General features: G+C 44.6%; 1 long non-coding RNA gene and 1 pseudogene across 1 annotated transcript; both read right to left on the minus strand.

The window, feature by feature from the left end:
* Positions 1 to 13,101: 13,101 nt before the first annotated feature.
* Positions 13,102 to 54,327, minus strand: LOC123586392. Its single transcript, XR_006706778.1, has 4 exons — positions 54,207 to 54,327; positions 42,768 to 42,851; positions 20,117 to 20,277; positions 13,102 to 13,387 (listed from the first exon to the last, which is right to left on the minus strand). It is a non-coding gene; the product is annotated as an uncharacterized LOC123586392 (long non-coding RNA).
* LOC123586386 lies at positions 26,195 to 27,814 on the minus strand (annotated as a pseudogene).
* Positions 54,328 to 72,089: the final 17,762 nt, after the last annotated feature.

The following is a 72,089-nucleotide window of genomic DNA, read 5'->3' on the forward strand; positions in this document are numbered from 1 at the left end:
AATATCTCCCATTCTATCGATTACCTTTTAGTTTGGTCGATTGTTTCCTCTGCTGTGCAGAAGCTATTCATCTTGATGAAGTCCCAAGAGTTCGTTTTTTGCTTTTATTTCCCTTGCCTCCAGAGACATATAAAGAAGTTGCTGCCTGTTTTCTCCTGTAGGATTTTGATGGTTTCCTGTCTCACATTTATGTCTTTCATCCGTTTTGAATTTATTTTTATGCATGGTTCTTTTGTACTCTGTCTACTTAGTATTTGTTGAATTTTTCACAAGGAGACAAACATACCTAGTCTTTTTAATTGGAAGCCCCATATTAATCTTGGTTACTATTCAAAGCGGGGATAGTTGTCCAATGAAGAAAATCAACTCACTAGGTCTGGGCTTTTTTTTTTTAACCACTAGGTGGTGCTGCCACATCTAAGGATGAAACCCAGAGCCTCGGCTTCTGAGAACTGGATGAATCCGTATTCTTAAAGACTACTTTCATTTGGACAAAAAAAAAAAAAAAAAAAAAACTATGCTCTTAGATAAGGCCATAGCGATTTTGGTTTTTGTTTTTTAAGAACTTCTTTGTTAAAAATATCCTTCAGGGGCACCTGGGTAGCTCAGTTGGTCGAGCATTCAACTCTTGGTTTGATTCAGGTCGTGAGTCCAGGGTCGTGGGAGGAGCCCCACGATAGGCTTCGGGTGGAGTGTGGAGCCTACTTAAGATTCTCTCCCTCTCCCCCTCCTCTTCTGCCCTCCCCACCCCCCCACTCATGCTCTCATGCCTCTAAAACGTGTGTCTGTATATAGATATACATATATGCATACCACACACACCCTCCATATTACAAGGAGAACACTTTTCAATCATAGTCCTTGAAGCCTGAAAGTTAAGTATTTTCACTATCTGCTAGATGCAAAATCCTCACGTTCTTAACTTGCCCAAGCCTCAGTTCTCTCGTGTAGGAAATGGCAAAATAACTCTATTTAAGGGGGTGGAAGAGGGTCAGAAGTGTATCCTCAATTCCAAGAAGGCACTTTAATACCCAAAAAATGAAGGAAGCCACTCCGTACCCGTTGACAGAGTTATTCACAGCAACTTACTGATGGGTGGGATCCAGCTTTGCTCTGCCCCCCAGTTGGCTCTCCAGCGTCCCTCCCCCCAGCCGAGTCTCCAGCTCGCCTGGCCCTCGGCCCACGGCTGTGAGGGAGGGAGGGGCACGCTGCTGTAGTCACGGCCAGTTATCTCAAGTCGTGCCATCTGTGCAGCAGAGGATCTCCATTAGTTATCTCAAGTGGCGCCGTGTGTGTGCGCCAGAGGGGAGAACACGATGGGGAGCCGAAGCTGGAGTCACGGTTGGCAGCGCGCCTACCCTCCACCCCCAACATCTTTAGGACCCTATCATCTCTGCACGCCTATCTGTCAGGACCCTAGAGGCAGGTATCGGGAGGGGAGCGGCATCCCTACCCCACAGCAGCAATGTCAAGAGCAATGGGAGATTCCCCCGTGACCTGGTAAAATGGGTTCTTTCCCCAGACTTAACAGTGGGAGCAATTGTGAACTTCTGTGTCAGTGGCGGCCCCATGACAGGAAGATGTTTTCCGACGCGACAGAAACCAACACCAGCAATGTGAGGCTGCGGGCCATCAGGCACCTGTCTCACAGACAACAGCAATGACAAAGCTTATTGGGACACCACAGTGGCTGTTTGGGCCCCAGGAGCCAACACCACCCCTGGCTTTTCATCAATCCTCAGTCTTGAGGTACAGATCTAGCCGCTTCCTGCCGAAAAGGAGCACAGAGCAGGATTTGAGCAATGAAACAGTCTTGCGTCCAACTGCAGACATTCCTTAGTACTAAGTCGAGCCCCATCCTTCGCAGAGCCATTATTTTGGAACGCTCGTGGATAGTCTCAGCACCTGTTCCCCATGTCATGACAAGGTAAATTAGGTCAGTTCAGTTAAACAGTGGTCTCAGGTCAGGAGGTGGTCCTGCAGATGGCCTTTCACTGTTAGGCCTGTAGTGTGCAAGCGATCAGGTAGAAATTTCGCCAGATACGCAAGGAAACCGGAATTCAGGATTCAGCCTGGTTTTAGAGGTAAACCATAAACATTCGAGGACGATCAATCAGAACTAGAATCCGACATCTACAGAGGTATGTTACTGAAACAGTTCTGTTTTTCTCCTCTAAAGTCACCCCTATTTCTAGAAAAGGTAGTGAAATTAAGACTAAGTTGTTTGTAACGACAAGTCCGGTTTTAACAACCTTGGCCTATTTACATAAGGGCAGCAAGAATAGTGACTGACCCTTCGGGTGCTTTTAAATCTGCTTTACTCGAACTTTTAATAAGGAATTTCAGAGTGAGCGTTTAACAGCCTTCCAAGGCTGAGCGCCAAGGCAAATACTCTCCATCAGACTTGCCTGCTCTAGCTATAGATTTGGACTGCTTCCTCTCTTTTCAAGATCCCCCAAATCTCCTGAGGTTCCAGAGCCTGCCAGAAAGTGACCCTCACTTATTCACCTGGTAAGGCTCCCAGGAACCCTGTGAGCAAGGTACCAGGCCAATTTTTTTTTCCAAGGGGCTTCTTAGGCTCCATAAAGTCAACCTTAGTCCCTTTAAGCTGTCTGGTCATACCCGAGTCTAGGCAGGTTGCTCTCAAATATAACATTCCAGTCAAAGCCTTACTAATATAACCAATGGTTCCAATGGCGTCATGTAAAAAGGAGAACAGATTCTTATTGAACTTGTGCAAATAATTACAATTTCCCATTTTGTCATTGCCACAGGCCTGGCCAAACCCTCTGGATATGAGCTTACTTTCAAAACTCACATCTGGCATTAACACCCGCAAGCTCTATACTCGTTTTACTACCATTTTGGCCTTTAAGAAAGCCTCTTGTTGTTCACCCCACGCCCATTGGCTTTTCTTCTTAACCAAGGCATAAAAAGGTCTTAAGAGGTGTTCTAGATGGGGAATAAAAGGTCTCCAGTAACCCAATAAACCAACAAAGCCGGTAATTCCTTTACCATTTTAGGGATTGGGAAGGTTTGCATTTTATCAGGAACCCCCTCCAGCATCCCTTTGTTCTTCCCCAGGCTGACACCCAGGAGCTTTACTGATTGATCCAACCCTTGGATCTTATAGATATCTATCAGTCATCCTCATGGCTTTAAGTATGCCGGTAATAATGATGTGGCCGCTTGAGACAGGGCAGATAAATCACCACAAGTTATGCAACTTGAACTCACCTGCTGTTGCAGTTAGATCCAGATCCTGTAGAACATCTACACCCAATATACTCAAAAAGGGAAATATGCACTAGAAAACAGGGAAGAAGCCTACCAATCAGTAGGCAAACACTACTTTGTCCCCCGTAACCATCAACAGCTTTTATTTCTCCCCCAAATTTTGAGGAGTATGCATTCAGCTCCATTGTCTATCAGAGTAGTACAGGCTGTGGAACCAATAAGTGGTTAATTCCACATGGAGCCTCTGGTTGCCCCCAACTGCATGCCCCAGAAGGCAACACCGGCCCAACCCTTGGTCTCTAGGGTTAGGGGTATCCAACCCCAAAGTTCTTCAGTGGAGGGGCTCTTGGTAGCACAGCTGGCTTCTTAAGCCTTCCTCCAAGGGAGCACACTGCTTTCCCTTAGGCAATGCCTTCCATAGACTTAGCGAGACAATCAGGTTTTTTGTATTTTCTCTTGAGTGGCCCTGGATATTAGAACTTGACACAGTTGTTTACAAGAGACCTTGGTGGGCCCCTTTTCCACCATTTTATTGTCAGCAGGATCCTTGGTTCGTCCCTGTTTTTCAACCCATCTCTTTCCCCCATGACAATTCCTTTGGTCTTACTTACATCAGCCATCGTAGTGGCCACTGTAGCAATGGCCCAATTAACCACAGGGGCAAGGATAGATACTCCAATCCCATACCGTGTCCCCAGGGCTGACTGCGAGATACGACCTTTCATACCGGAGGAAAATAATTGTGTCTGGGCCTCTACAACACTGGGTAGAGGGATCACGTTTCATTCCCACGTACGATTTCTTGTAGTTCTTCCAGAGAGGTCCAGCCTGGCAGAGGGCAGGGTCAACACCTCCCTACGTCAGGCCAAGTGATCTTAATGCTGGCATTCATCCACCCAAATTAGTTAAGTGCTTACAGATGCTCTACCATGCCTATAATACACACTCTTTTCTGAAAGTCAAGTTGAACAGTGACTGAGACCATTTTTCACATCTGGGACCCACTTAACACAACACCGTCTCCCCCAGGATCCCATAGTCGGGACACCCAAGGTGCCGGCCCTTCTCGGCCTGTTTGCTTCAAGCGGCTCAGTAGCTCCCCCCATTTGAGCAGATGACAGGAGCTGCCCCGGGGCCTGGACAAGGGTCTCTCCCCTGGCGGGGACCACAGGCTCTTCCCCAGCTCGGCCCCCTTACCCATGCTCGTTTGATCTCCGGTACCCTGCTGGCTAAGCCAAGAGTTAGAAGGTGGAGGAAGGTGAGCAAACGTATCCTCCAGACTGAGAAAGCACTTTGAGACCCAAACAGGAAGCAATCCACTCTGACGCGTCTACAGTTATTCAGGGTCACTTACCGGCAGGGAGAGCCCCCGGTGGAAGATGCAGACAGAAGGCAGCCATGTCTCCCCAGTCAAGCTCCCCCTGCCGGAGCCCGGCCCACGCTTTTATGGAGCCAGAGGCTTGGTGGGGAGGTCACGTGGGAGTTACCTAAAGCATCACACCTGGCTTCTTCTCTGCGAAAACCCCGGATGGCACGTGACACCGGAGGAGGGCAGGGCCCGGATGGGCGGCCACTGGTTTCTGGCGCAGCCTTGGGCAGCAGCCTCCCCAGCCGGGGAGGAGACAAGGCTGAGGACGAGGAGTGGATCCCCTTCACCAGGCTGGGCCACCGGGTCCGGAACACGATCGGGTCCCCGGAGGAGAGATCTCTCTCTTCTCCCGGCCCATCAGGGAATCTGAAATCGTTGAGTTTTCCTGGGGGCCTCCCTCAAGGATGAGGTTTTGAAGATTATGCCCGCGTAAAAGCAGATCCCCCGCCGGCCAGGGGACCAGGTTCAAGGCAACTGTTGCCGTCAGAGCTGAAGACGGACACGTGGGTCTGGGTGTTAAGGGCTCTGGGGAGGTAGCCGCTGCCATCCTTGGGGCCATTTCCCTGGCCAAGCCCTCCGTCGTCCCTGTGTGGGTGAGGCTGCTGGGCGAACAAGGTCGTCAAGCCCCACACTCCGTGCAAGGTGATCGGCTGCTGTGGCTCTGTGCTGGTGCGCCTCTTCCCTGTCCCCAGAGGCACTGACACCATGCGAGTCCTGAGCGCATGATGCTACTGGTGATGGGCTGGCACTGATGGCTGCCACAGTTCAGCTGTATTGGCACGGCGGGCACCTATCCCAAAACCACGTTTGATGCCATTTTCAAGAATTAAAGCCTATTAAGAAAACAAGAGAGAAAGAAAAGCCACCTGTGCTCTAGAGGATCTCGGCTAGTTAGCTCAAGTGGCACCATGTGTGGGCCAGAGGGGAGACCAAGGTGGGGGGGGGGGGGGGAAGCTGGAGTCACGTTGTCAGCGTCTCCACACTATATCTCAAATTTTGTAGGAGTGAAATATCTATTACATGTCTCACAGGGGCATGTAGTGTCACACACACACACACACACACAACACACACACACAAATGCTAAGAATAGCAGCACAGAATAAATATTGGGCTTTTAAGATGGTCGCTTCAAAGGTCAATGTAATTTCTGGCATTATTAGTTTGAAAGGTCAATTATTTGGGGGCGCCTCGGTGGCTCAGTCAGTTGAGCATCCAACTCTTGATTTCAGCTCAGGTCATGATCCCAGGCTCATGGGAGTGAGCCCCACATCAGGCTCGATGCTGAGCATGGACCTGTTAGGATTCTCTCTCTCCCTCTTTCTCTGCTCCCTCTGCTCCTCTCCCCTGCTTGTGCACGCACCTGCTCGTGCACTCTCTCTCTCTAAAATAAGTAAAAGTGATTTTTTTTTCTCACCCATGTCTCATTTGAATGGTAAAGGAGTTCTTTCTTTCTTTCTTCCTTTATTTCTTTTTTTTTTTTACCAAGTGAAACAATGATTACGTTTTTAAAAAATCTGAAAATAGTTATATGTAAAAGTTACGTGCATACCGTGAAGTGTTCTATAATCAGGGACCCCCCCCCCGAAATGGGCAGAGATCTTGTACACTCAGCAGGTCATATCACAGACATTTCTGGGGATGTCTGATCAGCTCGTAGATTTCCCCTTCTGTGGGAATTGTCTATGATCCTCAGAAACGACTTGTTTTTATTTTTCATTTTTTTAATGTTTATTTATTTTGAGAGAGAGAGCAGGGAAGGGGCAGAGAGAGAGGAGACCGAGAATCTGAAGTAGGCTCTGTGCTGTCAGCCCAGAGCCTGATGCAGGACTCGAACCCACAAACCGTGAGATCACGACCTGAGCCAAAACCAAGAGTCAGGCACTTAACCGACTGAGCCACCCAGGAGCCCTAGAAACTATTTGTTTTTATTATGAGACAACTTCCCAAGTCCTGGTTATTCAGTTCAATTCCATTAGAAACCACACCATCCTTACAAAAATTCCTTAACTTGCTTTTCTTAGTTTCATTTGGATTCTGTTGCTCATAACCACATGGACTTTAATGCAGCAAGGTGAGACAACAAATTATTTAAACAGCCCCAGAATGGCTCTTAGGGATAGAACTATTTTTGCCTGTGAAAATACCTTGAAAAGTAGCTTAGGGATTTATGGTAAAATTTCTAAGACACAGCTTGGCCGGAAAGAGCTGAGCTGCTAAAGAAGGATCGAGCAGGAATTTGACGTTGGAGGAGAGTAGAGCATCGTGTGTTTGTGGCAGCGGAGGACAAAGGAAAGGAGACTACTTGCCGTACAGATCCCCACAAGCGAAACGACTCAGCAAAAACGGAAGGTGATCCAGAGGTGACCAAGAACCAGGGTCCTCTGCCCAAACCCCAAGAGAGTTGGAGGGACTCAGAAAATCACAGCACGTGGAGTAGCTTTATGCCAATTTTACTTTGCTGTCAAAGGTTAGGCTACCTCTGACATTGGAATGGCACCTACTAGGACCAATGTTCATTCACAGAACATGGTTTAAAACTGATGGTTTAAAACCCATCAGTTGCTATTTTGTGGTCGCGCCCTGATACCATCTTAAATTGTTTTCCTTAAATGTGCTATTTCACTTTAACCCTTAGTAAGGATCTCGGTTATCCAATCTAATTGGCCAAACCAAATACATCCATTCAGCATGTGTTTACGAAGCATCTTCTAGGCACTGAATTTACGAGTTGAATGTCAGCTAGTTTCATGCATCTTAAAATCGAGCTGGAAGGAGAGAATATTTATTGCAACAATAAACAAGTAATTTAAAATTGTGACCAGCGCTGTAAAAGAATCAGGTAGGATATGGAGAAGGACAAGAATCAAATAGAATATGCAGGTTCCCTGCATCAGAGAAGAGAGTGGTCTGGTAAGGACTTGGGAGAGAAAGCCCTTCCCAGAAATCTTTCCAGTGAGTCGTTCTATCACCCCTTCAGCCATCGCGATAGACAGATTTCCTATCTTGAAATTACCTCCTCCCTCTCTTTCCCATAACACAGGGCCAGGCTTGGAGAGCTGACTTCACACAAAATATGATATTTCTCCTTTGTTGTAACATGCGTAACAAAGTTGCCACCACTAAACTGCATGCACTTGTCCCACCGAGGCTGCAAGATGACGTGTGCTACCCGACATCCTGATTCCTCTTTGCTTTCCAGAAGCTGCACGTGAAGATTAGCCTTATTGCGTTGTGGTCACACCTCACAGTCCACGGAAGCGCTAAACACGAGCGCAATGACAGTGAGGCAGGGCAGCCACCGTGGGATCCTTCGTTCCCCATGGAAAAGGGAGAAATTACTAGGAGACAAAACCAAAGTGCTACAAAGCAGAAGTTAAAGAGATCCTCTGGGTATGACCAGAACTCATCGATGGGAAGGATGTTATTTGCCTTGTTATTTGCCCGTTGCCTCACAACAGTGAGCTTGCAGAACGGTAATGATAACGAAAATTCTCAAACTGCTGAAGGGAAACCTTACTCTTCATGTGGGAATGTTATCACCGCGTCCTCAGCGCTTTACTGGAATTTCTATTGCCTGATAAGGGTTGTGGCAAAAGGCTTTTTAGATGATAATCAAGAAATCTGGGTCTTCTCCAAAGTATGTGATCTTGGGCAAATCTTCACTTTTGGGGGGGCCTCATTTTCCCCACCTCTACAATTAGGGAGTCTGAATAAATGTTTTCTGGCACCTCCCCCAGTTCTTTTTTTTTTTCAACGTTTATTTATTTTTGGGACAGAGAGAGACAGAGCATGAACGGGGGAGGGGCAGAGAGAGAGGGAGACACAGAATCGGAAACAGGCTCCAGGCTCTGAGCCATCAGCCCAGAGCCCGACGCGGGGCTCGAACTCACGGACCGCGAGATCGTGACCTGGCTGAAGTCGGACGCTTAACCGACTGCGCCACCCAGGCGCCCCGCACCTCCCCCAGTTCTAAATTCAATGATACTATGAGAAAAACACAGCGATGTAGTAAATAACTGGGGAAGATTGGAGTGAGCAGAGCTCGATGTGAGTTTTACCACTTAGTAGTTGTTAGACTCTCAAAAAAAATTCTTAACGTTTTTAATCTTAACCTTTTAATCTAGATCTCGTTTCTAAGACAGAATCATAAAAGTAATACAAAACTGAGTTCCTTGCGGCTGAGGTCAAATGAAACGGCAGGTGGAAAACTTCTTAAACGCCCAAGCTCAGCATATACGTGAGTCTTATTACTAGAATTATAACGATGAAAATAAAAATAGTACCAACTAACATTTGCTGACCATCTTAAAGCCTGTGAACAGGTGGTCTCTTAAGCTTCACAACCACCTTATGGGATAGTACGATTGCGATCACTATTTCCTGGAGGAGGAAACTGAGGCAGAGGAGATTAAATGACATATAACCGACAAAGCGGCCACATAACTGGGCAGTGGCAGAAGGCGGTTGTGTTCCAGGCCACAGCTGGGCTTCTTGATCAGTTCTCCTCCGACAGATTTGATGTGAAGGGACATCATAGGTCTAATGTGGCCACAAAGGATGGTTAGTTCTACTCCGAAAGCTTCTTCAGTCATATCCTAAATCAAAAACCTATGTATTTTGTTTTATCCCAAATTATTCAGATATTCACAAATTATTCACATATTCGCAAATTCTCTAATTATCCCAAGTTATTCATGGATTCACAATCTTGCAGCAAAATATATTGGTTTTAAATTTTTTTCATAAGGGGCACCTGGGTGGCCCAGTCAGTTGAGCATCCCACTCTTGGTTTCAGCTCGGGTTACGATCTCACGGTTCGTGAGTTCAAGCCCCGCATCGGGCTGTGTGCTTGGCAGCGTGGAGCCTGCTTGGGATTCTCTCTCTCCTTCCCTCCTCTCTCTCTCCCTGCTGTCTCCGTCTCTCTCGAAATACATAAACTTGGAAAACATTTTAAAAATAAAAATGCTCCTGAAAGTTATACATCAAAAGAAATCAGGATGGCTGGCCAGCAAACAGAATTCCTATTTGTAGAGAAATTCTGGAAAGGAAATGTAGCAAGTTTAAGGATACATTTCGAAAATCTCAGAAAACCAAAAGTAAACACGCAAACACGAAACAGCAAAACGGTGCCCGTGATTACATTTTTTATACAACCTCAGTCCCTGTGAAGCCATCCCATTTCCCCACCCCCAGCCCCAGCAAGCACTTAGGAAAAATGTCTGTGTCTCAATCCAACTCAGGCTTCCTGAACAAAGGCTGTGCTAATGACAGGCATGTTTCTGTGGCAGAATTTCAAAAGCAGCAGGCAGCAATTTAATTAGCTCTAAGTCAATAAATCTCCATGAACTCTAGCAAGTCGGAAGCCCATAAGCCTCACTAGCAATTATCAGCAAGAGATTATTCATGTAGAACCATGATGCGTAACATTTGGCAATACCCAACATGAAATATTTATAATTTTCTGAGAATGACTAACAATGAAGAGTGGCGTTAAAATGCATCAGAATTAATTCTACCAGACACCTTGATTCCGAAAAAAATCACCCAAAAGGATATAAGACACGGGAAAACCCCAAATGATAAACGGTCAGAGGATAGACGGGCTCTGAAAAGTTCTTCTCAAAAAAAAAAAAGTGACTGCAGGAATATTTTGTGTAGGAAAATGTAATCCTGGTGGGAGTGGGTTATACTGTGTTACTCATATGTGTATTGTATGTAGCTACTCATCATACAATTCCCTCCCTTCAATAATTCCTTAACTTTAAGCAGCCCTTGGAATCTGCCCCAAATCTCATTCACAGATGCTAAGCACTGCTTTGGATTAAGAGGTGATTGTCGGCTTCACTGGAAGTATTTTTTTTTTTATAATTTTTAATGTTTATTTTTGAGAGAGAAAGTGAGAGAGAGAGAGTGCGAGTGGGGAAGGGAAAGAGAGAGACAGAATCTGAAACAGGCTCCAGGCTCCGAGCTGTCAGCACAGACCCTGATGTGGGGCTCGAACTCACAAACTGCGAGATCGTGACCCGTGATGGAGTCAGACATTTAACAGACTGAGACACCCAGGCGCCCCTGGAAGTATTCTGACTTGAGAATCTGTGAGAGTTTTCATCAAAGGATCTAAGGAGATAAGCCAGAGGAGGCTCGTGTGCCAGGCACCCAGCTTCACCCCGGTCAAGGTAGACGGACCCCCCACACACACCTACCACGTGCACTGCAATTCACATCCATCACTCTGGTTCTGTAGGGCTGACCCCTTGACTACCTACAGAAAGTAGAATATGAGATTTCCCCCTACAAAGCCATAACAATAACTTCAGTTTTCAAGGGTGGTAGGCTAGTGGAATGTTATTTTTCCTGTGTTTTTATAGGATTGTTCTTACTCCCTGATCTTCTTAAGGTTTTCGTTGTCTAGTCCTGCTGACCTTGGTAATCAGCACGGCTTAGATTTGGCTGTGAGTGATGGAAAACTCAGAATAACATTTTCTGAAACAAAATAGAAGTAGGAGTCCAAGTAGGCGGTAAAGGGCCGGCGTGATGGTTCACAGTGACCCAGATTCCCTCCATCTTGTTGCTCTGTGGGTGCTGGCCTCACCTCACGGTCCAGGATGGTAAAAGCCACATTCCAGGTAGCAGGATGGAGGGAAGGATAAGGAAGAAAAAAGGGGGGGCGCCTGGGTGGCGCAGTCGGTTGAGCGTCCGACTTCAGCCAGGTCACGATCTCGCAGTCCGTGAGTTCGAGCCCCGCGTCAGGCTCTGGGCTGATGGCTCAGAGCCTGGAGCCAGTTTCCGATTCTGTGTCTCCCTCTCTCTCTGCCCCTCCCCCGTTCATGCTCTGTCTCTCTCTGTCCCCCCAAAAATGAATAAACGTAAAAAAAAAAAGGGGTATGCACTCCCTTTAGAGAAAGGGTCTTTGTGATCGTTCTAAGACATACCCACAAATCCCCAGACACTCCCATCAAGAAGTGGCATAGAGGGACCCTGGGTGGTTCAATCGGTTAAGCGTCCAACTCTTGATTACAGCTGAGGTCATGACCTCGCGTTTTGTGAGTTTGAGCCCCTCATAGGACTCTGTGCTGACAGTGCAGAGCCTATTTGGGATTCTCTCTGTCTCTCCCTCTGTCTGTTCCTCCCCTGCCTGTGCTCTCTTCTCTCTCTCTCTCTCTCAAAATAAATAAACTTAAAAAAATATTTAAAAAAACAACAACAAAAACTGGCAGAGATACAGCCCCTCTCCTTGAACCTGCCCAGGCCTTTAGAAAGTGGCAAAAGTGATGCCGTGTGACCTCCCAGGTAGGAAGAAACAGAAATGAGACTTTTGCCAGTATCTCTTGGGACATTCATCGTGGGAGCCTTCGGCTATCATGCACAACATCTGACTACCGTGAGGTCTCCGTGGGGAAGGAAGAGAAGGAGTGGATGGGAAGATAGCGACGGGGTGGGGGTGGGCTGGGGGAAGAGGGACAGAGGCTGGCAGGGCAGGAGCCGAAGCTGGGAAAGGCAGTTACCTATTATTCTGAGCTGTTAAAATTCCATCGCTGTGCCACAATGGGAGAACAAATATTAGGGGACAAAAAGCAGTCTCCACCACGAGCTATGTGCAGCAGCTTTTACAAATGTTTAAAATTTCTTGCAATTTAGCAACACACAAATTTGGATTCCAGAAGGTGTAGGATTATCAGGCTTTACAGATATCTATATAGATATTAAATGCTAACCACTCTTGCATTTACCTTTAGGGCAGAAATTACTCTGGAAATATTTCTTTTTTTGCCCAATTCTTCCCAGACCTTTTTTCTGATGACAAAAAATTTTTAAAATAAAGGTAATATATAAACCACATAAAACCTTCAAATGGTAAAGAACAGTACAGAATGAAGAAATCTTTGTCCTCTGTACCAACACCCCCCCCCCCAAAACCTCAGTGCTCTTTACTCGGAAGTATCTATCTATCTATCATCTATCATCTGTCTATCTATCATCTATCTTAACAATAGGAGAACAAGCCTGTACTAATGAACTATACATACTCCTATAAACCTTCCAATTCTTCCACATAAAAACATATTTTGGAGATTTTTCCATGTGACATAAACCTTTTTATTGATACACAAACCTGCATGCATTTATAGAATTTCAGGGGCGCCTGGGCGGCTCAGTCAGTTAAGTGTCCCACTTCGACTCAGGTCATGATCTCGTAGTCCATGATTTCGAGCCCCGCGTCCGGCTCTGTGCTGACAGCTCAGAGCCTGGAGCCTGCTTTGGATTCTGTGCCTCCCCCTGCCTCCGTCCCTCCCCAGCTCACACTCTGGCTCTATCTCTGTCTCTGAAAAACACACATTAAAACAAATTTTAAATTACAAAATTTCATAAATTTTGCCACAGGTGAACACTCATGAAGCTATCACCACCATCAATCTAGGGAACATAATCATCACCTCCAAATGTTTTCTCATGCCTCCCCCCCAACCCCGCCGCGCCCCAGCCCTTCCCCTCACACCAGGCAATCGCTGATCTGCTTGCTGTCATTAGAGATTAATTTGCAGTCTCTAGCATTTTAGGCAAATGAAATCTACACGTGAAGTGCTCTTTCTGTGTGTGTGTCCAACTTCTTTTACTCGGCGTGTTCATTCGGGGATCCAGCCATGCTGTTGCACGCTGTTGCGTCTCAGGTCTCTGCGGAGCACCGTTCTATTATATGGACGCGCCGTCAGCTGCTTGTCCCTTCCTCTCGTGATGAACATCCGGCTTGTTTCCAGTTTTTGCTTGTTACCTAAAACACTGAAACGTACATATGTGTCCAAATCTTTGTCTGGACATATGCTTTCATTCCTCTTAAATAAATAACAAGAAATAGAATGGCTAGATCATATGGTAGGTGTATTTTCATCTTTTTAAGAAACTGTCAGCCGACTTTAGCTCAGGTCATGATCTTACAGTTTGCGAGTTCGAGCCCTGCATGGGACTCTGCACTGACAGCACAGAGACTGCTCGGGATTCTCTCTCTCCTGCACTCGCTGCCCCTCCCCCACCTGTGCGCACGCTCTCTCTCTCTCTCTCTCTCTCTCTCTTAAATAAAAACTTAAAAAAAAAAACTGTCAAAATGTATTTCCAAATTGAGTGTAACATTTACCTTCCCAATGGCAGTGAATGAGAGTTCCAGTCCTCTGTATCCTCATCAACTTCCAGACTTTTAAATATTGGACATTCTGATAAGGGTGTGCAGCTTTATTTTGCATTTTCCTAGTGACTGATTCTACCGGGTATCATTTCATGCATAAATCTGCCACTCATATGTCTTCTTTGGTCCATTCAAATCTTTTGCCCAATTTTAAATTGGGTTATTTTTCTTATAATTGTGCTTTTGAGATTCGCCACATATTCTGGATGCTATGGTTCATCTTTTCATTATCTTAACTTTCTTAAGAGTAGAAATCATTTTTGATGATGTGCACTTTATCAATTTTTCATTTGCCTAATCCATGGTCACAAATATTTTCTCCTCTGTTATTTCTTCTAGGAGTTTTACAGTTATCATTTTATATTACATTATATTTAGATTTATCAATTTTGAATTAATTTATATATTTTATATATAGAGAGAGAGAGAGACATAGCAAGGTTAATTTTTCTTTCATATGGATATATGAAGCACCATTATCTAGCACCAATGGTTGAAAAGACTATTCTGTCTCCACTGAATTGCCCTTTCCATTTGAAAATTTGAAGAAAACAAATGACCATATGTGTGTGGATCTATTTCCATTCTTCTCCATTGATCAGTTCGTTTATTGTTATGGACTGTTCTGTATTGATTGCTCTAGCTTTACAATATGCCTTGAAGTCAAATAGTATAAGTCACCCAACTTTGTTCCTTTCCAAAGTTTTTTTTAATTGTCTGAATATTTTGTATTTCCTTATAAACTATATCACCAGCTTAGTAATTTCTACCAAAAAAAAGTCCACTGGGACTGCATTGAATCTATGGAGCAATTTTAGGATAACTGACATTCTGAACTATTACTGTACATCCACCACTATCCCAATAGACAAGGCTATTGAGTCTCCTGACCCATGAACATGGTATATATCTCCATTTGTCTAGGTGTTTACTTTCTCTTAGCAATATTTTGACATTTTCAATGAACTGACCCTACACGTCTTCTCAAAGATGAATCCCAAAATATTTCATATTTTTGTTAGTATTATAAGTGGTCTTTAAAAATTTTTCGTAAATTGGGGCGCCTGGGTGGCGCAGTCGGTTAGGCGTCCGACTTCAGCCAGGTCACGATCTCGCGGTCCGTGAGTTCGAGCCCCGCGTCAGGCTCTGGGCTGATGGCTCAGAGCCTGGAGCCTGTTTCCGATTCTATGTCTCCCTCTCTCTCTGCCCCTCCCCCATTCATGCTCTGTCTCTCTCTGTCCCAAAAATGAATAAACGTTGAAAAAAAAAAAAAATTAAAAATTTTTCGTAAATAAACAATTAAAAAAAAATTGTAATCTCCACTTGTTTGTTGCTACTGTATGGGGATGTAACTGATTTTCTGTATATTGACCTTGTATCCTGCAAGTTTACTAAATGCACATATTAGTTCTAAACACATTTTTTGTGGATTTCCTAGGATTTTCAACACAGGCATGTCATTAGTGAATTGACAGATAATTTCACTTTTTCCTTTCAAATCGGAATACCTTTTGTATCTCTTTCGTCCTTATTGCACTGGCTAGAACCTCCTGTAGGGTACTGAATACATGTGGTTAAACATACATTCCTGTTTTGTCCTTTACCATTAGGAGGTTAGATGTAGGTTTCTCATACATACACTGTATCTAGTTGATGAAGTGCCCTTCTGAGTTTGTTGGAACACTTTATGGTGGATGGGTAGATTATTTCTATCTGTTGAGATGATCACATATTTTCTCTTAGACTCTTGATATATTTACTTTCATGGGTCAATTTTAAAATGTTAAACCAAATTTGAGTTCTCGGGAAAAACTCAAGGTCTCTGGCCCCTTTAAATGGCCCCAGGATACAGGCATTGGCACGCTATCTCCAGAAACTGAATTCCTACCTCCCCAGAGCCCCCTCACCCTCTCCTTTCCAACTCTGAACCTCAGCTCCTGGTTCTCTTCTGGTCTTCTTCACGGACAATGTGCCTTAGACCTACTTTCCCAGCTTTTAGCTCAGCTTACCTTCCAGGACAACACCTTCCAGTATTTGCGTTCTGGCTGAGCACATTAGAATTTGGGCCAGAAGCACCCACCTCAGGCTTTGTGGGACCAACTAGGTTGTCCCTCCTGCTCCAGCCTCTCAGCGGAGTGGCATACAATTTCATAAATTATTTTGTAAATGACAAATGAGATCTTTATTCAACTGTAATTTTTTAGTTCACCCTTTATAACACAGAAGAGAAAACCACAAATAAAAATAAGATATATAGTCAAGCACATATATGATTATGGATACAAATACACACATTAATATAAAAATTATATAATAATTATATAAATTAAGCATAAAGTGAATTAGTGTAAATAGGCACATTACTCAGAAACACTGAATACCAAAAATTCAGTCTGTAGTAGAATAGAAAGGAATTTGCTTTATGTCTATGGTTTCCCTTTTTTAAATAATGGGTGACCATATGGCAGAATAAAATGGACATCTAATAAGGTTCAATATTCTAAGTCCCTGACTATTTGATATGATTTTTGTGCATGTGTGTGCCACTGAGGGATTAGGTCGCTGAATGTAGAAAAATTGTTTCAAATCTCAAAAAAGATTATCAAGTAAAGTGGAAACTAAGCCAGATAGAGTAAATTACCCGTATGAAATGGCCACACAAGAAGAAAGTTAGGAATTAGCAGCACGACCGATTTTTCTGAATACAAGGACTAATCACCATGGACTGTTATCCACATCGCAAACACCATGTTCAGAAATTATGCTTTCAATCGGTTTTTCTGGACCTTAGGACACAGTTCTCCGTGGAAACAATGTTTTAAGAATTTGCAGGCTGGTCTTTGAGACCAGTCTTCCCTCTATCTACCATGCAGTTAAAATGCTAGCTATTGACAAACAAAAGCACTAAGAAAAATACCACTGTGTTACCAGGAATTTTTAAATATGAAAATGAAAAGAAACTATGGAGTAATTTTTTTTGTAAGTGTAAACTCTGTGGGCAATTGAAAAGGAGTCGCTTTTCCCCTCACGAGGCTGAGGAGATGGATAAGGACTGCGCTGATTCTGAAGGACATTTCTGGGTTTTAAAGATCAGTGGCCGGGATGTCTGGGTGGCCCAGTCGGTTGAGCGTCAGGCTTCAGCTCAAGTCATGATCTCACACTTTGTGAGCCCGAGCTCCGCGTCGGGTCCTGTGCTGACAGCTCAGAGCCTGGAGCCTGCTTCGGATTCTGTGTCTCCCTCTCTCTCTGCCCCTGCCCCGTTCACGCTCTGTCTCTCTCTGTCTCAAAAACTCAAAATTAAAAAAGAAATAAACATTAAAAAAAGATCAGTGGCACTATTTATTGCCATATCATTGCTTGTGAAAACACATGGATTTTTTTTTTTAACACAGTTGCTATTTTTTCGCTCTTCATCTCTAAGTTAAGGCTTTTCCCCCCCTTACCTTAGAAAGGGAGTGGGGAAAGGGTGGTGATAGATGCCCTCGTGTCTGACAGGGTGGAATAAGTCAAGGTAAAAAGAACAGTCAGAGGAAGGAGTGGCTTACAAAAAGCATTGGCAGAGTTGAGGCAGTAAAAGGAGGGGGATGTGATCTTCCGAAGGGAGGAGGAAGAAGAGAAGAGAAGAGGAAGAAGGAAGGGTGTGACTCAACAGGTGTCCATGGATGTTGCCAGAGGGAGCCGGGTTGGGGCCGCGAGGAGCCTTCAGAGACGGCCCCCCAGTGGGGTGTGCGAAGATCACGTGCTTATATTCTAAAGCCAGAAGGCCTGGGGCTATATGTATATTTACTTTTTTAAAACTCTATCCACCAAACAATAATTGCATGTAACTACTTGTTTTCAAGGACCAAACGTGAGCAAGGAAATGGACAAACCTTCAAAAGATCCAGCACTTAATGAATCACAGGATAAATGTTTATGCAGATTTTAGGACCCTACTGTTGGCTTCGAGTTTCAAGTGCTTTGATATTAAGGTGCTATCTGAAACAGGATTCACGCTGCAAACCGTGGATTGAGGGCAAGCGAAAGGGCACTATTTGAGAATCCTTCCAGCCAGCATTTCTTTCATACCCACCAAGCTAGGGACACGGGTGGTCCAAGACAGAGTCCCGCCCTCGAGGAGCTCAGGGCACATGTGAGCACGCAGCACATACACTCTTAGTTGCTGTGCAAAGTGATAAGCGGCATTTAAAAGAGATAATGCACCCAGTGCCGGGGAGGACGGTGGGGAGGGCAGATGGGTTGACAAAGCAAAAGATTCCAGGAAACCTCCTCCAAGATCATTGAGACTCCGACTTGGCCCAGAAGGACCTCCTCTTAGCAATCTGCTGGAGGTCATTATGTTTGCAGCTGCTGTCTCTTGCATTTTCTTCCTCCCTTCCCCCGTGTCTCCTTCAGCCACCCGAGTCTCGGCAAGTGGCAGGGGAAGGGGGAGAAATATGTTTCATCAGTGGAGCCATTTTACATCACAGGACGCTACATCTGCCGATGCTGAGAGAGCATCCTCAGTAAAAATAGCTTCAGCTAAAAATACCAAGTCAGCTACAGTGACCCCCAAGCGATTCTGTATCCGTGCTTGTCTCAAAGGCTGAGACCAAGCACCGCAGAAAGAATCCACAGCCTCCGATTGTGAACACCAGCTCCATCCTTCCACAAAACAGGTACCCAATAATTAGGATTGTCAGCTGCGGTGAAACAAAAATCACTATTCAGAGATTCTTAGCACAGGAGGCTATAAAGTAAGGCCACTGATTTGGGTTTAACACCCAAGCATCCACAATTTAAAATGAATGAAATTCAATTCGAATTAGTGAAAATGAAATGAATGAAGTTATCCCTTTTGGGAAGAGGCGTCAAGTGTGGTTTGCGTGGGGGGTGGGGGGGGGGAAGGGCAAAGATAATAAAAACAGCTCTATTGGTTGTGTTCAAGCAAGACGAGGAACAACAGGCTGATTAAGGTGCTGGTCTCCACTGCCTGGAAGCCGACCTTCCTGGTAAAGAAGCAGAGAAGGGAGGCTGAGAGTTCCTTACACCTCAAATAGATTAAAAAAAAAAAAAAAAAGAGGGGCCTGTTCCTTTAGATGGTTCTAGAACTAAACAAATGAGTGAAGAGAATCGGATTGGGACTACGTCCACTGGAGAGATCTTCATCACTGCTATCTACCATGGAAATGATCATTTTGGGAAAAAGGCACCTGACCAGAACTCTATTCCTAAAGCCTCCTCCTTTTTTACACATTTAGGAAGCATTAATTGAGCAGCTACCATGTCCTGCTTGGGATGTTTGGGGATGTTTTCCTCTACTTTGGGGCAAAATCCCCGAACTTGAGTTCCTCTCCGCATACTTCTAGGTTAATTAGAATTTTCAGGATATGGCGCATTCAAAGTAACATATAGAAATAAAGTGGATACTGAGAATAAACTGAGGGTTGATGGGGGTTGGGGGGGAGGGGAAAGTGGGTGATGGGCATTGAGGAGGGCACCTGTTGGGATGAGCACTGGGTGTTGTATGGAAACCAATTTGACAATACATTTCATATTAAAAAAAAAAAAAAAAAAAAAAAGGAAAGGGGCACCTGGGTGGCTCAGTCGGTTAAGCGTCTGACTTCGGCTCAGGTCATGATCTCACAGTTTGTGAGTTCGAGCCCCGCGTCAGGCTCTGTGCTGACAGCTCAGAGCCTGGAGCCTGCTTCCGATTCTGTGTCTCCCTCTCTCTCTGCCCCTCCCCTGCCCATGCTCTGTCTTCTCTGTCTCTCAAAAATAAATAAAATGTTAAAAAATTTTTTTAAAAAAGGAAAAACAAAAGAAGTGGGTAGTGAGGTTATAAGTATAGATGCCATTACAATTTGTTTTCATTAAAATTCATGTATTGATCTCATCGATGGCCCTTTTAACGAGTGAAAGGGATGCTTTAAACTTAAAAAGAATTTACTAATAAAATAGTATTTTGTCAATTGTGTCTATTGGAGTTCCATGACTGAAGTAGACGAAAACCACTGATCTACGCCACTGTCCTATACCCAAGAGGAATCCCTTCCAACAGCCCACAGCCACGGTCATCTGTCTTGTCTCTCCAGTGACAACACAGCCCGCTCCGTTTTCAAAAGTTCGACTCGAAATTTTTCTTCTTACCTTTGTTACCTCACCTTTGGGTTTTTTGCTGACCTTCCCAGGAAATCTCATACAGGCATCTGTTTTTGGTTTTGTTTTCACATTTGTCATTACAGAAATGCGAAATGAGCGACCCCAAAACTTCCAGGCTTAAAACAAAAGCAGTTTCTTATAATTTCATGATTCTGCAGGTTACCTGGTGGGTTTCCTGCTGGTCATACCTGGAGCTGTTTGTGTGTCTGCATTCCGTTGGCTGACGGGCTGGGGGCACCAGCCAGGTGTCTTGGCTCTCCTCCCTATGATCTGTCCACACTGCTGGCTCCGGCTGCTTCACAGCACGTCGATCTCCGTGTAGTTGGGCTTTTCACATGGCAGCTGGCTCCTGAGAGAGAGGGAGCGAGCTGAGGCTGCCAATCTCTTAAATCCTGGGCTCAGAAGACCCAGAATGTCGTTTCTGTTGCATTCCGACATGGACAGAAATGAAAACAAGTGAAATAAGGTGCAAGGTCAGTCCAGATTCAAGGCGAGAGGAAATAGATCGCACTTGAATGGGAGAAGCAGAGAGTGTAGGCATCCAAGGAGAGAATATTGGTGACCATATATGCATACAACCAACCAGGTCATAAAAGGCTGTTAATAAGGCTTTTTTCCCCCATGTAGGTTCTAATGGTTAGGAGAAGTTTATGGCTATGGTCCTCCAATGTGTCGTCATCCCATAGGTGAACAAACCATTCTTCTAAGACCTTTAAAATCAGATAGGGTCTTTTCCTCGTTGCTAATGTAAGGGAGGCAAAACTTAACCTCTCCCCTTCTGGGGTCTCCAGACATAAGACAGATGAACAGGAGAAAAGCGTATGCATTTATTTTTACATGTACATGGAAGCCTCCACCCACAGACAAAAACCCAAATACTCAAAGAAGTGGCAAAATGTAAATTATTTTATACCAAGCTGAACAAAGGCAGGCAATTATGAAAAAGTAATTAAGTCACCTGGGGAAGCCAAAGGAAGAGGAGAATTTATTTCACAAGATCTGTGTGTATAGAATCTTCCCGGCCTCCTCTCTGGTGATAAGAATGTTTCTTTCCTCCTGATACCGAGAGGACATTTTTCACAGGGGAGTTTTTATCTCTTGCTTCCCGGAAGAAAAGGGGAGGTCAGGGCAACGTTGTTGCTCCCGCTGTTTTTCGGGTGCCTTCAGCTCCAAATAATCCTTATGCCGACGTGGCATACGTAGGGGTGACATCTTCTGCTCCCCTTCAGCAGTGTAACTTCTACTTGATACCCATTTCCAAATCAGATCAGTTTCAACTGTGCGGAAAATTTGTTGGGCACACGGCCCCTCTCCAGGATGATTGGCACATGCCCCGGAGTTACCCAGCAATCAATTTGTTTTTGCAGGTTGGTCACGAGCTGAGGTGGTAAAGGGAGCTGAATTCAGCTCTTGTTCCCCTCACTGAGCCCCATAGCCCTGTGTGGGACGGAATCTTCTTGCAGAAATTCGCAGCTACTCCATCTGCTGTCGACACGGCACCCCTGACCTACACAGTGTGCACGCCCGAAGACGCCTGGGCATCTGTTGCTTGTCATCAGGCCTTCTCAGCAAGCCCTGGAGGCTTGCTCCTTTCACCATGCTGAAATGCTGCACGACCTACTAGCCTTTTTTTCTTACACCTGCCAAGCCCTCCCCTCCTTTTGTAAAAATTTCAATTGGGTAGTTTATTCTTCCTAATTGTTTGCTAAATGTTATCAACGGATTAGAGTAATTCTTTCCACATGTTCTTTTTGTGATACTGAATTGTTCCTATGGGCCGTAATGTCTTCTGCACATGATTTTCTTCCATGTTTTCTATTGTTTCTACTTCTATTCTGCATTAAAAAAATTTTTTTTAATGTTTTATTCATTTTTGAGAAAGAGAGAGACAGAGCGCAAGTGGCGGGGTGGGGCAGAGGGAGAGGGAGACACAGGATCCAAAGCAGGCTCCAGGCTCTGAGCTGTCAGCACTGAGCCCGATGGGGGGCTCGAACCCGCCAACTGTGAGATCGTGACCTGAGCGAAGTCCGTGGCTTAACTGACTGAGCCACCCAGGTGCCCTTATTTCTATTCTGCATTTATTGGAGATAACGGAATAAAGAACATTCACAAAAGTACCTACATACTAAATGTGAATATAATAAACACACATTAGACTAATGGCTAATGTCAGGGGCAAAACTGTATTCAGACTAAAATAAGGACAGGTAACTGTTACTGCCCTCTGCTGGTGGTGGCCAGGGTTCATGTTTTTGCTCTAAAAATAGTTTTGCTGCTATTCCTGACTACTTGCAAGTTACAAGTTTGTAAGTATCAGAGTTTCCCCAAAGTAACTACAAAGAACAGTCAGTCTTTAGGAGACACCTTGCAGTATGATTCACTGTTTTATAAGCGCTAATTGTCTGCTTTTGGAGTGCTTAAGTATGCACGCTTGCAGTCAATTTTTAAAGTAATTGGGTTTTTGTAAAAATAACTCATAAAATGAGTTGAATGAGCCCTGAAAACCTTAGTTAGCACAGTTAAACTGTCCGAGTCAAATGATAATCTATCCTTTTTTGTGTGTGAGAAAAAAAGAGTCCATAGCGTTTACAGCAAATAATTTTTGGATTAACTTTCCATGCAGAGATGCTTTCCCTGATTTTATTTGCTTCTTTTGATGCTGCAAGCTAAGTTCATGCTCTCGCCTCATTTTGAGTATAAGTCAGCCTGTATTCACTCTAAAAGAGCCTCTCCACATATTTCTGGACTAACAATAATGGTCATGAGTGCATCTCCCATGGGAGATATTGCCTTTTCTTCCTTGGGTCCCCATTGAGCCCAGAACTTATGTCAGCCATAGTGCGTAAGTCCCCTTAGGGACTATCCTGGCCGCCTCATCTTGCTCACGGAGAGACTTCACCAAGGTCTGTCTGAATCACCGCAGCCCCTACCTGAGTGCCTTAATGCACGCTTAATGTATCGTCACCGGAGAAAACAAGCATTTCTAACTATTCCTCACGGCTTTGTGCATCACCACTTGCGCCTCAGTTTTCTGGCTCTGTTTCAGGTCTCTTCTAGGCTCTCCAACAGCTCTGGAGAAGTGGAGGAAGTCAATTTGTGTAATTTGATGATGATTGCTATTTTTAACTTGATCAGCGTGGCTTCATAAATGAGGGCGGCCAGTGGCTGCTCCTTCTAATTGTACTCCCACTGAAATGGCATATTTAAAGGCTTGTATAGAAATAGCATCTCCTACGTTTTGAGCAAGAAGCCAGTGAGACAGCCAGGTGTGGGGTACCGCGCGCCAGGACTGATCTCTCTGTCCCTTCCTGCAATGTGGCTTCGGAGGTGCCCCCACAAGTGGGCTCCACTTCCTTGCTTTCCGAGGGAGCAGTGTGGGTGGGATGACCTCTCAGCTTTCTGCCAGGTCTCCTGGTCTCCGATTCTACTGAGGTTTTACCGTATGGAAGAGCCGGGACTTGAGTCTCTGTCTGTCTTCAGACTCCTACTCCAAGGATCTTTCCGCTGCACCAATTAGTTTCTCCTCTTATGTGCTTTATAGAGTCTATCCAATTAGAAACAAATTAGCTTTGAAAGCTTGGTTCTAGCATGCTGACTTAAAGGTATTTTCTACCAGGATTCCATTTCTCGTTTTCTTGATGTTTCACAGCCATCCTCGCTTATTAGTAAGTGTTCCTTTTTCCATCTTAAGTTTTTCCCCTTTCTGCAGTACTCTGCTTTTCCTCTGATTTAATTCCATTCTGCTTCTGCTATCTTTCCCAAGTACTAAATTTCCCTTGAATCAAAAGCTTCTGAATATTTTCCACAAACGTCATGAATATTTTGCTACGTCATGAATATTTTGTCATCGGAATCACTGGTGGAAATATAATATGATTACATAATAAGTGAAATGAAGCTGCCTGAAATAGTTTCCTCATGTTACTCCCCCATGAAAAGCCTATATTCCATCTTTCCCCCAACTCCTCTTCCTTTGTTTGAACTCAGCCGTGCTAAGGCCCAGTGGTCAAGAAGAGATGTCTGCATTCAGGAGATGCTGGTGGTTGAGAAGGCTGGGAAGAGAGTGCAACGTGAAATTATGGCAATAACCAGACGAGGCTTTTACAACAGGGCTTGCATCAAAATTGAAGTGTAGGTGCCTGTATGAAGTCAACATGAGGATGTCCAGGAGAGACAGAGAGATCTTGGCAAGAATGATGAATGTAAGGATGGTAACTGCTGCCGTGGAATCTCACTAGAAGGCTAAGAAAAAAGGGAAAAACAAGGATTGAGGACAGAACCCTAAAGAACTCTGATTCTTGTGGGATGGACAGAGTATGAGATGCCCACAATAGAAGCCTGAGTAGGAGAGTACAAGGAGATAACTGTATTTAACATTCATTCATTCCCTCAACAAACCATACAATGCACTATTTTGAGACCTGGGAATCCAGCAAGGATAAGAGAAACAAGCTTATTTTCCTCAAGTTTGAATCTAGAGGAGCAGCAGCCATTAAACACATAATTGCCCATTTACTTAATTACTCTCTGGATAAGTACTTTTAAAGGGACATAGAGTTTGCATGAGAGAAGATGGCAGGGCAACTAGACCCATTCCAGGGGATTCGGGAAGGTCTTCTTGAAGAAGTAAAGTTTGATCTGACCTCTGAAGGCTGAGTGGGCGTTAGCTAGGGGACAGCGAGGTCACCTCAGGCAGACAAAACTGTGTGTGGACAGGAGAATCAAGCAAAGGATGGAAAGACACATAGACTTGAAGGACAGAGATTTTGAGGGAGAGTGCCTTGGGAAAAGCCTGGTGACTTAGGTAGAGCACACAGGCGAGAGATTGTTCTCTTTATCTTACAGGAAGTAGGATGCCTTCCCCCTGCCCCCCACCAGGTCTACAATAACTTTTTTTTTTATTTTTTAATTACATTTTTAAGTTTATTTATTTATTTTTGAGAGAGAAGAAGAGCACACGAGCATGGGAGGGACAGAGAGAGAGAGAGAGAGAGAGAGAGAGAATGAGTGGGGGAGGGGAAGAGAGAGGAGAGAGAGAATTCCAAGCAGGCTCCGCACTGCCAGCACAGAGCCCGACATGGGACTCAATCTCACGAACTGTGAGATCATGACCTGAGCCGAAATCAAGAGTCAGACACCCAACCGACTGAGCCAACCAGGCGCCCCAACAGTAACTTTATTTTAACAGAGAAACCAGGCTGCAATAAGTCTACCTGATTGGAGTAGATGGTGGTTATCTTTCCAAAGGGTGAAGCCTGAGCCCAGCTCACAGCACACAAAGGTTGAAACCAAAGCCCAGGTAGCCTCTTTCCTGGTTCTGCCCTGCATCACCTGCTCATGGTGTGAGATGAGAGGCTTCACGACCGCTGAATGAAGTCAGGGGTCCATCGGGGCAGAGGCAACCTCCCGATAGGAGACGAACAATCAGTGAAGAGGATGCTGAAAAACAAGTGCAGCGACCTGCTCTCTGCTATTCTCTGATGAGGAAGCTGAGGGTGTGGGGTGAGCCGTAAATTATGTTCTTCATTCTTCAAATAAGTTTACCCTATAGGATGGGGTTGCTGGTCAACCAAGCAGTAGAATGGGGTGGAAATCTAGGCTAATTCTAGATCTTGGTACCTAAGGAAAAGAATAGTAGTAATACAGGGGAAGAGAAGAACATGAAAATGTTTGAAAGTATTAAAAAGAAGAGCATTTTTTTTTCTTAAATAAGACAGGAAACAGCATCTTTTCCTTGCTGCAGACTTGCTGGTTTTCATGAAAACCATTTCTGGAACAAGGTCTGTTGCTAAGCTTACTCAATCATGGGAGGACACGCACAGGGCTGACTGCTCATGTTAGAATGAGATTTTCCCACAATGCCTCCTGTAGGTGCTATTCTCATGCTGGATCCACAGAGGTGCCCCCAACACCATAAGGTGCTCCAGTTAAAGCTTCTGAAATATTGCAATGGCATGATTGGCAGCTTTGGGGGGCGACTATGTCTTTCTTGTACAGGTACACTCTTAGAACAGCTAAAAGATGAGCAGGAGTTTGGTTTTGAGCCACAAAGTTTCAGACACCAGCCACAGATGCCTCTGCCCTATTTCACTACACGTTCTTTTCTGAGAAACACATTCAATGGTTGAGTGTTAAGCACTATGGTTGAAAGAAATGACCAGCTCACCACCATCCACCCTCCTTCTTCTTCCGTGTGAATCTCACAATAGCAGAGGCTGTAGACAAGAAGGTGGTCTCTGTTTCCTCTCACCGAGGAAACTCATGACCTAGTGAATGGTGTAGACAAGGTAGTCCATGTTGCCCGAGGCGACCCCTGCCACAGAGTTGTGGCCATCTCCATCCTAGATGGAGAACTCCTTGGTCAGTCTCTCCACCTGTTCAGGCTTTAGTCTTGTGAAACAAAACATGCCATCTGGTCAGTGATGTGCTACCCGTTGTGGGAGGAGCCCTCTTTCTTGTGGTTGGAGACCAGCATGCTAATGATGTGGTCAGCCATGCCTTTACTTCCTGCAACCATTGTTTCTGTAGGTCAGGGCTGGTCAGGATGGTTGAGGCAATCTGGGCCCCATCGATTGGAGGGTTGGACCACATGGGACGGGTCGAGATCTTCAGGCATGACTCCACCCTTTTGACTTCATCAACATCTTTGCCCACCACAGTGAAGGCTCCCACATGCTCACCATATAAGCCCATGTTCTTGGCATAGGATTGGCAGAGACAAACACGAATGCCCTGTTTGATGAAGTGGCATACAGCCAGGCATCCTTGTTACCATGACTACTGGCAAAGCCTTGGTAGGCCATGTCAAAGAATGCAAAGAGGTTGGTCTTCTTCACCAATGTTGCTATTTCCTTCCACTGCTCACTCCCCCATTCCCGTGGGATTGTGGGCACATGCATGGAGGAGAAGAGCACTTTGCTATGGCATTTTTGAATGTCTTCTAGAGCACCTGTGAAGTCAGAGCCACATGTCTTGGGGTCATAGTATCGATCACCATGTAGTTGCAGGCCAGTAGCCCTGAAGATGGGTATGTGATTTCCCTAGGATGGTTCAGGCAGAAAGACATCTTGGGTGAACTTAAAATAATCTTTGTAGGAAACCGGCTCCAATCCTCAAGGCCCCCAGTTCCAGAAATGGTCTGCATGGTGACATAGCAGCTACTTTTCAACACTTCGCTGTTCTCACCCAGGGCTAGGTCTGCAGATGCCTCAACAAAATTCAGCAAGGATTGCAATGGGCGGGTATTTGCTGTCCAAATTTTTTTTGCAGCAATCTGGGCCTCTGCTTTCTGGACATGAGAGAGCACATGAGGCTCCATTATCATCCCAGTGGGGCACCAACTCCCAGATTCATCTTTAAAAAAATTTTTTTAAATGTTTTGTTTTATTTTTGAGAGAGAGAGAGAGAGAGAGAGAGAGAGAGAGAGAGAGACAGAGCATGAACAGGGGAGAGGCAGAGAGAGAGGGAGACACAGAATCCAAAGCAGGCTCCAGGCTCTGAGCTGTCAGCACAGACCCCGATGTGGGGTTCGAACCCACGAACTGCTAGATCATGACCTGACCCAGAGCTGGATGCTTAACTGACTGAGCCACCCAGGCGCCCCCCAGATTCATCTTTTTGTTCTTGGTGTCTCTCATAAGAGCTTCTGTGACTCCCAGCGTGGGATCTGGGGCCCGCATCTCCACATGGGTCCATCAGGAGCTGGCTCTGGCAGAAGCCACGGCACTGAGGCTGGGTGGAAGGTAGCAGTGACCGTGGACAGGCTGTGGCCGGAGTGCAGCATGACCATGGTGGAGGCGAGAAGGCAGTGGGAAGATGCAGGACAGAGCAGAGGGCCACAGGTGGATGTCTTTAAGCAGGAGAATAATGCGATCTTATTCTGACTTTAAAAGGCCAGTGTGGGGGCGCCTGGGTGGCGCAGTCGGTTAAGCGCCCGACTTCAGCCAGGTCACGATCTCGCGGTCCGGGAGTTCGAGCCCCGCGTCGGGCTCTGGGCTGATGGCTCAGAGCCTGGAGCCTGTTTCCGATTCTGTGTCTCCCTCTCTCTCTGCCCCTCCCCCGTTCATGCTCTGTCTCTCTCTGTCCCAAAAAAAATAAATAAACGTTGAAAAAAAAAAAAAAATTTAAAAAAAAAAAAAAAAAAGGCCAGTGTGACTGTGGTGTTTCTTATACCTCTTTATGAACACCGCCAGTTCCCTGTCATGTGCTACGATTATGTGCTGAATAAATACCTGATAATGATAAACAAGCTAAGAAACAGCGGGCCCCAAACTGGCCTGGGCACACATCATTCTTATACCTTGTCTTTGCCCCCAACAGCCTTGACATTCTCTAAGCTCTCTTCTTTCTTCTTCAGCCAATATTGGTTGAAGGGAATTGCATTTGTAGAAATATCCTTAGTTTTATGCACTTTGTTGAAATAAACTATTTCTTTCTGCTTACCTTCTGCATAGAAACCGAGTATAATCAGTGATCAATTTCCTTCCTTTATTGCACATTTATTTACTGAGCGCCTACTAGGTTCCAGGCACTACTAGATTTGGCTTTAGAAGGAGCCAAAATCGCCATCACCTCCACCGACAAAAAAAAAAAATCACTTCGATACAAAGCAATAATTATATCTTACCAAAATTCATATGTAGTAGTTATTTTGGGGGTACTCTCAAAGTATGCTCCAATAAGAAATAAATTACACATGACAGTTAAGTTTTTAAACCAGTCCAGAAAATCTTATATAACTCCACTGTAGTAACAAAAGAGTTTGCTCAGGTCCCTTCCGCGCGTGTGTGTGAGTGTGTGTGTGTGTGTGTGTGTGTGTGTGTGTGTGTCTTGATGATAAAGATGCTTCTTTTCTACATACAGATTTCTAGCTAAAATTTTGAAACAGATGAGGTTTATCTCTGGTTTCCTTTCATGTCCTTTCTATACTGTCAAAGTGGTGTCCTCTCTCTAGACCCCCAGGCCTCACGCCTTCTCCTGCAACCTGGCCTCAGACCCATTCCCCGGCCCACGCGCAGCCCTGTACGCAGAACCACCCCACTCCCTGGAGATGTCCTGTCTGTTTGGACAGACGCACTCGTGTCACCTGGCGTGGAAACCAAATAACTGGCTGGGTGGGGGCGGGCTCAGAGGAAAGGAGGCACAGAGGACAGAGGAATTTATAGTCTGCAGGGAAGACGGACATCAAACGATTACCTAATTATGATTGGGGTGAGTACAAGAAGTTCAGGGTACTATGAGAGCATATAATACAATGAGCCACCAAACCTGGGATTAGGAAACCCTCACTGAGAAAACGGCATTTAAGGTGACTCATGAAGCATGAAATAGAGGTCTTTATGTAACACAGAAAATTCCTATTCTTTCATGTGAAGTCCTCTTTTGTTCTCACCTAAATCCCTGGTTCTCCTATAAATGTCCTGGGCTCCAAAAGCACCGTGCTTATCAGATCAACCCCAGGACGAGTACACTGACAAGGGGTCAGCTACCTGGTTGGGGAACCCCCGCATGAGCGTCCTTGGCCCACGCCTTTCTGACCAAGAGTCAGATTAATTGTGTCAACCAGGGGCTCTAAGTTGCGTGTGTTAAGAAAACAGGCTTAGGGGTTGGGCCACACTAGGTTCAAATCGTGCAGCTAAGGAGCTGTACTACTTTGGACGCATCATTGAACCTCTTCAATCTCCAAGTTCCTCATCTGTAGCACAGGGAGAAAACACGCCTGTCTTTTATTGCTGTACCAATAGGATGATTTGACAGCAATAAGCAGAAACCCCCGCTTAAACCAGCTTAGACAGTCAGGAGATCTATTATCTCATAGCAGGGACCGTGTATCAGGACCCTGGTTGCATTTCTCTGTGATTCTCTTGGTTCATCCCCCCCTCCTTCTGTAAGCTTCAACCTCAGGCAAGTAGCAAGATTCCGGAAATTAGACTACAGTTCATCATGGCCTAGAGAAAGAAAAGAACCTTCTTTCCATGGCTCCTCGTAGGAGTGAGGATACACTGCCAGGACCTCTGGCATACTTCCCCCTCAAGTTCTGTTGGCCACAATTTGGTCACATGCTCATTCCCAGAAGAGAAACCGTCAAAAGGAATGGAAGCATCCTCAGACAAATCAGAGCCAGCCTTGTGCTGAGCACGGAGTGAATTCTCCTGGGGCACATGGCTGGGTGAGGGGTGGAAAGAAGAAAGGCATCATGGATTCCGGGGAGCGTCTGCTGTAGAATGTGGGAAACGTTCCACAAGAGTCGCACAGGAAGCCCTATTACTGTGCTTGACTTACATAGTTAGTCGGCATTAACTTGGTAAAAGGGCAAGGGGGGAAGCTTCTGTAGTTCTACAGAAGCCACAATAACCGGGGCATCCACCTCAACTCAATAGCCTTTGCTGTAACAACCCCTTCCCCCACAACATCCACTCTACAACAATAGGCCCGGCAGTTGACAGGTACCTGGGGGCAGGAGGGAGTGTGACACTTAGAAAGCCCTCTGTAAAACCCTGTAGTATGTGGAAGGTCCAAAGTCATAAACTGACAGCTGTCCATCCCTAAAGATGCCTGGCTTTCCTCCAGAATCTCATAGACCCTACACTTCAGAAACCAGAAGTCCACTTGGGCCCTGCGAGCTTTCTGTTTCCATCTTCCTTCTGCAAACATCCCCATCGTGCCCCCACAGACCCCAGGCCACCCTCAGCACCTCATCCTGGACACTGGATCACAACGAGAGCTCTGCTAACTTATCCACTGGGACAGCGGGAATGCCCTTCCAGCTTAGAAATGCAAGCTTCAGACTTTTTCAGAGCCTTCTACCAGGCAAATCCAGGAAAAAACCCAACAGGAGAAAGCCTGATGGTGATGGTTGGCAAGGGGGTGGGGTTGGTGTTAGTTTAGAACTAAATTCTTCTAAATGCAGTCAGCGTGACCTCAAATAGCTGCCTCCTTGGGTACTGCCTGATACTCTCTCTTTTTTGTTGTTTTTCCTTTTCTTTTTCTTTTTTTAAAGTTTATTTGCTTTGAGTGTGTGTGTGTGTGTGTGTGAGAGAGAGAGAGAGAGAGAGAGCAGGAGAGGGGCAGAGAGAGGGGGACAGAGGATCCAAAGTGGGCTTGTCACTGACAGCACAGAGTCCAACGTGGGGCTCGAACTCATGAACCGTGAGATCATGACCTGAGCCGAAACTAAGAGTCAGACGCTTAACCGACTGAGCCACCCAGGCGCCCCTTGTTTGTTTTTCCAATCCATCTGGCACCTTACCTTAGTTTCTACTTGTTCTCTGACCCCTGGGGTTGCTGACCCAGCGTAGACTGTTTGTTTTGGCTCTGACCTTGCTTTCCTCTGCAGACTTGACCTTCAGTGTTTACCCGTCTACACACGGCAAAGCAACCACCAGCAAGAGATGCCTCATTCCTTGGCCGCATCCAGACCCATACACCGAAGCCAGTCCCACGTGCCCCAGGAAGCCAACGACAGAAGAAACTTCTGTGACGAAGTCCCATCTCGCCTTCCCCCTCTCCTCCCTGGGGACGCTCTGCTCCTTCCGGGCTCTGCAGATGTAGGGGGAAGGGGATCCGACTGAATTGATTCCATCATGCGTGAACGAGCAATACCCATTTCACACTTACGCTTCTATTTTAGATGTATTTCTGGTTTTTAGAAGTAAACAAAGGCAGCAACGCAAAGTGAAGTATTCCATATTTGGAGTACAGGAAGTCTCAAGCTGGAATGTGTCTCTCCTTCCTGGGAAGGGAAATCTCCCCATGGCTCTCCTCAGCTGCCTCTTATTTTCACCTCTTTTCTTACTCTACTTCTGATGTCACAGATCCCATAAATGTCTCAGTTTTTCAAATGACTTCTACGGTTGTCACGGTGGGTACACAGATAAGGGAAAATACGCCTACGCTTTTTTGTGTGACTTGGCATATGGAGCGATTTGCTTCCAATTCCAACTTGAAGGGTCGCTCTGATTAGTACCTTTGTGTTTTCGGCCTCACTTAATAGAAGGGCTCCACAGAGTGAAAGACAAGACAGGGAATAAATTACACTTATCTTAAGGAAGGAATAAGTTAGGTTTTAAAGTGTAAAATAAGGACTTGAATTATGTCTCGAATTTGAGCACAGCAGCACCCCTCTTGCCTGTGAAGGATGTATTCCAAGACCCCCAGTGGATGTCTGCGACCACAGCCAGTACCAAGCCCTATATATACTATGTTTTATCCTATACACCATATCTACGATAAAGTTTAACTTATAAATGAGGCATAGTGAGAGATTAACAACAGCAACTAATAACGAAGAAGAACAATTAATAATATTGACACTATACGATTATTACAATATACTAAAAGTTACACGAATGTGGTGTCTCCCCCTCAAGATATGTTATTGCGCTGCACCCACCCTTCTTCTTGCAACGATGTGAGATGATAAAATGACTGTGTAATGATGGGACGTGAGTGGTGTAGGCATTATGATGTAGCATTAAGCTCTCTTGACCTTCTGATCAGATGGAGGCTCATCCGCTTCCTGTCCTTGGTTGACCAAGTATAACTGAAACCATGGAAAATGGTCTTTGACCCCAGTTCCTGGCACTTCCTGGATGACAGGAGTGCGTTTGGTTCAACTGAGGAGACTCTGGGTGGCTCCTGGATAGCTTCAGGAAGTAGGCGGGTTACTAGGAAGATCACACCATGATTAGAAGCTTGGAACTTTTATCTCTACTCCACATTCTCAAGGAGGGGGTGGGGGCAGGGCCAGAAAACAAGTTAATGATTAATTATATCTATAGGATGAAGCCTCCATAAAAATCCCTGAAGTGTTCCAGAGCTGCTGAGTTAATAAACACACCAATGTGCTGGGAGGGTGGCACACCCTAACCCCATGGGGAAGGAAGGTCCTGTGCTTGGGACCCTTCTGGACCATCCTATGTATCTCTTCATTTGGCCATTCATTTATTTGTATCCTTTATCATATTATTTACTATATAATAAACTGATAAATGTATGTAAGTGTTTCCCTGGGTTCTGTGAGACACAATAGCAAATTATTGAACCTGAGGAGGGGGGTCACTGAAACCCCTGATTCGTTGTGCCCAAGCCAGAAAGAAGTGTGGATGACTTGGGGACACACTACTCAAAATAGGCATCTGGGTTAGTCTCGTGAAACTAAGCCCCTAACCTGTGGGGTCTTCTGCTAACCCCAAGTAGACAGTATGAATTGTAGGACACCCAGCTGGTGTCAGAGGGCTGACTGGTCGGTATGAGAAAAAACCCACACAACCGGTGTCAGAGGAGTTGTGAGCATAGAGCACAGGAATAGGGTTTTCTCTTTCGTTTAGTAACTAACGGTTTCAGGGCCATTACCAGGCGATGCCTGGTTGTACACATGAACCACATGTCGCTCCCTGAGTCAGAGGTACACACAAAACTGTGTGATTTTAGAGACTCTAAAGCTACAAAAATATCTTTAATTAACCATTTACCTGTACTTCTCATCAAACCTTTACTTGAATGCCAGAACAGGAAGCCTCTGAAATGATCTACACAAATCCTTCTTTCAATAACTGCCAACTCTGGGTAGTAGTAGGAATAACTCCAGATGTTTTTATAAAGCTGATTAATTAGCAGTTTGAATAAACTTACAGAACTTCCTACAATATATAAGGTCTGTGTAACTCTCGTAATGCAAATGGATATGATGATACTATGGAAGCCAACAGAAGAAACAGACCTGCTCTGGCATCTGATTTAGTGTCCAAATGCAAGGACACTGGAACATGACTATACTAGAGAAAATTTCCATGAGCCAATGAACCATTTTCCAATAACTGCTCAGGACTAATGATAGTTGTACAGGAGGCGGGAGGTTTACACCAAGTCCAGACTGACACCAATAGGCAAGTTTGTTTCAACTGGATGAGCTTAAATTGGAGAATAAGCACATTCTTGGTGTAGGATGTTTATCTTCCTTCCTAAAGTGATACTAATTTTGTTATCTCAAAAAAAAAAAAATAGACAATTTCTGGAACATTCATCTATTCACCATGCCAAAGCCAGGAAATATGTCTACTGACATTCAAAATAAGAAACATATTTGTAGCTAGGAAAAAAAAACAATAGGAAAAAATAGTTTCCAGAATTCAATACCTTTCAAACATTTATAGATTCTCTGTTTAATTTGAAACACTGACAATAGTCAAAGGGCATAGCAACTCTTTATTTTCTGTTTGGGAAGCACAGACTGAAAGGAGCCAAAAGGCTGAGAAATTTGAAACTACTCTAAAACTGCCTTCATGTTTCCTAATTAAAGAGTAGGTTACTCTGATTCAGAAACGGGCCTGAATCAGTGAATGTTTTATAAGAAATGTAATTTATGGCCACCCTTGACAGGGATAAGAGAATTAAATTAAAAGCCTGACAGAATTAAATTTTTTTTTCCATAAAATAAAGACTCATCATTTGGAGTTCATTCATTACCTGTATATAAAGGCTACCACTAGGTTCATTTCCATTTTTTTTTTTTCCTTACAAAATGCCATTCACTTTAGCGCTTAATAGACTAAACACGTCCCTTCTTGGATTATCACTGGCAATGTAGTCTGTCTGGAAGGACACCAAATTCCAGATTAATGGAGTCCAAATTAATCAACTACGTTGGCTTTGCCTACATCATGTCAGAGATGTATCAGTTGCTGGCTTTGTTGGGGGCGGGGGGAGAGGATATTTGTTTAACATTCTCAGAAAACGAATTTATAGCTGCATGACAAAATAATGGCTCATTTCTGCTATGGCCGCCAGAGGTCTACTTACCACCGCAAATATTCCAGGCCTTGCTGAGGCAGTGTGGGCAGTCCCACTGGTAAGAAAGAGACGCTCCGGCCATCCTCCAGAACTAGTGAATCAAAGTCTGCTTTGTAACACCCCCAGGTGACTTGTAGGTGCAATAAAGTTTGAGAAGCAGTGTTCTAGGTTATGGAAAGAGAACATTTCATGTTCTGCACATGATCAGGATGAACAGCTTTGAAAACTCAGAGGATCTTGCCATGCAGTTCCAAACTCCATCTCCTGGCACCAGATTAGCTGGGTTTCCGTACAAGCATTCACGCAAAAACTAGTCTTTTCTTAAAAACACTCGCCCTAAAGGGTTTCTTTTATGACACACTCTAGCCCATAAATTAGCATAGTCATGAATGCTTCTTATTTAATTTTTGATTTATAGATTTGGGGAGCTGAAAGATCTCTTAAGTATTATGTCACACTAGTCTAAATTTTCTTATTTTACAGAAGAAAGACCTAGGCAGGGGATTTTCAGAATACGGCGATCTAAATGACATTCCCCTCCCCTCCACTTCCAAATCCAAAAGATTTGCTTCTCAAGAGCCAGGCTCTACTGTGGGTGTAAATGAGGCTTTGGGCCCGCCGCAGGGCCCCCCGCCTCCCTGAAACTTCCCTTGGAGCAGGGAGAAGTGCTGAGCTGGGTGAGCTCAGAAAAGGGACTGGACTTATCAATCAAGATGTGTGGACCGCAACGGGTAGGGTGCCCACCCTGTCCTACTGAAGTGTGCCAAGATTCTGCAGGGAACATAAAGGTCTGGGCAAGTCTTCTCTGCCATGGGTGCTGGGAGAGCCCAGGGTGACCTGCTTCCTCTAGGTGCCCCAGAGGGGGCTGTCTGCCTCTGTGCCAGCCTCACAGGGATGGGACCCCTTGGCCTGAGAGCTTCCTGATTTTTTAGAGGAACACTAAAAATAGGCTTGAAGTCCAGTTGCCAATGGAGACAAAAACGAAAAAACAGGGGCGCCTGGGTGGCACAGTCGGTTAAGCGTCCGACTTCAGCCAGGTCACGATCTCGCGGTCCGTGAGTTCGAGCCCCGCGTCAGGCTCTGGGCTGATGGCTCAGAGCCTGGAGCCTGTTTCCGATTCTGTGTCTCCCTCTCTCTCTGCCCCTTCCCCGTTCATGCTCTGTCTCTCTCTGTCCCAAAAATAAATAAACGTTGAAAAAAAAAATTAAAAAAAAAACAAAAATAAAAACAAAAACGAAAAAACAAACAAAAACAAAAAAACCCCACATAGATCTAAAGATGTCCAGGAGCCAAAGAGGACAAATAGATCCAACAATCAGATGGCACAGCCAACGAAAGACATGTCTGATAGAGCCATGAAAGACATTGTCTGATGGAGCAGACAAATGGGTTCCTAAATCAAACAATTAGAAGCACTTAGGAACAAGATGACAGAATAACAGATAAAATAAAATGATTTCCTAGAGCTTTTAAAACCCTCACCTGTTCAGTGCCTGAATCCAGAGGGTAGAGGGTGGCTGATGAGATTTGTGTTGGTGGCCTACAAGATGGGGGACCATCCACATCACAAATCACAGAATAGAACACACCATAAATTGGAAATCACAAGGGGCAAGGAGACGATTTGGGAAATGGAGGCAGGATACCAGCCATTTGAATAACAGACATTCTAAAAGAAGAAAGAACATATGAAGTAGAAGAAATAGTTTTAGGGGCACCCAGGAGGCACGGCCAGTTAAGCTTCCCACTCTTGATTTCTATTCGGGTCATTATCCCAGGGTCATGGGATTCAGCCCTGCTTCGTGCTCTGTGCTCAGCATGGGATTCTCTCGCTCTTTCCCTCTCCCCTGCTTGCATGGGCTCTCTCTCTCTCTCTCTCTCAATAAATAAATAAATAAATAAATAAATAAATAAATAAATAAATAAATAAAACTAATAATTTTAAATCACTTAGAAGATTTTCCTAAGCCTAAGGAAGACAAGTTTACAGAGTAAAAAGATTCAGAACGTTCAGTTAGATGGATGAGATAAACACCTGTTTAGGCATATCCAGGTAAAACAAGTTTCCAGGCTTTTCCTTTTTTGGCTGTTGCTGGACTTCTTATCCGTAACACTGGAAGCTAGAGGGAAGTGGGCTCATATCTTTAGAAGATTGCAAGGAAGGGGCACCTGGGTGGCTCAGTCAGCTGAGCGTCTGACCTCGGCCCAGGTCATGATCTCACGGTTTGTGAGTTCAAGCCCCGCGTCAGGCTCTGTGCTGACAGCTCGGAGCCTGAAGCGAACTTCGGATTCTGTCTCCCTCTCTCTCTGCCTCTCCCTAGCTCACTCATGCTCGTTCTCTCTCTGCGTCAAAAATAAATAAACTTAAAAAAAAATTTTTTTTAAATAAGATTGCAAGGAACCCCACCCCCACCCCCCACCCCGAATCCTATACTGGGCATTTTCAGTTGTTTACCTGCTAAGGTAAGCAGAAGATATCCAAGGACATGCACTGATTCAGAGCATAAATCACAGAGTGCCCCATCTGAGATAAATGAGAAAAAGACCTTTCCAAAGACCAATGAACTGGAACAGAGACTTCAAGATGGGGAAAGGGAAGGCAGGAAACAATTAGAAATGAAAAATGCATTGGTTTTAGAAATATGTCATTAAATATTAATGGATAAAAATATGACATGGGGCGCCTGGGTGGCGCAGTCGGTTAAGCGTCCGACTTCAGCCAGGTCACGATCTCGCGGTCCGTGGGTTCGAGCCCCGCGTCAGGCTCTGGGCTGATGGCTCAGAGCCTGGAGCCTGTTTCCATTCTGTGTCTCCCTCTCTCTCTGCCCCTCCCCCGTTCATGCTCTGTCTCTCTCTGTCCCAAAAATAAATAAACGTTGAAAAAAAAATTAAAAATATGACATATAATGTAAATCCTGCACATGGACCCCGAAGACAAACACACAAACAAATGTGAAATGAAATTCTGTGTCCAACTATTTCAGCAAAACCTCAGAAATAAGAGCGCAAGGGGAAGCAAAAACATTCCAGGATTTAATTAGGGGGTGAGAGATGCCTGGAAGGAGGAGAAAAGGGGGGCAAAAAAGAATTCTAACGATTTCATTCCATTATGGTTTGAGCAAAACATGGAGAAATCAGAAAGAGGAAATCAGGAAGGATATAGTGGGTCTCAGTGGGAGGTAACTTTGAAATAAGAGCGCAGTAGAGGTACTTGGTATGATTTATAGAACTGGAAAAGGCCAGGCCATTAGTTGAGTGAGCACATAACGGTAAAACTTCTGAATGAAAAAGATGAAAATGGAATGCCTAGCACCATAAGCAAACCAATAAAAGTAAGAAAGGAAAACGAGGAACGACAATGTTCAGTAAAAACTGTAAAGAAACAGGAAAGGAAGAGTGTTTCCTTTTTTCTTCATTATATGGGGCTTTTTCTGGTACTCATCTACTCTCTCTTTTTTTTTTTTAAGTTTATTTATTTTTGAGACAGAGAGAGACAGAGCATGAATGGCGGAGGGGCAGAGAGAGAGGGAGACACAGAATCGGAAGCAGGCTCCAGGCTCTGAGCCATCAGCCCAGAGCCCGATGCGGGGCTCGAACTCACGGACCATGAGATCGTGACCTGAGCTGAAGTCGGACGCTTAACCAACTGAGCCACCCAGGCGCCCCTCACCTACTTTCTTAAATTAGATGTTAGCTCATATATTTTCATCTTTTTGAAAATGTAAGCATTTAAGGCTTTTTTTTTCTTATGCTAAGTACAGCTTAACTGCAATGATATGTGGCATTTACCTTACTCTGTAATTCTAACTATCTTCTAAGAAGCTGGGACTTCTTCTGACCCATTGATTATTTATTCTTATTTCTGGGAACTGGGCTTTTTGAGGGGTGCAGTGAGGGACTACCTTTTTGGTATTGGTATCTAATTTAATTGTGCTGTGGTCAGAGACTGTCATGTATATGAAGTAGTTTTTAAAAATTATTAGTTGTTGTTTGCTTTATGGCCCCAAGTATGATTTTTAGATATAATGACCTCTTGATCAAGCTTTTTCTTGCCTGCTTGATCTGTCAATTGCTACAGAGGTGTTAACGGAATCTCCCACTATCATGATAAATTTAATATGTAAATTTTTTCTTGTAATTCTTTCAAATTTTGCTTTATATATGTTGAGGCTGTTTTATGGAATCAATACAAATTTTGAATTCCTGGTGAGTTGAAATTTTCATCAATATGTAGTGATCTTCATTGCCATTAATGGTTTTTGCTTTAAAGTTTCTTTCATCTAAGATTAAAATGGCCATCCTACTTTCATCTCTGTAGGATTTGCCTTGTATTACCTTTCCCTATCTTTTTTTATTCAACCTTACTGTGCTCTAAAGTTTGTTTCTTGTAAACATAATGTAGCTGGGTTTCTAAAATAAATCCGGTCTATCTTTATCTTTGAGCTGGAGATATTAGTCCATTTATAATTAATGTGTTTATTAGTTCATACTTTCTCATTGTTCTCCCCACACACCCCGACTCTTCTAGGTTTATCTCTTTTTTTTTTTAAATTTTTTAATGTTTATTTATTTTTGAGAGAGACAGAGACAGAATGTGAGTGGGTTAGGGGCAGAGAGAGAGGGAGACACAGAAGCAGAAGCAGGCTCCAGGCTCTGAACTGTCAGCACAGAGCCCGATGCGGGCTCGAACTCACAAACCATGAGATCATGACCTGAGCCGAAGTCGGACGCTCAACTGACTGAGCCACCCAGGCGCCCCGGTTTATCTCTTTTTAATGCTTTTCTTACTCTTTTGGATTATGTTTTTTTGTTCCGTTCCCTAATATTGTCTTTCTAGAATTTCCTAAGAAATACACTCCTTCCATTTTTTAGTAGTGACTCAGAAGATATCACATGGATATTTAACTTAACAAAATGTAAAATTAACCAATAGCTTTACCCTCCTCCAAAAACATTAATAGTCTTACTTAGCTTTTTAAAAAATTTACCTCTCCTCCAGACTTTTATGCTATTTTTGTACAGAAATTTAGACCTATCTTATTTTCGTAGCCTTATACACTAGGCATTATTATTGCTATTACTTTGTCAGCCAATGTTAGTTTAAACTTTCTTTGTTGACTGTTTTGCATCTCAGACTCTTTCTGGGCTCATTTTCCTTCTCTTACAAGGAAGTTACTTTAGAGACATCTGTTGATCATGACCTCTCAGTTTTCACTTACCTAAACATGTCTTTGTTTTTTAACCCTTATTTTTAAAAGAGATTTTGCTGATATGCAATTCTAGTTGAATACTTTTTTTCAGCACTCTGAAGATCTTATCCATTGTCTTCCTGGCTCTCCTTGTCCTTGCAGTCAATTGAATCGTTATTCTTTTACAGATTTGGTGACCAGGTGCTCTCATTTATGTGGTGCAGACCCAGATTACACCTGTGGTCCTGGTCTCTGTTGGGATAGCATCGCCTTTCCTTCTCAAAAGCATCCTGATTTGAGTGATATATTATGTAGTTAGCCAATTAATGGGCAAGCTATCTTTCCCTTTGGCTATTTTGAAGACAGTCTTTCTTTATCTGTAGCAGTCTGCAATTTTATTATATGCCTTAGTGTTGAATTTCTTTTTATTTACTCTGCTTGGGGTTGGTTGGGTTTCCAGAACCCCAGGACATGGTTCTTCCATCAGCCCTAGAAAATTCCCAATTATTATCTTTCCAAATGCTTCTTTCCTCCTCTCTCTCATTTCACCTTTAGAAAGCATTAGATGTATTTTTAAAAAATTGTTTTAATGTTTATTTATTTTTTGGAGAGAGAGACAGAGTACTGGCAGGCGAGAGGCAGAGAGAGAGAGAGGGAGACAGAATCCAAAACAGGCTCCAGGTTCTGAATTGTCAGCACAGAGCCCAATGTGGATCTCGAACTCATAAACAGTGAGATCGTGACCTGAGCCAAAGTCGGACTCTTAACCGACAGAGCCACCCAGGCGCCCAGGAAGCATTAAATGTATTTTCACATTGGCTGATTTTCGTTTTTTTTTTTTTTTTTTTTTTTTTTTTACACTTATTTATTTTTGAGAGACAGAGCACAAGTGGGGGAGGGGCAGAGAGAGAGGGAGACACAGAATCCGAAGCAGGCTCCGGGCTCCGAGCTGTCAGCACAGAGAGCCTGACGCGGGGCTCGAACTCACAAACTGTGAGATCATGACCTGAGCCGAAGTCGGACGCTCAACCGACTGAGCCACCCAGGCGTCTCCAGTTTTTTGTCTTAACGTACCCATTTGGTTCTTTTTCAAGTCAATCTGATCGATCTTCATAATCTCTTACTACATTGTCACTCTTTCTATTTGCCTTTTTTCCCCCAAGCATATTAAACATACTTATTTTATATTCTTTGACAATTCCAATATCTATCATCTTTGCATCTCTGACTCCACAGTTTCCTGTTTCTGCTGAATCTTCCTTGTAACAGCCTCATCCTCCTTCCTCCTTCCTCCTTCTGGTTTTCCAGGGTGAACTTTCTGCCAGCAGTCTGGGAACACCACTTCCTTAAGGTCTCTACCAGCTCAGACCACGTTAAATGTAAACTTATGGTTTTTCAGACCACACAAATAATAGAAATTCTGGTCTTAAATACTTGTTAATATGGTCTTGAGGTTAGAAATGTTCACAAAGAGCACTTTCCTACTTTCTTCTAGTCACGCTGCAAAACCAATATAAACAATTCTGCTCAATGTCTTCCTCTCCAAACAAGTTTTTGGTTCAGACTGATGATGCCACTCGTGGAAATGCAGTTTTATGAAAGGGGTCTCATTAGTGATCTCTCGCAATGTTCAGGCTCTGGGCTATGTCTCCCAGTCCCTATATGTGGACCGTTAAATTTCAGGCTGTCACCGGGCCACCAGCATGCCTCCAGAGAAAACTCCAATGCCAGCGCATGTCCCGTGGATTCAAGATTTCTCTTCATTTCTGGACACTAAAGAATTTCCTTACTTCGACCAGCTAAGTCATGTAATATACATCTGTCTGTCTATCAATGACCTATCTATCCATACACATATGTTGATATAAATATACATCTAGCATTTTTAGATGAGTTATATTTAAAGAGACTAATGTGAATATCTTGTCTGCCTTATTTCCAGAAATGGAACTGGTCTTCTGCGTGTATGTACGCGCGTGTGTGTGTGTGCACACTTGTTGGCTTGCTCAAGGAAATCTAACACTACCCAGGGCCTTACCCCACCATATGAATGATTTCAGTGTCTTAAATGAATTGCCTCACCCTCACACGCTGCTTCTAGCCTCTCCTGATACCCTGAAGCATTGTAAGGTAGATTTTTGCTCTGACTGAATTTTTGTCACATCCAGTGGCAAGAATTCAGGAGCTGTTCTCTAGTGGAAATATAAAATGAGAATCACATGCTTCAGTGAATTTCTGGGCTACTGAATAATTTAACAATTATACTTACTAATGAATGCTTGCCAAACACAGAAATGAAGACATGAAAAGAAAAGGCAGGTACATGTCAGTAGCCTAAAAACATAAACATCTCTACATCTTACAGGACACTGGTCTATTGATCACTGATAAGTGACTGTGATAGATATTACGTAACTTTGAAATTACACTCAAGGTAAGATCATTTGAAGTATACTTTAGGTCATGAAAAGTATCCTCTGTCTAGACCTGCCGCTCCCTTGATGAAGGAGACATTTTTTTTTAACTCCTACAAAAGCTCAACGGCAACTAAAGCATAATATCAAAACTTTCATTAATACAGAATTACTTGAGATACACGTAAGGTTTCATTCCTTCCTCTTCATGCCTTACCTCATTTCTTTCTCGTTTTTTCTCAGTGCTCTAACTTTCTGTCAGAATCTACCTCAGCTTGATCTACCTCAGATCAAACTCATTGTGTCACCTTAACCTGTTAAAACTCTACATGTACGGCTCTGTCTGAATGTCAGGGCAATGTTTACCTCATTCTTCCCACATTCTTGAATCACGCATTGTGACGTGATTGCCTTTGGATGACTTTGCTCAGAGGGAATCCACTGACCTTTCTCTGAGTGTCGGTCTCGCTCCACAGACTCGTTTGTGTTGTGCCACTCCGTCACATACCTTCGATATTTAATATTCAGATCTAGGAAATGAAGGAAAGGATTTTCAGGTGTTAAATTGCCTCAGTCAAATCAAGAAATTATTGTGGGTGGGTTTTGGCTTCTTAGCTGAAGGATGTGTGGCAGGATAATTCACTGAAAGATTAAAATGCGTTTCTTCACGTTTCCCTCTGGTGTTCTTAGCTTCCAGACACTGACCCTTGCCTCAGACACCTTAGGCAGGGCAGAAAGAAGGAGCTAATGGAGGGCAACGTCTCCACTTGGCTTTTACAAGAGTTGGAACTCACTGAAGACACAATAGTCTGTGTCCCAGGGAGGGAAGAAAGTCTCTCTGTTATTATGGTTGTTTCTCTCCTCCCTCCCTCCCTCCCTCCCTTCCTTCCTTCCTTCCTTCCTTCTTTCCCGTTCTTTCTGTAGTGAGATTATAAGGTACAAATGTATTGGAGACCCACACTCTCACACTGGCAGTGCCTCGGGGGCAAATCCGTGTGGTATAACCAGACACCTATGCTTAGTGGCAAAGCAAGAAGCAGCTTAGTTTGAACAGAGAGTGTGTTCATGTCTAGGGCTCGCAGGCTCAGAGAAATGTGTGATCAGGGGCAGCCAGGATGGGCTGAAAACACCAGGTGGGTTCCTCTCCCTTCTCAGTACCATTTAGGCCTTCTGGGCTCTTTGCGTCCCAGAGAGGAGAGAGGGGCACTTGGAGCGATAGAAATGGAATTTTCTACTTGTCCCCTCAGAACAGAAAGCCCGAATCAGAATTTCTTTAAGTTAACGAAATGGATATGTTCCCAGTGTACATGAATTTAGGTTTGTGGATGCGGGTCCTCCGCAAGTATGTGTTAGAGAACAGCAAAACCATACTCGGCCCCACTGCTGTAAGGAAGTGTTGAAGGGCTTGAGGCAAAGACACTCACCTTTGAGATTCTACCCACCCCTGAGAGAATGTATGTGAAAATCTGTGTGAAGTCTAAAGTGCTAAAAGTGATTATCATTTTTAAAATAAAATATGTGTCAGGTATTGCTTGAAGGACTCGGAGTAAGAATTCCCCATGAAACAGTACTCAGAAAATTGCTTTAGAGATTTATATACCCGAATTTCCCAAACTGAATTGTAACACAAAACATCATAATCAATCTCTAAAACAATTCCAGGGGTCCCTATACCAGCCCACTCTGAATCTCAGATTTGGCAATCGCCCTGCACTCTTAATTTGCTTCATTTGCTCGAGCTTGGTGGAACCCGTGACATGGCCATTTTATTGGCCAAACATTGTAGACTCTCCGTGATTTCAGTTTTCCTGCACAAGTGAGAAGACTTCTGGTTTCCGGTCTGACACGTGAAGAGCTTGAAACTCATCATTCCTGTCTTTACAAGAAAAAAGCCAAGCAAAGTGAAGATCAGTGACCCTTCTCAGACCCATCAGAGAAGTGAGTTCCTAAGCCGACTGGTGGCCCTAAAACCGGAGAGACAGACACGTAGGCATAGAGAGTCACGGTTTACTTTGAGAGTCAGGAACTCCCCCCAAGACTGGAACCCCACACTTTCATGAATCTGACCTCCAGGAGCTTTGCCAGGTTTTCATTGTGAAGACTGAAGAAAAATCTCCTTGTGTTTCTGGCAGGGTAAGTATTTTGAAATATAGCCAGAGCATTCTGTTCTCCTTAATAAGGAATGCCCGAAGGGAAACTATTTTACCAAAGCCTCACCCACTCCAGCTGCCTCCCCGACAGACTGAGACCTAATCACAGGATTATAAACGCCTCCCCTACTCCTACGCCCCACTACCACATCAGCAGGGCTCCTGTATCATAACAGGGGGATACCGCTAAAGAGCTGCAAACCTCAGACCCTGTTTACGGAGTTTTTACCTTAACCCCAAGACAACAAGGGAGGGGGCCCAAAAGCAAGGACACTTCAGGAAATTTTAACCTCAGACACCACAGCTAGAGCAAACAGTACACACGGCCTACTTCCTGGCCAGATAAACATAAGGCCTTCCGTGAAGGCGCCTGAACCCCAGCCCCTTTCACCCCACGTAATGAGAGAGGCTCAGGTAGTCAGGCAGCAGTCAAGGACTACCTTAGAGGTGAGGGTGGGGACACGCCGTGGACCATTTCCCCAGCATTTAAGTACAAGTTACCCGTTGCTACAGCAATCGTCATGTGCACCACTGCAAAAGAGTCCCCAAGAGACACCATCCATCTCGAAGGATGTCCACCAAGCTCCGGGGTCACAGATTATCATCTGTACGGGCCAGTGGTGTTATCATCTGGTGCTGGTCTAACCCTAACTTTGCAGATGAGAACACTGAATTCTGGAAAGTCAGAGCACTGTCCTGCATAATGTAAATAGTGGGGGGGGGGGGGGGGGGATTAATAAAATAAATAAATGAAAAATAAATAAATAGTTGGAGAGTTCCATCTAGAACCTGGCTTTCTTCTCTGAAGACATGTATGCGAAACCAGCAAATATATTAAACAGGCTGGACTCTCGGGGCGTTAGCTTAAAGCTAAATTCATTTTTTTCCTCCCACTGTTCCTGCACATTTGTTCCGTGGTGGAAGGTCTTTCCTTGACTCTGAATGAAAAACACATTTACTTTTCATTAATGTGTTCTCAAGATTAGTCATGAATAGTGCCCAGGCCTCCATAATAAGCAAACTTTCAAATCTAAGAGTAAAAACTCTCACACTGTCCAGTCCTCCCATGCATACGCCCAAGCCCGAGGGCTGACCCCTCACAATGGGACAGGAGGGCTGGCTCAGTTCCGCCTCTCCCGCCACAGAACTTTCTGGCTTTCTGACCCTGTCAGGCTGAGGCAGGGAGAACAAGAAGCAGTGGGAAGTTCTAAGACAGTCATTCGTTCTCTGAGTGTGAAAACGGTTGAAGTCTGACTCTTTTCCCTATGGGGCATTTCTGAGAGTCTGCTGAGAATCTTTCCCAGCCATCAGCAAACATTTTCTGTAAAAGGCCAGGTAGTGAATAGATTAGATTTCACGGGCCATACAGTCATGGCTACTCGATTCTGCCATGGAGAATATGTCAAAGAAAGTGTCTGGCTGTGTCCTAGTAAATACGTATTTCCGGAAACAGGCAGCCAGCCTTCTGGCCGTAGTTTGCCGGGCGCGGTCTCTCCAGCCTTGGGCGACTTCCATGTAGGGTCTCCTCACCCAGGGCAAATGGAATTTATTTTGTGGTTGCTCACTCCCTTCTCGAGCCTGTGGAAAGAGGAGAGCGCCTCTGCATCTCCTCTCCTGAAGGCTGGTGCTTTCCTAGGGGCCCCTTGAATAGGTTCAAAGACAAGCGTTCATTCCTTCTCTTCATTGGGGGTTCACCAGATGAGGTCAATGGGAAACGCTCAGGAATGCTTTGCCTACCCAAAAGGCTGAGCCGCCAGGCCCCAACCTGACAATCTCCTTCACTCTGCCATCAGAACAGATAGCCAGGTACTTCTGGACCTTACGTTCCTCAGCCATGGGTCAAATCCAAGTCCGCTCTGTCTAAGGCTGGGACACAAGTTTGCTAAGTGGGCTTTAGAGGCCCCCCTGCTGCTAGAGACAAGAGGCATGGGTAGAATTTGTAACACACCAGCAGCAATCTCCAAATAAATAATCTCCACCAATCCCTTCAATCTCCAACCACACAACCCTTTTGACCCTTAGCGTAGGTGAAATGTCTGACATGGTTTAAAATTTCCATGGGCTCGTACATCTCACAGCTCACCTGGCACATAGCAGCTACTGCCTTCGTGCGTCAGAAAAACCAAGAGAGGAAGTGCCCATTTTCACACCGTGTGAATAAAGCACCCATCCCAGGCCCGCCCTCAGTGATTGCCGGCTCCTGTGTTTCTCTTCCTTCCATCTGAATTCCACCTCCCCCAGCACGTCCCACCCTGGGGTCGTCTCTTTCCCTAACAAAAATTTTTATTTTTACTGTAATGAGGACCTAAAAGATGTGATGAACGCACACAAATTAACGCATGCGTGTTCACAATCTCCCGCTTTCCTCTGCTGCACATGTTCAGTGGCAGGGAGGGGTGGGCAGGAGGGAAGAGCACCGATTTGTGGGGCAAGAGGAGAAAGAGACAGTGAACAGCTGTGAGACAATTGTATGGAGGAGGGAGGAAGGACATGGTGGGGGGGACTGGGAGGCGGCCACCGTGCAGACTTTGGGGAGACCGAGGTGGGAGGAAGAATTTTCGGATGCTTCGCTATGTGTATAATCCACTCCTTGGAAGCACTGAACCCCCCTTTCAAGAATATCTGTAGGAAATATCTGTATTATTCTTTGAGGTTTCTGGAAGAGTCTGCATCCCCCACCCCTGCGTTATTGGCGGTGGTGGGGAGGGTTGGTGTCAGCGGGCAGAAGTAGGCTTCTAAATGGCTGAGCTCTCTTTAGGCTGCGTTCCAGGCTGTTTGAGAAATACGGGTACCACCACTTGATTTTAGTGCCTGCGTATGTCTTACCAATCACCTTTAGGTAGGGTATCCTTGTGGCCCAATTTATCCAAACGGACCCTGTTATCATTTCTTGTCCCAGCATAATGACTAACGACACCATCTTTCACTCTCAAGAGCGTCCTGGTTTAGGCAATACATTACACGGTCACTCTTCCTTTCAGTGACAGCTTTTAACCTTACTCCACAGCTTCTCACTGCCCATCCTGCCGAAGATTCAAATGTGCTTTCTATTGTGAGAAAAATAGCAGTCATTAATTATTTCTATTGACCAGAGCCATTTGTGGCTTAACGCAACTGTTCGGAGAGTCAGTAACACGTGTGATCCTCACAGGCTGGGGAAACGAGGAGGAATGAAATTAGCCCCTGTTGCATAGGAAGGAGCCGTGGCTGCGCATAAATGTGGCCCAAATGTTGCTGTGGCTCGCCAGCCTGGATACACTTCGGCGTCAGCAACGCAGGCAACCTGTTCTGCCCACACTTCCGCACCACAGGCTTCCTTCCTGCTTCCTCCCAACCAAAATACTTCTGGGACTTTCCCAATAACCAGCTTGTCCACAGCATACCCCCAGAGACATCTGCTACGTTCTTCTCTGTCTACTCTGCCTCGCCCTTTTCCACATGAGCTGCCTCCACGGGTACTTGCAGGAGCCACACGCTTGCTACAGCTGACTGAGTCGCATACGAGGCTCGATGTCTATGCGAAGGTGCCTCCCCCCTCCCCTCCACTGCTCCCCAAGGTGTCCGTCCTGGGTGGGGGGTTGCAGCAGAGCTGGGCTCCACGGAGAAGCGCAGTTGGTCGCTGGGTTCCACAGTAGCGTGCTTGTGCATGGAGCCCTTCTTCATTTTCTGGCCCTTACTCTTTATTCTTATTGGAGCGCCAACCAGGCCAAAGGGCTAGGTAGGAAACTCTGTGTAGTCTTTAGTTTCTTCTCTCCCCTATCCATCCCTCTTTTTGGTCAAAACAAAGCTCCCAAACCTATTGCTTCGTGCACATGGGTACTTGGTGAGAAACACGGAAACTTTCAAAAGTATCTAATCCCTAGCCAATCCTATCCCACAAGAGCTTTTCTAATAATCAGAACTATTCGAAAATAGAACGGCGTGCCTGGTTAGGTCATGATTTGTCCGTAACCCTGGCAATTTTCGAGGACTAACTGGATCTGAGTCATTCTGCACAGTATTATAGAAGGAGTCCCTTCATTGGGTGAGAACTTCAATATCAAGGCCACCAGGTACCCACAATTCTGGGTCTGCTATTCTAAACCTAAGTTACTTACTATCCATTGACATACTCAGAAATGTGAAAAAAAAAAAATCTGTTTCAATCACAACACACTGATGAAATCATGTTATTTATAAACTGAAAAAAGAGAATAGACAAAAGGTGTATTTTCTAGGCAAAGCTACCATTTTGTTTGCACGATTATGCTTCTCCCCTCACTTTTAATTAATATTTTGGTTTGGGACAAGACACTCATTTTGGACTCTTTATACTCTTGACTTATCGACTGAGACCCGAATGTCAAATCCTTTTATACCTATACTTTATAACAGAGCAGGGGCTGTCCACAGCGGTATGGGTGATGGATGAACCCAGCTCCCACACTGTGGGATGTGGGGCAAGGTGCCTGGTATGCAATCACTCAGTGCTGCACCTTCCTTTCAAGGAGATGGGGTTGAGAGGTCTTTTATCACTTCCTCGTTTCCCGTCACAGACTATTCACCAGGGCAGAATAATTGACAGGATGTATACTGAGTTATGAGTAATATTCTTTCCCTCGCAGCACCTAATCTTTTATTTGGTTGCTGTGGCCATATCATTAGCATTTCTTACCAGGCAGGGCAAGAGGTCTGCCCCGCAGAAGAGAGGACACATTTGTGAGGAAATCAAGTTGGAACAAAGATTACTCCTTCAATTCCCTTTGCAGAAAACTTAAGACTTTGGGGAATCGAAGAGCTCCAAGGCAGTCTAAATAGTTTTTAATGCTTAGTCACACCCTCGCATTTAAAAATACAACTTGACATAAGTTGTGCACATGCAAACCATATGGGATAGCCACGCCAACTCGCTCCCCTGTGCATGAGGAGCTGCAGCCCACCCCTGTGCTCTCCTCCCTCCACCCAGCAATCTGATATGCACTCAAGCGTTATGAATGTGGAAATAATTAATTCTAGAAAATGGAACCACATCAATCGCCATCATTTAAATGTGTTTGTGTATACAAATATTTGCATTTACCCTGCAGAGACAATACAGTCAAATATTAAAATAGATATCTCATCTGCAAATAGTCTAGGAGAGTGACTCTGCTGGTGCACGGTGACGTGAAAACATTTTTAACTGAGCCAGGTCTGGCCAAGTGGCGTGCTGCTGAGAGGTGCTCCCCTGCCTTCCTGAACCTTCGCTGTTACATTCTCCATTCCCAACCTCATTTCCAAAGCTCTTCTGCAGTCTGTAACTTCCTAGCGATACATTTTGGAATTTTGCAGCTCCTTATGTGGTGCTATAATGTCTTTGGAGAAAAGCTGTTCTAAAGAGAGAGAGAGGGGGGCGCCTGGGTGGCGCAGTCGGTTAAGCGTCCGACTTCAGCCAGGTCACGATCTCGCCGTCCATGAGTTCGAGTCCCGCGTCAGGCTCTGGGCTGATGGCTCAGAGCCTGGAGCCTGTTTCCGATTCTGTGTCCCCCTCTCTCGCTGCCCCTCCCCCGTTCACGCTCTGTCTCTCTCTGTCCCAAAAATAAATAAACGTTGAAAAAAAAATTTTTTTTGAAAAAAAAAAAATAATAAAGAGAGAGAGAGGAAGAGAAAAAGAGAGAGAAAAGAGGGATGGAGATTCCTTTTCATTCCTTTTATCTTTATTACCATCTTCTGCCTTCCCTGTTACTCTATCCTTGTTGTCTCTTTAAAACTATTCAAAGAATCTTAAGTCTAAATACATGAGAAAAGTGCATATTATGATTCACTACTTATGCAAAAACATTTATTTATTAGCCAGCTGGTGGGACTGACAGCTCCTATCTGCTCTGGCCAGCAAATTTCTATCACCATTTGGGTTACGGCGTAGGGTAGTGCAGGGGACCCCGGAACCAGCCTTAGAAGACCAAAGTCTGAATTCCTGTTGAGCTATTACCTCTCCATTTCATTTCTGCCTCGCAGATTTAAGCTACACGCAAATACACACATATATGCACACATACGTAGATACACGCACATTTTCATGTGATTATATAGTCAGGATAAGCTTCATTCTCTTCTTCTGCTTTATTCAGTATAAAACGACAGAGATTCGTTTTGCCCCAAATTTCCCACAACGAATAGGGTGGATTTTTTGAGGGTATAGTAATACTCTTCTTCATTTGGTTTTCAAAGAAACAACTAACATTAGGAAATTGAGGTGTATCGTATGTGGAAGGCTGTGCTCTCAGAGCAGAAAGTGTCAGCTGCATGCTAACTGTTGTGTAAAGAGATCATCTAAATCCCTTGAGTGGCTGTTCAGCTAAAATTTAGAGTCTCTTAATCTTATATTTGATGCTAAACCAAATAGGCCCTTAGGGAAGAATTAAGAACAAGCCAGACAGTATAAAATTCTTATGTTGTTAAGGTTGAATAGTATTTGTTGCATTAGGTATAACCGGAGTGATCATTCTGGGGGTTAGTTGTGTATACTATCTACCCTTGAAAATAAAGTGCTCTAGGATCCAGACGGACTAAAGAGATTCAATACTTTCATCTTACTACTTGCCATTCAGAGTACTGCCCTTTCAGAAACCAGAATGTCATTCAGATTATAGATAAGGTCATGCCTCCAGGACCACAATGAATCAAAACTGGGGGGCGTGCAGGGGCAGGGAAGGGAGAGGTGAGTAGCAAATCTTGACCTAAATGCCGCGAACCTTCTTTTTGTACTCTTGAGTCTTGGATTTTGTCCACGGAAACACGAACATTATCCAAACAACAGAAAATGGAGAAGATTCATTGGTAATTAGCAAAGCTTTAAGGACACAAAAATGAACATGAATTTCTAAGAAACCATTTTTTTACACACTAACTCTTTGAGTAAATACTGTAATAACTTAAGATCTGTTTTCTCATCTCAGGAAAATTATTATTTGTGAGCATGTTTTTCTTTTTAGATGCAGACTTTGCCTAAGGTCTAAGTTGAAATGAAAGCAACCCAAATACTTCTCCATAAGGCTAGCTGAATTTTGGTTTTTTTGATTGGAGGTCACATGTACAGTTATCATTTGTATTTATCACTCTTGCCACAATTTTGCCCCCTGCCCACCACCCCCCCCCCCCCGCCAGGGATTCTTTGGGGTTTGTTCCTACATTTATTTGGAAGATTCTTTCTCTTGTTTACATGTCTTCTGTTTGGACATAGCTCTCTGCCAGATGCTTCAGTAACTACCAGGTGACATCACTGCTTCCAGACAGCACAGCAGCTCTTACTGGGTACCAGAGTCCCAGTGGGGACTTGCAACTTCATCCAGATACCACGCTGTGTGCACCCAGTGCCGGGTCACACCCCTGCTGGGAACTGCCAGGCTGTTGGTCGCTACGGTCTCTGCCCCCGTCGGCAGGCACCATTGCCCCTCCTGTTCACTTTCACCCAGACACCCTGGAGCCCACACAGAAGGAACTGAGATATGGAAACCTCAGGGCTCGGGGTTGGGGGGGGGGGTGGGTTTGCACGGAGGTTGATTTCTGAGTTGTAGAACGTTCCTTCCTGGATCACTCCATCTCTAGTCTTATAAGAAGGAAGTCGGCCTGCCCCTCTCTCCTCTAGGACCCGTTTTGTGTGTGTGTAGGTTTTTTCTTTCCCAGGACTCACTTTGGCTTTCACGTCAAAAGACTGCTATTGACCCAGGCCATGTCTGAGTCCCAAACTCGGACTTGAGCAAGGTGGCATGCCAGTCCATCTAATGCAACCCTCTCCAGGGAGAACACGAAGAGCACAAGGCGAGAATTCTCGCAAACCCCTCAAATAAACTTATTCTTTGTGAAGTTCTGTCGTGTGCACACTACTAATTCTTTTCCATTGCATATAGCCATTCTTTACTTCCCTTCTCTGTGGCTCAGTCTCCCTGTCTATAAAGTGGGGATAACAGTTTTCAACTCACAGGGTTTCTGTGAGGTTTAAATGAGTTACTATGTGTTTTATGCTTAGAAAAGGGCTTACACGGGGACTGCGATTTAAGTGTTCGCTATGATTACTTCCCTAGCTTTTTCTAATTTACTTTGTCACATCCTGTATTTCATTAGCTAACTTAGTGGTTTTTCACAGGTGACCTAAGTTTGTTTGCTTTTCCCTTTCTCTTTTTTATTTTTGTCTCCCTACTTCCCTATGTGAAGATTTTCCTTTAACACATCCTTCCTGCTTTTGTTTAACATGTTTGCTAGGATTCCTGATGTGGTTGCTTTCTCCTTCATTTAGTTGCTGACCTCACTCAGCTTTTCCTCCCCACCCCAGGCAAAATGGGAAGGCTGGCAGCGCTTAAAAGTCAAAGCAAAGACAAGCCGGAAAGGGGACCTGTGGAGCCGGATCCAGGAGAGAGGGACGGGGATTAGTTAATTATCCCAGAGGAGGCAGTGGGGAGGTGGCTGAGGGGAAAGTGTGCTATGCTCCCCTAAACTCAGGGACTGGACGAGCCTTTCATGACCCGATGGAGGCCCCTCAGCTGTGCTCTTTCTCCAGATCAGCATGCTTCTCAAAGCTCGGGCCTCCGTGAGTTTTTCCCTTCTTCCCGGAATGAGTGCCACCTGTCTTTGGGGGAAACCACGGGCTACCTTTCAGGTCCCAACTCCTGGCCGAGAAGCCTCCCCGGCCCATCTCCCTTGGCAGTCTGCTGTCCTTTCCTCTTGCCACTATCACAAAATTGATCAGGGGTCCTCATGCTGCCGTGGGCTTGTTTCCCTAATGCCAGCGCGAGCCCTTGGCAGGCTGGGACTTTGTGTCCCCAGGCCTGCTAAAGGGTCTGGCACGCAGTACCCACCCAGCCTGGTGGCGATGTAGCACACTGAATAATGGAAGAGAGATAAGTTGGTAAGAGCGGAGATTGTCCACAAGGAAAGGACGCACGGCAATTGGAAGCAAAACTCCCGGTCAACCCAGGATAGTAGGACATCTCCACGTTGTAAGAAGCAAGTGAGAACAGTGGGCAGAGAACATTGTCAGGAAGAAGTCAGGGCCCTACCTCCTGGGAGCGAGGCCATTTGGTGGATTCCCCCCAAGAACCTACATCTACCTGACTGGTGCAGCTGGGGTTCCTCCACCTAACCCCCATGGCTCGCTGGGGCTGAGGTCAAGTTCAGGCTCTCCATTCCCCCCTTCCAGACTAAGCAATCAGCGGCTCCCAGCAGGGGGAAGGACTCTGAGAACAGAGCAGAGCCCAGCCCATAAAGCATGTTCTGGGAGCCTCCGGGGCCAGCAAAAACAGCTGACATCCCCACCTGCCGGGGGCTTCGTTTGCCATCTCTGGGCACCATCCTTCAGGCCTGTCCTGCTCCCAGCAGTGGCTTGTAGGGCCTCTCAGAGCCTGAGGCACCACGCCCTTGAGCCCCAAGCAGCCTAATTACCCCAGCCCCAGGTTTGGAGTCCCTCAGCCTCACTCTGCCCCGGGGGCCTCAAGCCCAGGCGCTTGTCCCAACTCAGCAAGGCCTGTAGCAGCTCTGCGGAAACTGCTGTGAAGGAACAAAAATTCAGCCGAGTAAATCCGAATTTCTACTTTGCCTTATTTAAGAACCGACGCATCAACAGGCAGCATCCCACCTTGCAAGTCGAGGGGAGCCCTGAGGAGTTTTTTAGAGGAAGGAGGTGGAGCAAGGACGTTATCAGCTTAAGAAAACAAAGGATTATGCCAGGCAAGGTCTCCTTTCCTTAGCGGGAAGGGCAGAGGGTCCTCTTAAGTGGCTTACCTCATCTTCCTTCGGGAGATGGCGAGGGCCCGTGTGACAGATCACCTCCCTGGCGACCAGACATTTCCTGACCTTTCTGCGGGACGTTGAAATAGCAGTTTGGTTAGGTGATCCGCCCCGATTTGGCGGCTTGGCCTAAGTGATGCCATTTGGGGCCTGTGGTTTTCTTTTTAACACTACTTTTTTTTTTTTTTTTAAGGTCATAGGCCGTGTCCCACAGTTTGGCCACTGTAGGGGGTCCCCAGCTGCCGGATGTCATCTGTGAAAGTGCTGAGCCCCTCACTGCCATTTCTGGGTCCATGAGCTGTCCTGAGTTCCGGTCCATTCTGTTGAGAAAAGGTGACTGTGAGAGTAGAGGGGGAGTTCTATGGCAAGGGGTGCCAGTGCAGACACCCCATTTCTCAGCTCAGTGAGTCAGTATTTGCTGACTGCTTACCGGGTGCCAGGAGCGAGGCACCCCTGACGCCGTCCAACAGACTCTGCCTTCCTCACGGAGGATCGCTGGTGAAGGCGAGTGGCTTCCTTCTACTGGCTGGCAAGGAGTTCAGCGGCTTCTTCCTACTGGCTTGCAGCCCTGAAGACCAAACCCACCCAGGGGGGCAAACGCAAGTCTCCGTTGGTTGGAAACAGAGCCACGCAGACTCACCGGGTGTGGGTGGAACCAGGGCAGAGCCCCGCCCGGGGCCCTAGAGCAGGGGACGGAGATTCACCCCCTGCCCCTGTCGTGGGGGAGGGGCCAGCCCGGCTGTCCCCCTCTTCTTGCTCTTGGGGCGCAGTTCGGCTCACAGCCTGGCTGGGCTGCGCCCTCAGCCTCTGACTCACTCTACCTACACGAGGGAGGGCGTGTCACCTAGAAGCAGTCCGTCCGCCTGGCTTCGGTGGTCAGACCTGATCTCACCCCAGTCTGCAAGGGCGCTCGGGCCGCTAGTTCAGGACCACTGCCGCTTCCTGCCTCCCCTCACACCCCCTCTCCGAGAGTAGGCAACCTTCCTGTGAATTTGGCAAGTGGCACCTTCTCAGACTTTCACACGGAGGGAGACCCGGTGCAGAGCCGACCAGGAAGGGGGGCTCGCCAGAGCAGCGCTTGGTGGGGGTGGGATCTGTTCCACAGTTGGGGGTCATGTGTGGAACGAACCATAGGACATGTTCGTGGCCATAGGCACCTGTGTGGGGAATGTGGCTGCTGAGGGACCGTCCCCTTCAGCCAGTTGGGGAGAACACCAGGAAGGCAAAATGGGACGGGGGGGGGGGGGGGGGGGCAAGACCTGGGGGAGGGGAATTCTTTCCCAACTCCGTGAGTCCATGTGGAGAATCTCGGCATAGGAACGAAAACAGAGCCCTGTGAGGGGCAATGGGAAAGGTTAGATTGGTTCAAATGACACAATAAGGTCTACTGACTCAGATGAAAAGTGTTGAAAGAAAACTGACAAATTTAGGCCTCAGGTGGCCCCTGAGTCAGATGATGTGGTGACTTCGATGTCCTCCTGTTTCCTTCTTTATTTAAATGGAGTTAATGTCATCTCTTGCCATCATCCAAAAGGACACAGAAGGAACATAAACACTTAGACGGTGGTGGCATTATAGTAGAAAACCACTAGTGTTCAGTTATGCCAAAGGGGGACCTGCATTGACCTGGTAAGTGACCAGGAAAGAACAGGTGTGGTGGAGAAATGCCTCGGTGTGTTTTAGCTGCTGGGTTAGGATTTCAGGTCTGAAGCTCTGCCTAGAAAGATGGGCAGATTCAGAAAACAATGCACAGTGTCCCCTGAGGTCTGGCTATCTTCACAGGGCAGATGGGTCAGCTGGAAAATTCCTATGGGTAGGGGAACGCTCAGGGCAGTATTTTCACAGGTAGAAATGTTTCCCCACTAATGGAAGGTGGAAATCAAGAGAAAGCCAAAGAGGGTGAGAGAGAAAGATAATGTAAGAAGAGGGAAAAAGAACAAAAGCAATGTCTGGTGTAGGGGGACCCACTGTCAGGAGAAAACTGATGTTAAAATTCCAGGCAGTCTCTCCTATGGTAAGCCATTCTGCCATCTTGAGAGGAAAGGTAGTGAGGAAGAAGAGGAGAGAAGCTCTTATCTTTAGGGGCCTTAATTGCTAACAGTGCCTATAGAGGATCTTAATCATCCAGACATTTAAATAACTTTAACCATAAGTTAAAAGAATGGTTGCATCCAGCTATTAACAGTTTGTCTTGTACCAGCCCCTATGCCCCAGGACAAGGCCCTCAGAACACCTATGACTGACTCGCAGGCCACCCGGGACCACCGGCCACATGGAGGGCTCCAGCCACAACAAAGGGGCAGATTCTAATTCTCATCAGTGTCCCTCTGATCAAGGTCCCCCTGTGGGCCAGGAAGGGCTCGCCCCTTGCACACGGCCCTCACATGAGTCTGCTAGTGTTCAAAACGAACTGTCGTGTCTACTCCCTTTTTAGGTTGGAATGAGCCATTTGTCTAAGGAGACAAACCTCAAAATACTGCCAGGCTGTCCCTATGAAGAATCATAGTGGGTGAAAACTGGACAGGAAAGATAAATCCCTGAATTCTCAAGCTAAATGTCAAGGCAAGGTGCGGGGGCTGCATTAACGATAAAGTTCCCTAACATCTGTGAAAGGCAGACTTTGCTGAATGGACAGAAGCAATAGTCATTTGGTTTTGTTAAGGGGAAATAGCAACCAGAGAGCCACAGCACCGGAAAAGACATTACAGATTATCTTCTAATATTAACCCCAGGCTAAATATTTCCCCGAAAGATTTTAGAAGGACTGATCATAAAAAAATAAACATTGGAGCCCCTGGATGGCTCAGTCATCCGGCTTTGGATTTCAGCTCGGGTTATGATTGCCCCGTTCCTGGGATTGAGCCCCGCGTCGGGCTCTGCGCTAACAGCACAGAGCCTGCTTGGGATTCTCTGTCTCTTTCTCTCTCTGTTCCTCCCCTGCTCACTCTCTCTCTCAAAATAAGTAAACATTAAAAAAAAAATAAACACATTCATAAGTGATTACCAATAATGAGGTAGTGCTTGAGAGACAGAAAAACAAAAGCTGTAGTTGTAATCAGGCTTAAAGGAACGCCAAGTGTTATAATTGGGCAAAAGATCATGGTACGGAAGTCAGCCCTGGAGGCCCATAACTATGCTTTCCTTTCCCCCCCACGATCTGTGTTTCTGGCTCTCTACCCCACCACATTCCTACTACCTGGTGTAGGAGAGTCCTTACCCATGTAGAGATTCCTGGAAAAGCAGGGCCACAGTGGAGGCCCATGATAATATCAAGAACCCCTCGAAGACCCTTTACACATATTGGCCCCGTGGAAGGATAGTACGTGGGGCCTTTCAGTACAGGAATTCTCAAGGAGACGAAGGAGGGTTTTACAATGTGAAGGCCAATGAGATGAAGTCTTTGTTAGGAGGGTAAATGAATGAGGAATTTTATGGAAAACAATTTGCCATATGAAGCAAGAGATTTAAAATGTTCGTATCGCCTCAGTGATTCTCTCCCAAGGGAGTCATCAGACATGCCCTCTCCCACCACAACACATGTACAATTAAAATGAAAAAGACTGGCCAGCCCACATCATGTGGAGGAACCAGACCTCTCATACGCTGCAGGTGAGTATGTAGGACGGTGTACCTACTTTGGAAAACTATCTGGCAGGGTCTCAAATGTTAAACTAACATCGACCCTATGACCCAGTCGTTCCACAACCAGGTATTTACCCAAGAGGAAAGAAAGGACCACTTGTACATGTGTGTTCTCAGCAGCAATGTGATAAAAGAAACAAACTCAAATATCCACCAAAAGTTGATCAATACCATGCGGTAAATCCTTACAATGGAAAGCTGCTCAACAATGAAGAGGAAGAAACTATGGATATATGTGACAACATAGGTGAATCTCAAAACGACGACCCCTGAATGAAAAGGGTACATGTTCTATGATTGCACGAACATACAATTCTAGAAAAACGTCAGTTAATTTTTCTAGAGGGAGAGAAAGCCTATCAGTGGCTACCTGGGGATGGGATGGGTGTGACATGAGTGGAGCCAGGCAGGAGGGAGGGATTACATGGGCCACAAGGAACCTTTTGGGAGAGATGATTATGTTCAATATCTTGACTGTGGCAGGATTTCATGGGTGCATATACATGTCAAAACTTACCAAATCTGCAATATAAATATGTGTAGTTTAATTTATATCAAATAAATACACCAAATAGCTGTTAAAAAAATCAGATGTCCTTTTCGCCCTCTGTCTCACATTGTTTTAATTCTCCTTCAAAACTCACCTCCGTATGTCTTCCTCTGGGAAGTTTCCCAGTTCCTCCCCTCCCCCACTCCAGAAGGCAAAATCAGCTTTTCCTCCCCTGTACTCTGCTTGTACCTTGGCTCACATCTCCGTGATAGTTCATATTTGTGTTTGTAGTTCACATGTATGTTGCTCTAACAGTTTCTTTGTTGTGTCTTCTCTTTAGCTATACTGGGAACCATCCCTGTTGGCTGTCTAGTCAACGTAAGGATACTTAGACGTGTTTATGATAGAAATAACATCCTGAAGATTACATGACCAGTGTCATGAGCTCTTAAGTGGAAAGGTACTACAGAAACCTAACAAATAAATCATAAATAAACGCATCAAGCTGTTGTTTAAAGACAAGCAACGCCTCATTGACACCAATTCATAATGCCTGTCAGAAGCAGAGGGCACAGTGCAATGTACTTAATGTAAAGGAAAGGAAAGGCTGGGGACAGAGAGCTTGTCTTGGGCATGCCTTTTGCATAATTAACTTTAAAAATGGCCCCCCTTCAGACTGCCTTTAATTGCTAATTCAACGTTTTCATTCATCGATTAGAAATTAAAAGTTATGAAAACACCTTATTTTTTAAATTTGAGCACAGTCTAAAAGCTAGAGACACAAGCTTTTAGCTAGGCTCCTAGTCGCTCCTTAGGACTGGGAGGAGTAAAATTGTAAATTCAAGATCACAGTTTTCTTTATTAAACTAAATCTTTTGAGGGCGCCTGGGTAGCTCAGTCGGTTAGGCATCTGACTCTTAGTTTCGGCTCAGGTCACATCTTGCAGGTTTTGAACTCGAGCCCCATGTCAGTCTCTGTGCTGACATTGCAGAGCCTGCTTAGGATTCTCTCTCTCTCCTTCTCTCTCTCTGCTCCTCCCCTGCTCTCTCGCCCCCTCCCTCTCTCTAATTAAATAAACTTTAAAAAAAAAAACTACATAAAACAAACAAAAAACTAAATCTTTTGGGTGAACTTGGAAAAACCAATTAACCTACTCTTTTTTAATTATACCGTTTACCAACCTTCTGACCTCAAAGTCACAAGACAGAACTAGACGTCTTTCCTCTTCCACAAGCAAGTCAACCTCTTGGACTTGTTTCCTCATCTTTTAAATGAGAACAGCAGCGCGTGCACTCTCTGAATCACAACATGAAGACACTTTAATAACATGAGGTATGACCCAGCGATTCTACCCCTAGGTACATACTCCACACAAACACTTGTACGTGATGTTCACGGAAGTTTCTTCGTGATGGCCAAAGAGTGGAAACAATCCAAACGTCCACGTGTAATGTCCATGGACAAATCCAATGTGGTATAGCCACACCACAGAATATTATTTACAAATAAAAAGAAATGAAGTGCTGATACGTGTAATGACATTGATGAACCCCGAAAATATGCTGAGTGCAAGAAGACAGTCACAAAAGGGCTCATATTGCATGGCTTCATTTGTGGGAAATCCAGAATAGGCAAAACTATCAAGGCAGAAAGTAGATTAGGAGTTGGCCAGGCCTGGGGGAGATGGGAGCTTGGGAGGCGGTGGCTAGCATGTGGGGGATATTTTGGAGAGTAACAGAAATGTTTTAAAATCAGTTAGGGTGATGGGTGCAAAACTCTGAATTTACTAAAAGCCAATCAATTGTAAACTCTCAATGGGTGATTGTTTGGCATATGAATCATATCTCAGTAAAGTTTTTTAAAACGAAAGCATTTAGGGCACCTGGGTGGTTCAGTCGGTTAGGCAGCTGACTCTTAATTTCGGCTCAGGACATGATCTCATGGTTCGTGAGTTCGAGCCCTGAGTCGGACCCTGTGCTGACAGTGCAGAGCCCACCTGGGATCCTCTGTCTCCCTCTCTCTGCCTCTCCCCAACTTGTGCTTGCTAGCTCTCTCTCAAAAATAAATAAATGTTAAAAAAATATTTTTTTTTAAAGGAAAGCATTTATATGATATTTATCAGGCTTGAAGATTAGTGATCTAGAGATATAAAAGGCACAGTAGTACTTCCCATATTTAATGTGCACACACATCACCTGGGGATCTTGTTAAAATGCAGATTCTGATACAGTAGGTCCAGGGTAGGGCCTGAGATTTTGCATTTTTAGCAAGTTCCCAGGGAAGCAGAGGCCACTGCCTCATGGATCACGTTTTAAATGACGTAAAAGAGTGGAGAATGGTTGTTGGTTTTTTTTAAAGACTTTGAACATGAATTGGTGAAACAAGGCACACAGCAAATATTGATTAAAAAAGAGGCGTTTGAAAGGTGTTTGTGTGCAAACTTTAAATGCTGTACAATTTTGCGAGACTTGACCAAATTCCGGTGGTTAGAACTCTCTAAGAAAGTGAACATCACTTTTTTCAAGCCCTGACTTAGTACTGACTAATTTTGGTCATTGTTTCCTGACTATCCCTATCTTAAGCCAATAATCTTTTCCTTGCTTCTATCAATCTCATGTATAAAAGTCACAGTAGGGGCACCTGGGTGGCTCAGTCAGCTGAGCATCTGACTTTGGCTCAGGTCATGATCTCACGGTTCAAGAGTTTGGGCCCCGCATCGGGCTTTGTGCTGACAGCTCGGAACCCAGGGCCTGCTTCAGATTCTGTGTCTCCCTCTCTCTGCCCCTTCCCCACTCACACTCTGTTTCTCTCTGCCTCTAAAAAATAAAGAAACGTAATAAAAAAATAAAAGTCACAGGACATGGTCATGCCTTTGATCTCCAGGTTTTCCCATAGGGCCATCCTGTTCCTTACTAAGGACGCTGGACGGGCAGTTGATCCTGTGTGTAAAAATGACTTAGGGAAACTTTTATCATAGCTCTTAGTCAGTAACATTGCTATACATTTCTATCAATCAACCAGTCAATGACTGAGGGAATTGCTTAGGGCCCAGGACATCAAACAGTGATCACATTACAGCTCAGTGATAGACAGAGAGAAACTTCTCACCCCGGGATCGTGGCATGTCACATGTTTCATTGGCTTTTGAGTACAAACAAATTTCTTGAGGATGTCTATGGATGTAAGAAGGAGTTCAATAGGAAGATTTACATATTTCTACCTCTTGCGTATTTTTTAAAAATCTAATTTTAGCATCTCAAGATCCCAGATTTTACCAAGAACTGAATATTACCAACTCATAGCTTTAAAAGAGGATTTATGGCCTCTGTGGCACCCCCAGCAGCCTCTGCACACTGTGAAGATCTTCAGTCCTTGTCAGGACCCTCGTATTGTCTTAACTTCCTCTGACCTTTCTGGATGATGGGAACTGGGAGAAAGGCAAGGCACCTGCAAATCCACCCAGCTGCAGCCAGAAAGCGCCCACTGCAGTCAGCCCCTGGCTCCAGATGCAGAGAATATAGTTGTTCTCAGCCAAAGTAAACACTTCCCCATCTGGGAGGCCCACTGAGTGACAAGCAGCTTTGATGTAGACATCACTCCTCCAGAGAGCTATTTGTTGGGAGGCTGGAGCGGGAGAAGGAAGACGCCTGTCTGCTAAGATGTGCTGCTATCATGTGTTTGCTTCCTGCAATGCAATCCTCATGAGTTTGGGTAGAAGCGATTACCCTGGCACTTTAAAAGGGAAGTTGCTTCTAAAACCAGATTCTTCTTGGCAGCGTCCTGACATGCCTTTATTGGGGCTGATGAAATAATCTGCTGAGGATTTAGCTCACTTTCACAGACCTTCCTGACCAGAAATGGAGAGAAACCAGACAGAGGTCTGAACTCCACCCGGCGCAGCTGTCAGGGACACTGGCATAGGTTCATGAGGTTTGTGGGTCCCTTTATCCCAGGGTAAAGGACATTACTTTGGAAAATTGAATTCCCGCTGTGAAAACATAATGCTGAGAAGCAGCTCAAAAACAAGGCACCCTTGGGCCATTGTCAAGAAATAAGAGTGTCTTTTAAAGCTCATCCAAATTTGGGGAAACCCAGAGTGCAGAACACTGCATCATGGAATTTTTCGTTCCACAGCATTCCTTTAAAATCGCTGACAAACGTTTCAAATGATTTGTAAACTTGCGTGTGCTTATGGATTTAAGTGGTTCTCATAAAACTTCATCCTAAGTTTTGCCAAAGCATTGAAGACAAATGTGCTTCCTGTAGAGGGAGTCCCATGCATAGGGACTTCCTGGAGAGCGAGTTCCTACTGCAAGCAACTTAGTAAATGTGCTGCCTGTAGAGCTAAGATCACGCTGCGTTCACCATGCCGTTCAGCATGGCACCCTGCTATCCGGAGCCTCACTGAAGAGGTTCAGTTGCTGGGAATGTTGGGATAGCCTCATCATAAACCGGAGATGTCCCACCCAGCCCGGTATCTTACCAACACTCAGCCTTAAGAAAAAAAATCTCATAATACAGAGTGAAAAATCAGCAGGTTGGGAAATTTGAAGACTCTTGCTCCTTTTCTGCCCAGGTAGCCTCAGTGTGACGCAGAAAACGGAATTGGTGTTTTATAGCAGTCTGGCAAGAACCAAAAAACCAACAAACGAACCAACTGTGATGCTTCCCATGTCCAGCTGTCCTGCTTGAGGTTGGGCACCAGGCTGACAAGCCCAAGGGACAGAGACCCCTCAGAGGGTGACCATGGAGTCACAGCTATTTCAATGCAGGCACGCTGCCTGCAGGGCCAGAAGCAGAGTATGGTGCAGGGCTCGGCAGGGGCTCAACTGGGCAGACACCTTGGACATCCCCATGTGCCCACCTGATAGGCCCCAGGAAGCCTCAGTGAGGTGGTGGCTGGCAATATGGCAGAGCTAATGGCCTGGGTAAGAGCGGATGATGGAAGAGAGAATGTGCTCCCTCAGGGGGTACTGCAGGGAGCATTGATACTTTGGGAGTGCATTCTAGGGTAATTCAATTGAAAATGGTTCTAATAAAACTTGCGCACATCTATTACTACCCACCTCAACACTACACATTTCAGAGAGATGGATAGTGTTTGCATGACATGCCTAAAAAAATAAATAAATAAATAAAATGTTCCTTTGAATTTAACTTTTGAAATTAATAATGGAGAACTATGCAGTCACTGTTGCAGTGGAAGCTGCTCAATGTAGCAAAAACAGAGCAGCTTTGGTGTAAAAGACGGAGACCGTGGGGGTCCCAGTGTGAAGGCAAGGGCACCATACTTCAGAAACAATGAGGTGGCTGTGTTGTGGGGGAAAGAATGCTGAATTTGAAAACAGATGATCTGGTTCCAGCCTGAGTCCCATTACTCGCCAGTCATCAGGACTCTCCGGCGAGTCACTTTAGTCTCTCTGAGGCTCTTTGTCATGCTCTGTGCTTGGGGACATTGTATGACTCTGGAGAGGTGGTGTGAGGTAAGCTGTGCGAAAGTGCTTTTTCAACCATAAAGCCCCGTGTGATTTGTGAGGCGTCATCTTTCCTCAGCAGTGGGCATAGTCATCAACTGTAAACCATGTCTAAACATAAATGTCATTGACACGTTATTAAGCATCTAATGTACAACAGAAAGAGACAGGGAACAGTGCAACAGAGTGGTTTCAGATACGGTCACTGCCCTCAAGGAGCTCATAGTCTACTTAGTGAGAAAGCATATACTACATCGCCACTCTCATTTTAATAATAAAACAACAACAACAGTTACCCGTATCCTGAAAAGTGGTCAGTAGTGGGTCAAGAGTACTGGGTCATGAACGACCCAGGAGTGAGTGAATGCAGAGGAGAAAGGGACACTAGCTTTCATGGGCAGGGTAAGACTTGGGCTCAACACTGATGGACAGCCAGGATGTTGATGGCTGCCCAGTGGACACCGGACTGCAGACATGATACAGGGTACTTGGAGGAGAATGGAAGGCATGCAACCTAGACACTAGTTGTGGGTGAACACTTCATTTATCAATTCATCTTTCCAGACCTCAATTGTCTCTTTAAATGTACATCATCTATCTGGATTCCCACATATATCACAGAAATATTGTAAGAAGGTAAAGTAATATTTCAAATAACAGGACTTTAAGTCTTTTGGAACAGAGAAGTCAGGCAAACAAAAAGACTATTATTATGTCATTCATAGTTTTCTAATGTTTTCATTAGATGCCAAACCAATAACTTCTGTTTGTGCAATCCGAGGGGTCTATGAATGAAAGGTTGCCCATTATGTCAAAAGAAACCCAGAGTAGCAATACTTATATCAGACAAGCTAACTTTGAAACCAAAGATGTGACAAGAGATGAAGAAGGGTGCTATATCACAATAAGGGGAACAATACAACAAGATCTAACAATTGTAAACATTTACGCCCCCAACTTGAGACACCCAACTATATAAAACAATTAACAACAAACAAAAAGGAACACATTCATAATAAAACAATAATAGTGGGGGATTTTGGCAACCCACTTGCATCAATGGACAGATCATCTAAGAAGAAAATCAACAAGGAAACAATGACTTTGAATGACATGTTGGACCAGATGGACTTAACTGATATATTTGAAACATTCCTTCCTAAAGCAGCAGAGTACACATTATTTTTCAAGTGCACATAAGATCACACACTAGGTCACAAATCAGGCCTCAACAAGTACAAAAAGACTGAGATCATACCATGCATCTTTTCTGACCACATGCTATAAAACTTGAAGTCAACCACAAGAAAAAATTTGGAAAGACCACAAATAAATGGTGGCTAGAGAACATGCATGATACTAAAGAATGAATGAGTCAACCGGGAAATTAAAGAAAAAATTAAAAAAAATACATGGAAACAAATGAAAACTAAAATACGGCGATCTAAAACCTTTGGGATGCAGCAAAAGCAGTCCTAAGAGGGAAGTTTATAGCAATACAAGTCTACCTCATGAAGCCAGAAAAATCTCAAATAAGCCGCCTAACCTTACACCTAAAGGAGCTAGAAAAAGTACACATGAAGCCTAAAGGCAGCAGAAGAAGGGAAATATTAAAGATTAGAGCACAAGTAAATGATATAGAAACTAAAAAAACAAAAACAAAACAGTAGAACAGATCAATGTAACCAGGAGCTGGTTCTTTGAAAAAATTAATGAAATTGATAAACCTTTTACCAGACTTATCAAAAAGAAAAGAGGAAGGATCCAAATAAATAAAATCACAAATGAGAGAGGAGAAATAATAGTGAACACCACAGAAATACAAACAATTAGAATATTATGAAAAATTATATGCCAACAAATCTGACATCCTGGAAGAAATGGATAAATTTCTTCCTAGAAACATATAAGCTACCAAAACTAAAACAGGAAGAAATAGAAAACTTGAACAGACTGATAACTAGCAAAGAAATTGAATCAGTAATCAAAAATCTCCAATAAACAAAAACCAGATGGCTTCCCAGGGGTATTCTACCAAACATTTAAAGAAATGTTAATATGTATTCTTCTCAAACTATTTCAAAAAATAAAAATGGAAGGAAAACTTCCAAACTCATTCTATGAGGCCAGCATTACCCTGATTCCAAAACCAGATAAAGACTCCACTAAAAAAAAGAACTACAGACCAATATCCCTGATGAACACAGATGCAAGAATCCTCAACAAAGTACTAGCAAACTGAATCTAACAGCACATTAAAATAATCATTCATCACGATCAAGTGGGATTATTCCTGGGCTGCAAGGGTGGTTCAATATTCACAAATAAATCAGCATGATACACTACATTAATAAGAGAAAGGATAATAACCATATGATCTTCTTTTATGCATCTTCTAGATACATAAAAATCATTCAACAAAGTACAATATCCATTCATGACAAAAACCCTCAACAAAGTAGGGACAGAGGGAGCATACCTCAACATCGTAAAGGCCATATACAAAAGACCAACAGCTAATATAATCTTCAACAGGGAAATACTGAAAGCTTTTCCTTTGTGGTCAGGAACAAGACAGGGATGTCCACTCTCACCACGGGAAGTCCTAGCCTCAGCAATCAGACAATAAGAAGAAACAACGGAATCCAAATCAGCAAGAAAAAAGGCAAACTTTCACTATCTGCAGATGACACGATAGTCTATATAGAAAACCCAAAAGACTCCACCAAAAAATTGCTAGAACTGATACACCTAATAAAGTCATAGGATACAAAATCAATACACAGAAATCTGTTGCATTTCTATAAATCAAGAACGAAGCAGCAGAAAGAGAAACCAAGGAATTGATCCTATTTACAACTGCACCAAAAACTATAAGATAGCTAGGAATAAACCAAAGAAGTAAAAGAGTTGTATGCTGAAAACTATAAAACATTAATGAAAGAAATCAAAGATGACACAAAGAAATGGAAAAACATTCCATGTCCATGGATTGGAAGAACATATATGGTTAGAATGTCAATACTACCCAAAGCAATCTACACATTTAATGCAATCCCTATCAAAATACCACCAGTATTTTTCACAGAACTAGAATAAACAATCCTAAAATCTGTATGGAACCACAAAGGGCTCCAAATAGCCAAAGCAATCTGGGGGCAGGGGTGGGAAGCAAAGCTGGAGGCATCACAATTCTGGACTTCAAGTTATATTACAAAGCTGTAGTGATCCAGACAGTATGGTACTGGCAGAAAAACAGACACCTATGTGTCAATTTCCTGATCAATGGAACAGAATAGAAAATCCAGAAATGAATCCAGAACTATATGGTCAACTAATCTTCAACAAAGAAGGAAAGAATATATTTCCAATGGGAAAAAAAAAGTCTTTTTAACAAATGGTGTTGGAAACATTAGACAACTACTTGCAAAAGAATGAAACTGGACCACCTTTCTTATACCATACACAAAAATAAATTCAAAATGGATGAAAGACCAAAATGTGAGAAAGGAAACCATCAAAATCTTAGAGGAGAACACAGGCGCTAACCTCTGACATCAGCCATAGCAACTTCTTTCTAGGTATGTCTCCCGAGGCAAGGGAAACAAAAGCAAAAATGAACTACTGGGATTTCATTGAGATAAAAAGCTTCTGCACAGCAAAGGAAACAATCAACAAAACTAAAAGGCTACCTACAGACTGGGAGAAGATATTTGCAAATGACACATCTGATAAAGGGTTAGTATCCAAAATCTATAAAGAACATATCAAACTCAACACCCAAAAAACAAATAATCCAGTGAAGAAATGGGCGGAAGACATGAATAGACATTTTTCCAAAGAAAACATCCAGATGCCTAACAGATACACGAAAAGATGCTCAACATCACTCATCATCAGGGAAATACAAATCAAAACCAGAATGAGATACCACCTCACACCTGTCCGAATGGCTCACATGAACAACTCAGGCAACAACAGATGTTGGCAATGATGCAGAGAAAAAGGATTTCTTTTGCGATGCTGGTGGGAACACAAACCAGTGCAGCCACTCTGGAAAATGGTATGGACGTTCCTCAAAAACCTGAAAATAGAAGTACCCTATGATCCAGCAAATGCACTACTAGGTATTTACCCAAAGGATACAGGAGTGCTGATTTAAAGGGGCACATGCACCCCAGTGTTTATAGCAGCTTTATCAACAAGAGGCAAATTATGGAAAGAGCCCAAGTGTCCATCAACTGATGAATGGATAGCAAAGATGTGGTTTATATATTTATATATTGGACTGTTACTCAGCCATAAAAAAGAATGAAATCTTGCCATTTGCAATGACGTGGATGGAGCTACACAGTATTATGCTAAGCGAAATCAGTCAGAGAAAGACAAATACCATTTGATTTCACTCATACGTAGAATTTAAGAAACAAAACAGGTGAACACAGGGAAAAAAGAGGCAAGCCAGAAAACAGACTCTTACCTATAGAGAACAAACTGAGAGTTACCGGAAGGGAGGTAGGCAGGGGGATGGGCTAGATGGCTGATGGACATCAAGGAGGGAACTTGCTGTGATGAGCCCCGGGTGTCGTAGGCAAGTGATGAATCACTAAATTCTACTCCTGAAACTAAAAAAAGAAAGAAAGAAAGAAAGAAAGAAAGAAAGAAAGAAAGAAAGAAAGAAAGAAAGAAAGAAAGTTTCCCATTAAGGCATTCCTTTCTTGGTGCTCAGAGCTCAGGGGTATGGGAGTCCAACTAGACAAAGGACGTGGATCACGTGGCCAGTTTCTGTCCGCTAAACATCATGGTGTCCATTTACAGACACACAGCAAAGCCAAGCTGTGGTCATTCTCGGGGCCTGTGGTGTGCTCTTAATAACATCACCCCAGGAATATTAAGTGTCTCTCTCCTACCTCCTTTCTTTCCCTTCAAGGTAACTTTAGAGGTGCCACAAAGGAGAAACTCCAGACTTTTTTACAGGGCCTAACCCCTGGAAGGTGATAATCCCAGCCCTCTGGCAAACTGACTGCTCCAGGAGAGCAGCTCCCAGACACCCTCGTGCACCCTCGTGAAAATCCTTTTCAGGAGCCTTTGTGGGGCTGGGCGCTGCTTAGAAATGGTTATCCTACCAGAACGGCAATCCCCAATGCCCTTGGTTTTCTTCGTTCCGGTGCTTTCTCCAGTGGGCCGTTGCCTTTCACAGTTGAAATGAAGGGGGCTGTCCAGCGATGAGCCAGGGCCGGGCAGCTGACACAGGCCAGGGCTGTCTGCAGGAGGAGGGCAGCTGTCAAATGTGTGATTCATGGCTGGAGGAAGCTGCCAAGCCCAGCAGCAGGGGTACAGCGAGCACTGGCCAAGAAGGCGCTCCCTGCCCTGCGCCCCTGGGTGCCTTCTGCACCAGAAGCACAGCTCCTACCCAGCCCCCCCCAACGCCCCTCCCCCAACCCTGCCTTCCCAAGAAACCGGTCCATGGGACAAAATGCCCAGCAAGTTCCTTCATTCTATCCATCGTTAATCAGGTACTTGAAACAGCGTATGACTCATGTTGGGCTCTGCTAAGACCAACATCATCAGGCCTCTTTTGTGTAAGAGTTAGGTCTCAGTTCCACAAAGGACTTCAATGAGCAGAACCTCGTTGCTTCCATTGCAGCACTCAGGACTCAGGGAAAGAGGTGAGCACCACACTGGAGCCACAGAAAATCTGAGCCACAGAGAGTCGAACAATCTCTTTCTTCCCTAGACACTCTTTCTGGGAAGGATTTTCCTCGAAGAGCTGGTCATAGTCTCTAGGTGGGGTTTGCTGCAAGGGATCAATGAGAAGTTTATCAGAGAATTGTTAGGTTCCAAGGGCAAGGACAAGCAGAGTCACTCCAGAGAGGAGGAAGCACCTGAGAACAAATCTCACCATTTAACTCGGGCATCTACTGTCGACGCTGACTGCAGTTGGGGGTGAGTCTCACGGTTTCTGTGTAGGAGGAAAAGCAGTCCATAGTCCCCAGAGAAAATAATATGGGTTGTCCTAAGAACCAAGGGGCAATACCAGAGAGGGATCATTCAAAGTTTGGTGAATTAATGCTCCCCAAGCAGTGCAAATGACTCCACCTCGGTGGAGGATGATGGACTGGGTTAATTCTCTGGATCAAGGGAGAGGTCCAGTCGCCTCCTTGCTTTAGAAAAGTTTTTGCTGACACACTGCTAAGAGAGAAAAGCAAAGTGCTCTGGCAGTTCTGATATACTAACATGCGTGAAAAGAAAAGAGTCTTATATCTGCTCATTTGGGCAAAAAACCCACAAAGAAGATAAGAAATTAGCGAGCTTGGTTACTATGGTGGATTGGTGGAGCGAATGGAAAGACAGGGACAGGGTTGGGGGAGGGACACTTCTCTGAACAGATCTTGTCGAACAGTTTTAGCTTTCAGTGCCATGTCAAGTTTTGCATACTCAAAATAAATAAAGCCAGTAAGATTGAGGGGTAGGGGGAGAGGGAATCGGTTACTCCCTTAGGAAAATGGAAAATTGTCTCCATCATCATGGTTATGGGAATGGTCAGTAAAGAAAGGGCATATATAAAAGGCACAATTATTAAAGTCTTTCTGACTTGTTAAGGAATCTGTTACAAATTCTGAAATTGAACTCTATACCACCTAGAATTCTATAAAATTTCCACATCTCTGGAGATCTTTAAGAATAGAATAGACATACAAATGTCTGTATGATTCCAGGAAAGGGCTGGGAAGAGGGATACCATAGACGGAATGTTTGTTCCCCCCAAATTCATACATTGATGTCTAATTCTCAAGGTGATGGATTAGGTGGTGGGGTCTTTGGGAAGTGCTTAGGTCATTAGTGTGGAAACCTCACACACTTAATCCCCTTAATAAAGGGATCCCAAGAAGCTCCTTTGCCCTTTCCACCACTTGTGTGAGGACACAAGAACATGGCCATCTATGACTAGGAAGTGGATCCTCATCAGAATCAAATCCATTGGCACCTTGATCTCGTTCTTCCTAGCTTCCAGAACTATGAGAAATAAATTTCCATTATTTACAAGCCACCCAGTCTATGCCATTTTTTTTTTTTTTTTTTTTTTTTTTTTTGGTAGCAGCCTGAGCAGACTAAGATTCACGAATGCCTTTCTAGGGTTGTGGGAAGTTATTGGGGCTGGTTCCAGGCAGGTAGTAAAGCAGGTGGTTTGTCTCTGAATCTTGCTTTCTCATTTCCTCTCTTCTCTGCCCTCCTTAGATCTCCATGCTTGGTTCTCTCAATCTATCTCCATGCCCGATTATCTCCGATGAGGCAGTAAGTCAGAAGTCTGAAGAATAACCTTTAGGAAGTCCTAATACAGAACACAAACTTTTCATGGTCTGAGCACATCCAGTGTTCAGGACCATGGTTTTTATTGTTTCTGTTGTTGTTTGTTTGTTTTTGAAATAGCTGTACTCACTTCTGGTAAAAGATCTATAAAGATTCGAACCCAGCATTTATAACATAGGATAAAAGTATATGTTCAAATTCTCGCTGGTATAGTTCAATACTAAGCTAGCTTGTTGGCATGCAGAAGACTCCTAAGTAAACTTGACTTTGCTTCCCCCACTCCGGGAATGGATGTAGTCAAGGAGGAAAGATGTGGATCAGAGAAGACTGAGTATCCAGGGTTCAGTAAGGTTATAATTCATCATGGAAATTCTGGTTCAGTCCCAATACTTTCCAAATAAATGATACCATTTCTGGGCTAATTTAGACTCCTTTCTTGGAGCCCTACAACCCCTCTGGCTACCTTCTAACTAACCTCCCAGGGCATAAGTCCTCCCAGGACATCTTTAAGTCTGGAGACGGTCTCCTTGGCCGTCCCTTAACTCTGCATTAATTAGCATCGGAAAAGAGAAGCGTATTTTGTTAAGATATTCACCCCATGGAATTTGCCCCAGACATTTTATACTTGTCTTCTATTTTTAGCAATGACATCAGTTGGGCTACATTTTGGTTTCTAATGAATCATTCCATTCACACCACCCTCTATTAAATGCCAAGCAGATTTTATGTTACAAATCTCCTACTTTTAATGAGATTAATAAGCTTATCCTTAGATCTTCAAAGATTTATAGCTATTCAGCAAAGTGGGAAAGGCCTGCCTCATTTATTGCCTGTATATATTTAAAGAATGGATTTCAGAGAAGTCATTAAAGTGACATGTGTCTTCCCTCTTCAGAATCTTTATAATTGTTTGTGTGCATGTGCACATCACAAAAGAGCTTTCTCCAGCCCCAAGCTCTT

Source organism: Leopardus geoffroyi, chromosome B1 (genome assembly GCF_018350155.1).
Source record: "Leopardus geoffroyi isolate Oge1 chromosome B1, O.geoffroyi_Oge1_pat1.0, whole genome shotgun sequence".
Taxonomy (NCBI): Eukaryota; Metazoa; Chordata; class Mammalia; order Carnivora; family Felidae; genus Leopardus; species Leopardus geoffroyi.